Below are 72089 nucleotides of genomic sequence, written 5' to 3' on the forward strand. Positions count from 1 at the left end.
GGTAGTAGCTCTGTTGCTCGAAAATCAATTTTATGAATGCTGTTTTTCTCACATTTTTGATAGACTTCAGCCCCCAAAAATGTAGTTTGTTAGTTGGGGATGAGTCAATATTTATTGGTGTAGGGTGGGAGCAGCGGTGGGGAGGGGCAGTGGAGCTGTTTAGCCAGGTCCCACTGCATTCTGGGGTAAAGTAAATTGATCACAAAATTCTATCAAATTAAATGTGACCATTTAAGGTTCGATCAATAGACAGACATCCAATGCAATGCTAGAGAAAGGCATTGATTCGCAGTTGCAGGCACATGGTGGTGACTGTCTTAGCCAACGTTGAGGTTGGGGAGAACATTTTGGTAATGCAGGCAGATGATGGCTGTTTGGAGAAAAAGAAGGAGAGAGTGGAAGTGGGAGAGCTAAAGGAAACAAAAGATCAACAGGCGGAGGAGAAAGTAGTAGTGGAGTAAGAGACTGATGCCTATGCAGCTGTGTTTGTTATTCCAGAAGGTAAAGGCAGGCAAGCGCATCCATTTGTAAGTTCGGGCAATATAAGGGACCTCCCAAAAATGTGCTTGGATGGCACTTGAGCTTGCTGGAAGAAAGGACTGTGAGTGGGCCTTTTAGAAACTGTGATATGACACCTATGCAACACACCAGTGAAAAATGAAAAACCAAGCAAGGGTTCCTATTTGGGAACAAGAGAACTGCACATGCACATGGAATGGACATATGGCCATGCAAGTCCTAATGCCCCATGCCGTGATTCAGTAACCTTCATTCCACATCATTTTCCACTGTTGGGGATGTTAAGGAGAGAGTTACATCTGAGAAGAACACACCTACCTGTCACTAGTCTTGGATATGCCTGCTTACATATCCAACGTTCACTCAGTCCTCTCAGCCTGCCCAAGCACCTTTGACTGCTCTGCACATTGTAGCAGTATCACCATCACCAACAGGACCATGTTACCACACCAGCACCCCGTCGAACACCATGGATTGTTGATTGTGGTATCCCGGTGGATATGGCACTATTTGGGCAGGCATAGTGAAACTGAATGATGATCAGCTGAGGAGTGTGGGGGCAGGCAACTCCACTGCAGAGAAGATACAATGGAGGAGCACACGCTGTGGAAGCATCCTATCCTCTTGTATGTGAATGAAAGGGCATTAGTCAAGTTGGCAGGCTTGGGTGTTACTATCAGTCGGTATGTGGCTCAGTGGACCAATACATCCACTACAGGCGCCTGTGTTTGTCCTCATGGTCACAGGTTCAAATCTGGACAGGTCCACTCAGCCCTTCATCCTTCTGAGGTCGATACAATGGGTACCATTAACTTGGTAACAATACACATCTGTTATTGGTGAACGTGCGATTTACAAATACACCTGTTATGTTATGTTATGTTACTGTCCTCTGGGCAGAGAGGATAGCACCCAAATATTGTGGGTTTACCTCAGCAGTTTGCAAGATGGTCAGAATGATTTCTTGAAGCTATATAATTGCACCATTGCATAAAGAGTTGAAAACTGGTTGCAAAAGTTCAAGGAAGGTTATTTGAGGTAATACAGTCCTGAATGAAATTAGGGTTCCAGATGCTGGCCCACATCATTCTAATCTGTAAACGTAAATTGCTGTGAACCTGCCATAATATTCCAAGGTGGAAGAAAAACATTACTCATGCTCCCACAGCTCTTACATTGCATATTTGCATGTTCATTACAGCATTATTCAATCTTATGTCACGGACATGATAGGTTATTTATAATGCACTTAATACCCAGAGGTTTTAAGCGCGGACCCGGGTATCAAATCTGTGTTGCTCCATGTCGTCTTGCTTCCAAGGCGAGCGCGTTGCTCCTGAGCTATCCTCCCAAGACGAGGAAGGAAGGAAGATCAATATATATGTGCCTGTTGGAGACATATGCAAAATGCTTCAAACCACCACGGAATGCAATGCCAATATTCCATAAGCTAAGTAATGATAAAGCCAAAAAACACATTTTTGAAGAGGAGTTCAGGTGATGTTACTCAACAGTCAGTTAGTCGGGTATGGGACTCTGCCTCAACCTCATAGTTAGTTCTTCACATGTTCTATCGTGTTGTTCTTGAAGGTGTGGGGTCTAGGCTGTGATGTCGAAAGCAACCGTTTAGATGTTCACATGTTGGAAAAGCAGAAGATAGAAGATCATTATTTTTAGAGAAGCTGACAGTGCACCCCAGCAAATCTTTTCATTTATTCTTGTGCTCCCGTGGCTGTCCTTGACTAGAGTATTGCAAAATGCTTATTTAGGCAATTGCCATGTCACACGGAGAACTCAGAAACATTATAGATGGACTACTCTTACGCCTGGTGAAAGGCAGCTCTCTGTCAATTTCTGTGATTTTAAAATCGCAGGAGCAGGAGTCAAGAACAGAATAGAGGAAGACAAAAGCTATCTGCATCCATCACTAATCACTCACCCGCGTGGCAGTCATTTAATGGTGTTAGGTCACAACAACATCACACATTTCTGGGTTGGCAGCATGGACTGGTGGGGTGCCATTGTGACTGGCTACTTGTAAGAAGGCTAAAGTAGAGGTCTTCTGGGTTTATACCAGTCCTGTTCAGGGTGTCACAACGCATGGCACAGCGAAGATCTAGAACACGATTCTGTTTGAGACTTCCCCAACACACAGTTTTGAGTGAAGGTGGTGTGATGCTACTATACCTGCCCTTTAGTATGAACACATTCACACTTTGGACATTCCTGCAGGGGTAAGAAGATAAATACGCCATATTTTATACATATATCCAATGAAAATCAGCTGCTATATGGCCAAAGGTTTGATTTTCCTCTGGGCCAAGTCATGCGTCATACCCTTGCAAGGTTTGGAAATCGAGTACACAGGTGCACTGAAACTGGATTCCCAGTAATATCAGTGCTAAACATTAGCATATGTTTTAAAATGTATTATTATTATTATTACTATTTTTATTATTATTACTCTCTTCTGGACATGAAGGCGCTGGTGGTGGAGTTGGTACTTTGGCAGCCACATACTGACTTGTTGCATCTTCAGATTTGACAGGCTGTTTTGTTAAGAGCCTATACCAAGTAAAGGAAAGCTTTGATCTTCTTTCCTCTCGTTGTAATTGGGGCACTAGCCTCCTTCTTCCTCATCTTCACTGATTTTCAAAATCCTGTTTATTCACAACTTCACAAGCAAAACAATGTGGTTTCATGATTAAAAGAGGCTGCGTTCAGTTATAGACAATGAGTATAATCTCTTGTGGTCAACCACGAATTATGAGACATGGGGCCTCATTACGACCTCGGCAGTAGCCATGCTGCTATTGGCGGCATGGCTGCCGCCGAAATCGCGTCCGGGTCCACAGAATGAGGAATTACCGGGTCATTCCGAGTTCGGAAGGCCAGGTAATTCCTCCCTCCAGGGACCCGGACCCGGTCCTTCCCCATTCCCATTTCAGCCCCTATAGGGCTGAATGGCGATGAGAGAGGGAGCAAACAACGGGCCATTACGAGTTGGCCCGTTGTTTTCTCCCTCTTCCCTTCGCGGGACCCGGTAAGCACACCTGGTTTGACCAGGCGTTGCTTCCTGGGTCCCATGAGGGGACCTCATAATGAGGCAGTACGGGGTAAACGGCACCGGCACCTTTTACGGTGCCGTCAACCCTGTACCGCCAGGGTCGTAATGAGGCCCATGTTCTCTGAAATGGCACTTGGTCTGGCCACTGTACGATGATGAAACCACGTAAAGACACTGAATATGATCCCCACCTGACTACCCAAAACTGGAAGGCTTGTTTCTCTTTAACTAGCATCTGCCTACCACGTATTAAAAGACGTGTTCTCTGCAGCTAGTATTTGGTCTCCTCGCATACATCTTTTCATAATGTTCTCACTGTCACTCAACTACATCCAAGTGTAGACTAAAGACATATGGTGACCCAGGCTACCAGCGACTTGTATTCAGATGCTCCGGGTTGTGCTCTGGATTGCGTAGAAATAGCCTTACTAAGGATTAGTTGAAGGTAGTGTGTTATTCTTTTTCTATATGTGACCCTTCTGCATGTACTGCAACTTAGTTGCAAATACTCGCTTCTGCTGGCAAAGTAATGCATATATTTGAATATGTTCAGCATTGACAGAAGAGCAGTGTTTGCCTACTGTGTGTATAAAGTGTGTGCCGTAACAGTTCTGTGTTAACTAGCTTAGGGCCTAATTCACTGAAGCGTTTTATAAAAATTCAGTGAATTAGACCTTAATGGTTATTTATTTGCATTCTTAAAGGGCTCCTACAGCCCGCTTGCATCGAGGCGCTGTTACAGGAATTGTGTGCACAAAAAGCTTTTCAAATCTGACATCATGTGTTGTGTAAGACATCATCTGTTTCCTGTCCCCCTCCAGTTTCATATAATGAGCAATAGTTTATTTATTTATTTATTTTTGGTGTAATTGTTCTTTTTTGTCTTCATAGCGCTTAAATACCCAGAGGTTTCTAAGTGCAGATCCGGTGATCGAACCTGTGTTCTTTCATGTCATCTTGTTTTCAAGGGAACATGTTGCAGCTGAGCTATCCACCTGGGACAGCTGGTTGTTATCACTTGTAATGATGTACAAATAATTGCATTCAATTCGACCTGGGGTTGCTAGGCTCAGCACCACTGTTCCTGTGGTTAAATAAATAGAGGTCTGAAACAATTTGTATCTATGTATGGATCGCTGCAAAAAAAAAAAAAATGTCCGTGGTCCAATGACCCTTAGAAGCTCGCAATGCAAGTCCCAGAGACTCACCCAGAGTACTGCATGCTCAGCATATGGGTCAACGTGTTTATACATTCACTAGAACATATCATTATGTCATGCATATAGGTAGAAGGCTGAATGGTATACAAACATTCACAATAATGATGATTCAACTTTTCTGAACAAATAAACATAAAACGCAAGGAGAACAGATGTATGAAGCTGATGCATTTCATCAGGGATGAATCTACATGCCAAAGTAGGAAAACCAGAAGAAAGCACAACAACATTAAAAAAATGTTGATGTGTGGTTTAACCCACAGCTGTCACACTTCAAAAACAAATCATGACAGGGTCATAAAAGACCGTGTCTTAATTTTCGCCTCCCCCTGCGCCTCTTTCAATAGGCATGGCGAAGTGTGGCTAATTTCAGGGCATTTGAAAGCACATCCTGTTTTTTTGAATTTGGGATTCACTTTTAAATGCCCTGAAATGTCCCCTTATTTGCCCAAGAGCAGAAAGGGGTGAAAAGGGCATCTGAAGGAGTAGATTTAAGAAGCAACGATTCAGATTCAGATGCACTTCCTGAATTTATTTTTGGTGCAAATGAGGAGATGTGCTAGCTCTAGCGCATCTCCTCACTTGCACAAAAAGCTTTTCAAATCTGACATCATGTGTTGTGTAAGACATTGGGCCTCATTACACGGTAAGAGGTAACCATGCCGCTGCTAGCGGCATGGCTATTCCGTTACCGCATACCGGGTCCGGGTAGGCGGTATGGGGACTTACCGGGTCATTCCGACCCTGGAGGACCCGGTAAGTCCCCATTCCAAATACCATTCCCCATTCCCATTTGAGCCCCCATAGGGCTCAATGGGAATTGGGAAGGAGCTAATAACGGTACCGCAAAATGCGGTACTGTTATTAGCTCTGAAGTCCCTCAGCGGGTCCCGTCCTTAACGCCTGGTCAGACCAGGCATTATTGACGGGACCTGCTGAGGGACCTCGTAGTAGGGCGCTAAGGAATTACTGGCACCGTTGACCTTACCGGTGCCGGTAATCCCTTAGCGCCTACCGTGTAATGAGGCCCTATGTCTGTTTCCTGTCCCCCTCCAGTTTCATATAATGAGCAATGGTTCTATCGGTCATTGTCCAGGGTAAAACCAGAGCATTTTGCAGGTGATTCTTTTTTGGTGAATTTGATCATCTATATCATAACAGTTCTCTTCCCTTTCTTTTCCAGCATGTTCTTTAGTGGCTTAAAATATGCATCATGCTGCTAACCCTTCCACTTTGTCTAGTAAAGAAAACGAAAATAAAACTACATATTTTTCCTTAAAGTTTCTTTCATGTTTAGTAAAATGTTTTTAAGATGCTGCATCTGGGGAAAAGAAAAAAAAACACTTGCCACTTATTTGGAAATGGAAACATTCAAACAACAACTATGTTCAGACACACTTATTTGTCATGGATGTTAAGTCACATGTTCTAAAACAAACTTCATTATTCATGCAACAGTGATGGGGCAGGTTCAGGATAAAACTGAATAGGTAGAGCTTGCACAGTCCAAATTTGTGATCAACCTTGAATCTTGTAGGGAGAAGTAGAGACAGTAGGAGGTCGATAGGGCAATTCAGGCAGTGGTAGAACATTGTAATTTGCTTCTTTTGAGCGACAAGTAGAACGTTAAAAAAGCATTTGGTTGCATTTCAGGTAGAACATTGATGTCAGAGCAGCCATCCTTTTGAGATTAGTAGATGAGAGAATCCCATTGGCCACAAACATACTTGTGACATTTACTGACAGTGAGGAGAAAAACACACACTCGTTTGGAGGCAGGCAGGAGATTACATGCGTGGCGGCTTTTTAGTGACTCCTTTTTGCGAGAAGCCAAAATGTTAGATACAAAGAGATAATCGTTTTTGGAACACAGCAGATCCTCCTATTCAACACTTGTAGGTAAGTGTGTCAGCTATGTGTGTTGGACAGGGAAAATGTTAGTTGGAAAGAAAACATTCTGTGGCAATAAGCCACGAGACAGCGGGCCAACACTACCCCAGCTAATGCCCCCGGGCTGTAGTTACAGCATAGTGAGGGCCTTAACGAAGCCCTGAGGGCATTACCGTGTGCGGTATTGGGCTGCCGTCGAGAGGCGTATAGCCATTAGTACCCTGGCCCGTTAGACCAGGGTACTAATAGCATTTATTCTGTTCCGAAACACTGCCGCGTTTCGCAACAGAAAAAAAAAACAAACAAAAAAAAAGTCAAATAAAATGGCCGCCAGGAAAGGGAAAACATAGTCTGTTCTTTCCATGGTGGCCATCTGGAGCGGACGTGCTGGCTAACAGAAGTGTTCCCAGCGCATTCGCTCCCGGGAAAAGAAGAAAAAAGAAGGTAAGTAGGGTTGGGAGGGTGTAGAGGGGATAGTTTGGAGGGGTGTGGAGGGAAAAAAGAAAAAACCTACCTGAGTCCCCGGCGGGGGACGAAGGCAGTCTCAAGCCTTTCGGAAGGCTCGGAGCAGGGACTGCCACATTTTGGGCCTCTTCATTGGCAATGGGGCTGCCACTACCCGCCACCAGGAACAAACGCAGGCACATAGGTGCGTCCATGGGATTACACCGTGGTATGGCTCGAAATCAAGCCAATCACGTTACTTGTATCCCATGGACACACCCACAGCGGGAACTAATTTGGAATATATAAAGCAAAATACTAGTTTCATAGACAAGTTACTAGAATTGGTTGAACTCAAGAGAGTAGCAGTATTGGTTAAGGGGATGGGATAATATTCATAGGCATAACTGAATGGCACATCATTCAGTTAGACCAAATAGTAGTTGTGAAAAGAAAATAATTGTTAGGAATGACAAGACTGAATTTGGGGCTTAAACGTAGCATGCCAATATGTGTTTAGGAGAAAACCACATAGATGTGAAGGGACTTTCTTGGAATTGCTTGGTGATAGGAGATTACATTAAGAGGTTGTAATTGAAGGTGGCAACATTTTCTGGCAGAATAGAAAACGTACAAGCTGCACAATCAAACTATTGTTTGTGGGCAGGATTGTATATTCAGTGGTTGTAAGTGATTGTTTCAACTTTTTGTGACAGACATGGGCAAATATTAGCTATCAAGACACATTTTAGAACTGCTTTTTGGCAGGTGACTATGTTCTGTGTCTGTAACTGATCACGTATATGATGGACGAGAACGAGGTATCCAGTCATATTAGAGAATACAATTACAGAGAATGCTATAACAGAGACAAAAATAATAAGAAATACATAGATATGGGGTTGGGGTGAGGGGGTAAAAAATGTGGGAATGAGGTTGGGGTTGGTTTAAACACATAGAGAAACAGGGGTTTTGGGAGGACCCTCCTAAAAACATGTTCACGTTTAAAAAACATTCTCTGTTATGTTTTCTCTGTAATCACAAAGCCCCCAAAACACACGCTATTTTGGAAGAAGAATGTTACAATGGTTTCATGGCAGGAGCCTGTATTCAGTGGTTTGAAACAGAGTATACAGTGCACATGCCATCTAACTGTGGCTACTGAGAAGTGACACATGTGACTACCAATCTGCCCAGGGTACATACGCAGGCAGGTGGTATAGAGAGGTATGCAATAGAAGGCATTTTACTTCAATCAAATACGTTGACGTGTGCCTCAGCGATGTCATAAATGTGCGTGGTAAAGTAAAGGCAACTATTTTGCATTCAGTAGTAACACCTTCCCCCACACATAACTCTGGTCTAAAAGAAAAAAGTAGAACCTGGCCAAGTATTGCAGACTGAGTGAAAGTTGCAAATTGTGTCTACAGATGAAGAGCAATAAGAAACAGCTAACATTGCAAAGGAGTAGATTATGAGACAACCCTGCCCACATCCATCAAGGACAGGAGGAGTTTTCACAGCCATGCTAGTGTAATAGAAGATGTCTTTCCCTAAAAAGAAAATTGAAAGCCTGGAATTTGTTTCACACAGGAACAACAACAGCATGTCATCTGTACTCTCTGCTAGAAAACTGTGTGCCATTGAAATGATGGGACCCATTTGGGCACAACATCCTTGTGGTTCTACATGATGCAATACCATGGACTCAGGACTGAGGTGCATCCTGAATACCTGCACTGCAGGCCTTTCCTAACCAGCCAATCACCATGCCATCACAGATTGTACTGCCACCACAGAAACATAGCTTCAGTGCCTGAGCCGTAGTGACTGACTGCTTCTGCCCATAATAAAATGTGATTCCATTAGTGCTTGTGCTATTACTGTTCTGATCTTGAGTCCTTCCCCTGCAATATTATAATCACATATTACATTAATGCACAGAGAGCCAACTCCCAATCGGGCAGAAAGTACTATTGACAATCCATTGACATTTCCCTGTTCGATAAGAGACACAAACATGATATGATATGGCATTTATAACGTGCCAGCACACAAGTGCTGGGAAAAGTGAAGGAGAGAAGTGGCAAGGGGGAGGGAAATACAGTTAACTCACAAGTGCATGAAGCGGGTGGCTCATAAGTGCAGAGAGAAGGGACTGTACTGTTGCAGATACAGACCCTTAAGTGCTGGGGAGACCTGAGGCAGTGCAATGGCAACTGGACATGCAGGAGCCTGGGTCCGAGTTAAGAGCGTGACCAGGTGACCAATTCACAGAGCAGTCAGGTGCATCGGCAGGAGAGAGGGAGAGAGAAAGCAAAAGCAAAAAGGAAGGTCTTGAGTTGCTTCCACAACATGAGATGGTTCTCCTCAAGTTTGAGAGAGGCAGGGAGGCTGTTCCAGAGGGAGGCCCCAGCCGAGGAGATAGATCTGCCCCAACTCTCTGCTTGTTGGAGGTACAGCGGTCCCAGGCCCCAGAAAGCCTTGTGGGCAATGCAGAGGGTCTTACAGTTGCAGCCACAGGGATCCAGTGAAGATATTTCAGAGCTGGAGAGGTATGATCCCTGGGCTTGAGGCCAAGGACAAGTCCTGCTGTCCTGTTCTGTTCTGGATAAGTTATAAAGGTCAAAGAGTAGAGGCATGAAGATTTAGAAAGAGGCTGTTGTAATGGTCCAGCCTAGTGAGGACCAGGGTTCTGAAGACCGTGAGCTTTTGAGGAAAAATTAGAAAAGGAAGTATGCCTCTGAGAAGGTGCAGCTGATAGTTTGACTTCTTAGAGATGTCAGAGATGTAGGGAGAGAAGGCAAGGATGGAGTTGAATATAACACCAAGGTTCTTAACCTCACAGGAAGGTGGGTGGCCAGAGCAAGAGGAAAACAGGGAATTGGTGTCCCAATGAGGAGGATTTCAGTTTTACTGGAATTAAGACAGACATCATTGGTGGCACACCATTCCTGAAATGCAGCTAGACAGTCTGCTATGACAGAAGAGGCAGAGGTGGCTGAGGGGAGCCTGAAAGAGAACTGAGTGTAATCCGCAAAACAGTGACGATTGGAGCAGAAAGTAGCAATGCGGTGGGCAAGAGGTGACAGGTAGTGGTTGAAGAGCCAAGGAGAGAGGTTAAACCCATGGGAAACACCACAAGTAGAGTGAGTGATAGAATAGAGGAAAGACCTCACTTGGACCTCAGAGGGTCGGTCAGTGAGAAAGGAGATCTATCTGGCCAGTGCCTGATCTGTAATACCAAGGTTGTCACACAGACGATTGAGCAGGATGGCATGGCTGACCATGTCAAAAGCAGAGGATTGATCAAGGAGAATGTGGACAGAAGGGAGATTAGAGTCAAGATTGGAGAGCAAGTCTTCACTGGCGTTCAGGAGAGAAGAATTTGTGCTTCTGGCAACTCTGAAGCCAGACGGGTGGTCATGGAGGGAACCAACAGATTCAGTATGTAGATTAAGCTGGGAGATGGCCAGCTTTTCCAAGAGTTTACTCAGTAAAGTAGTGATGGAGATCAGATGATAGTTAGCCAGAGAGGAAAGATCAGCTGGGGGCTTCTTTAGAAGGGGGTACACAAGAGAGTGCTTAAGGGAGAGGGGAGGTTGAAGTGGCAAAGGAGTTATTGCAGAAATCGGCCAAGGCTGGAGCAAGGGTGTCGATGTAGTCCTTGATTGTTCTGGATGAGCAGGAAAGCACCTGCTTTAATGTGACTTTCATAGAACAGACTTGTCTAGAAACATTGCCAGGGTTGAACAGCCGAGAGGAGGAGAAAGAAGGAGGAGAGACAGCCTAAGACAGGACAGGAGTGGTAAAGGAGGAGGTAAATGAGGTTAAGGCCATTGCATGGTTTCTGCATGGGAAAAGAGTGCTGCTAATCAGTGTGTCCTCCCTGCTGGATGAAAAGGATTACCATCACAATTGTTTGGGCTCTCTTTGTCAAACAAGTGATGCAAACTGAGAATTGTGTGTGTTCTCCTGCTACATTGCAGTCAGGATAAGGCCAGTTTGTATGTCTGCTGAAATTCACTTAGCAGCCTAAATTCACCTACCTCGAAAGCACACATGATTTCTTTTTGGTTTAGCATCTGACAAGTTCCTTTACTCAGCATGAGCCAATCGTATATGCTCATGCAAGTATTACTAATTTGATTTCCTACTGAGTTTCAATGTAAGTAATTTCCTCCCATACAAATTACTGTTCTTCTCCACAAACTGCTTTCTGCTACACTCTGAAATTAAAAATATCTATTATTCAATGAAAAAACGTTGTTAAGGGGACGTTATGGTTAAGTTGCACTAATAAAAACCTTTGAAATTCACTGAAAAAAAATTGTTAAAGGGATGTTATGGTGAAGTTGGACTAATAAGAACCTATGAAATTCTAAGAAAAACATTGTTAAAGGGATGTTATGGTTTCAACTAAAACCGAAAAACCTCAGAAATTTGCCAGTTATGGTAAGCTAAACAACCATAACTCGCGCCACCACTGTGCACTGCTAAGACTAACACCAAGGACATCAAAGATGACATCACAAATGCAAAAATATTTATATCGAGATCTATCATCAGTTTGCCAAATTAAGTGTAGATTCGTCAAATGGCACCTCATTTATAAGCCATTACATCATTTTGGGACCCCCTTCTGATTTTGCCCCCTCATGACAGAATCCAACCAAACTTTGTAAACTCATTCAGAATCAGGTGAGAAATATACATGCAGTATTTCATGCAGTTCTATTAAGTGGCGCCAAAGTTATAAGCCATTCAAGAACTGCATTTCACCAACCCTTTAATGCTGAGGTGTCTGCAAACTTTTCAGGACTGTCCGCAGACTTTCGCGGCAAAGATAATTTGATAAGTTTTACAAGTGCAATGTTGTGTTTTTTAATATGTTTTTACCGTGATGTTCGCGGACACCGGCAGATGTCCGTGAATCCAAGATAGCGGGTGTTTTAAAAAATCGATGCACTTGATGCTCTTCATCATCCAATCAGCGAACACGTCGCATGTCTGCGGACATGACACAAGCCGATTAACCAATCGGTGTCCTGTTCGCCGAGCGAGAGGGAAGTGTGTCCGCGGAGCAGACATAGATATCACACATTTTTTTAGACCTACTTTTTAGTCATTTAAAAACAAAAACTACTGGATGGATTTTCACCAAATTTACAAAAGCACGCTTATGGAACCAAGCCGCTGCTCCTGCTGCAAATTTGGGGAAAATCTGTCCAGCCAGTTGGGCTGTACGCATGAGCAAAGTTTTTTCCCCATTCAGGCTAAGGGAAAAAAATACATTTTGGGACCCCACCCATAACTTTGCCCCCCCTGGACCAAACCTCACCAAACTTTGCAGATTGGTGAGGATTCATTCAGGGGGAGCAAAGTTATAAGCCACACAAAAAAGGGCTCTTCCTATGAGATGAGCAACTTAACCATAACTACATGGCCGCTACCACAGACCATGTAGTACTGTTCCTTATGATATGATATGATATGATATGGCATTTTTAACGCGCCTATACACAAGTGTTTCAAGGTGTGACGAGGCGGGGGGGAACAAAGGGAGACAGACAACGATCCTACTAGGCCAGGTGTCATTCAGATCGCGCAAGTGCAAGGGTAGAGGGGAGGGGAAAAGTGCAAAGGGGAGGTGGAAAGGCGAGAGTGCAGTACAGGGTTAAGAGCATACAGGAAAAATAACACGGGCCAGCTAGTGGCAAGTGTGAGATAAGTGCAGAAAAGTGCTGGGAAGGGGGGCTGTAGGGATACAGACACAGTCCCGCGGTGCGAGATAAGTGCAGAAAAGTGCTGGGAAGAGGGGCTGTAGGGATACAGACACAGTTCCGCGGGGCAGGGGGTTGCCAGGGAGGCAGTGCAGGGGAGAGTGGCTGGGCCAAGGACCGAGAGCGGTGAGTGGCCCAGTTGCAGATTTAGTGCAGTTTCAGTAAGTTTAGCAGGGGAGAGGGTGAGAGAAGGCAGAGGCAAAGAGGAATGTTTTGAGGTGCTTCCAGAACCAGAGATGGTTCTCCTTGAGTTTCAGGGAGGCAGGAAGGCTATTCCAGAGGGAGGCCCCTGCAGCGTAGAGAGATCTGCCCCCAACTCGTTGTTTGGAGAAGCGGCTGACCCTGAGGGAGTTGGAGGCAGATGAGCGAAGAGCTCGAGAAGGAAGATATTTAGGAAGAGAGAGTTGAAGGTATTTTGGCCCAAGGCCCCAGAAGGCCTTGTGGACAATGCAGAGGGTTTTGAACTTGATCCTCGAAGTCACTGGGAGCTAGTGTAGTGATTTCAGTCCTGGAGAGATACGGTCGCTGGGCTTGACGCCAAGGACAAGTCTCGCAGTCCTGTTCTGGATGAGTTGCAAAGGGCAGAGAGTAGAGGCGGGCAGATTTAGACAGAGGCTGTTACAGTAGTCCAGCTTAGAGAGAACCAGGGCTCTAGAGACAGTGAGCTTCTGGGGGAAGGAGAGGAAAGGAAGGATACCTCGGAGGAGGTGGAGCTGGTAGCGTGACTTCTTAGAGATGTCGGATATGTGAGGAGAGAAGGAGAGTGTGGAGTCGAAGATGACCCCAAGGTTTTTTGCCTTGCAGGTAGGAGCAGGAAGAGGGCCAAGAGAGTCCGGCCAGAGAGCTGCAGGGAAGGAGGGAGTGGGTGTGCCGATGAGTAGAATCTCAGTCTTACTGGCATTAAGGCAGAGGTCGTTGGCTGCACACCATTCCTGGATAGCAGAAAGACAGTCAGAGATGAGGGAAGGAGAAGAGGAGGCCTAGGGTAGCCTGAAAATGAGCTGGCTATCATCCGCATAGCACTGAAAGTAGGTGCAGAGAGCGGCGATGTGGTGGGCCAGGAGTGCCAGATACTGGTTAAACAGCCAAGGAGAGAAGTTAGATCTCTGGGGACACCATAGGTAGAGAAAAAGATGTCGGAGAGGAAAGACCCCAGTTGGACCTGGGAGGGTCGATTGGAGAGGAAAGAGGACAGCCACGCCAGAGCCTGACCAGTGATACCAAGGTTATCACAGAGACGGTTGAGCAGGATGGTATGGTTGACGGTGTCAAAGGCAGAAGAGAGATCAAGCAAAATGAGAACACATGGAGTGTTAGAGTCAAGATTCGAGAGCAGGTCCTCACAGATGTTCAGGAGAGCAGTTTCTGTGCACACTGATGGTCATGAAGACTACCAACAGATTCAGCGTGGAGATTAAGCTGGGATATGACCAGTTTCTCCAGGAGCTTGCCCAGGAAGGGAGTGATAGAGATTGGGCGATAGTTAGCAGGGCAAGAGGGTTCAGAGGAGGGTTTCTTAAGAAGGGGTTGCACAAGGGAGTGCTTGAGAGGGGATGGGAAGACTCCAGAGGCGAAGGAGTGATTGCAGAAGTTAGCAAGGGCAGGAGCCAAGGAGTCGATGTGGTCCTTGATAGTTTTGGAGGAACAGGGGTGGACCTGTTTTGATGAGACTTTCATAGATCGGACTTGTCTCGAAACCTCGTCAGCAGAAAACAGGGGAAAGGCAGAGAAGGAGAGAGGAGGGGTGGCTCCAGAGGGCCCAGTGGTAGAGCAGGGAATAGAGGGGGGGGAGGTGAGAGGAGGAGAGTGAGGGCAGGATGTCCTGAGGTTTAGAGATGAAGTGAGTGGCCAGTGCCGTGCAGAGGGCCTGGGAGGGGACAGGAGAGGTAGAGACTGCAGCAGGGTTTGCCAGGTCCTTGCAGATTTTAAAGAGTTCAGCTGAATTATTAGATGCCGCAGAGATGCGGGATTGGATAAGGGCTCTCTTCTTGGTGAGAACGGAGAGCCGGTATTGCCTTTGGAGCAGGCGACAGGCCAGTTTGTCAGAGGATGAACATGATGCACGCCATTTCCTCTCTGCCACCCTGTACTTGTGTTTAAGGGTGACGAGATCCGAGTCATACCAGGAGTTACATTTGGCTTTGGGCTTCAGGTGGATTCTCATGACAGGGGCAAGGATGTCAAGAGTATCAGATATAGCAGAGTGGAGAGTGGAGAGGGCTGTGTCAGGGTGGGAGTCAGCCATCAGCCTTCAGAAAAAAAAAAACATAATCTCCCACATCGTAAACGAATGGCGCATTTGTAGCACTAGCAAAGTATGATTGTCAACCAATCTTAACAGACTATCCTGTGTTGTAACTACAACCTCACATCTGCTTTGTAAATGTGCATGTTGGCTTCTTAATTCAGGACAGTTAATACAACTATTGGATTCTGTAGCTTGATGCACTTTCCATGGGTCTCAACCATCTCAAAGGCTCACTGTGTCTTCTTCTGTCTTATGCAAAGAGCTGATTCCTATCCGGTAGAATTATCTATGCTGCAGATTAAAACTTCAAATACTCATGCACAGGTGAAATGTAAGTCACTGCCTGTCTGCCTTACAAGTATAAAACATGTTTCTACAAGCACATCCCTTTTAGAAAATATGTTTCTTGAGATTACATTTTAGTACAAGATCTGGAAATATATTATGGATTTAGAGTCAAAGAGATTTTTTGGGAAAAATAATCTGAGCAAAAGGAACACTATTCGATCTTCCTTTTCAATAATGATATGACATAGCTACTTAAACCTGTGGGTAAAGTTAGAGAATTGTAATCATGGAGACAACTAAGTGTGAGATGGAAGGTGTTTGGCAGCTGAGCAATAAGGATATTTATCATTTACTTATAAATGATACAACAGAGGAACTGATAGATATGATAGCTTATTTTGCTAAGGCAGGCTTAGTAATAGAGGCAATCCAAAAAAAGTTTCTTTAAAATCTGCAACGAGCTGGCCAATCCTGCTGAAGTCTTCACCTCTCCTGCTCCATCTCAGGCCCTCTGTATCGCTCTGGCTTCTCACTTCACCACTAAAACTCAGAACACCCTGTCCTTGCGCTCCTCTTCCTCTCCTTCTACCTCTCTTAGACCCCTTCTGGCCGCCACTCCTTCTCCTCCTCCATTCTCCTCTTTTTCCCTGACAACACTTGACGATATTTCTGGAAAAGTCTAATCTATGAAAGTGTCCTCCAAACAGGTGCTCCCTGGCTCCTCTAGAACCATAAAGGACCACATTGACACCCTGGCTCCAGCCTTAGCCGATTCCTGCCATCACTCTTTTGCCGATGGATCTTTACCCTCTCTCCTCAAGCACTCCTTTGTGAACCCCCTCCTAAAAAAGCCTTCTGCCAATTCAACCTATCTGGCAAACTATCGCCCAATCTCTATCAGTCCTTTCCTTGGCAAACTCCTGGAAAAGCTGTCCATCTCCCAGATTACTCTACACACAGAATCTGCTGGTTGTCTTCATGGCCATCAGTCTGGCCTCAGAGCAGCCAGAGGCATGGAAACTACTCTCTTAAACACACAAGAAGATCTGCAGCCTTCCTTCTGTCATCATCCTCCTTGACCTTTCCTCTGCCTTTGACATGGTCAATCATTCCATCCTGATCAATCGACTCTTTGAGAAACTGGGCATCACAGATCAGGCCTTGGAGTGGTTCTCCCAGGTCCACCTTTGGTCCTTTCACTCCACCACCTCCCTCTCCACATGTAGCGTTCCCCAAGGGCTCTAACCTCTCACCCCAGCTCTTTAATGTCTACTTGGCCCCTTTGGCCCATCTGATCTCTGCTTTCTCCGCTAATGTTCAGTTTTATGCAGATGACACGCAGCCCTCTCTCAGGCTCAACTCAGCCTCCACTTCTCTCTCCCTCATTCCTGACTGTCTATCTGTGAATCAGGATTGGTGCACCTCCAACAATCTCTGCCTTAATGCCAGTAAGATTGAGATCCTATTCATTGGGACCCCTTCTCCCAGTTTCCCTCTCACACTCTGGCCACCATCCTTGGGCCCTCTTGCTTTGCCTTCCTGTGAGGCAAAAATCCTTTGTGTCATCTTCGACTCCACTCTCTACGTCTCTCCTCCCATCACATACCTTGCCAAGAAGGCCCACTACCAGCTGCATTTCCTCAGAGGTATTCTTCCTTTTCTCACTTTCCCCAGAAGCTCACATTCTCCAGAGCCCTGGTTCTCTCTGGGCTGGACTACTGCAACAGCTTCTGTTTCAATCTGCCTTCCTTTACTGTCCGCCCTCTGCAACTAATCCAGAACAGGATTGCAAGATTTATCCTGCGCCTTAAGCCCAGGGACTGTATCTCTCCAGCTCTGAAATCTCTCCACTGGCTCCCGGTGGCTGCAAGGATCAACTTCAAGACCATCTGCATCGTCCACATGTTTTTTTGGGGCTGTGGTCCGCACTACATCCAACTCTCACTTCCAAAATACCTTCCTTCTCAAGCCCTTTGCTCAACTACCTCCAACTCTCTGAGGGTCATATGCTTCTCTAGGCAGAGAGTGTGGTGTAGATCTCTCTCTTCTGCAGATGCCTACCTCTTGAACAGCCTCCTTGTCCCTCTCAAACCTGAACGGGACCATCTGAAGTTCCTGAAACAGATCAAGAGCTTTTCTTCTCTGCTTTCTTTCTCTAACTCCCCTTCTGACCTACCTGTCTGCTGCACCAACTGTGCTACCCTCAGAGCCCTATGGGTACCAGGCTCCTCCATGATCAGTCTCCCCTGCACTGTCTTCGGGCCACTGTGCACTTAAGGTCTGTAACAGTAACCTCTGCAGTCCCTTGCCTTCGTGCACTTACCCAGAGCCGTGCTGCCCTGGATGCACTTACTCAGAGCATTGCTGCCCTGATTGCATCTCCCCTCCGTCTCCCTGGCACCACGCCCTCTCCCTTCCCCCTTCATATGGCACTGTCGCATTTGCATGATCTGAATGTCACCAGGCCTAGTAAGATTGTTTGTATTGTCTTTCCTCTGCCTACCCTCCGCCATCTCGTCGCTCCTAGAAACACTTGGACACAGACGCGTTATAAATGACTTATCATATCAGATCAGATCATACAAAAAAGGTAGCAGGTGCCCCTCTCTAGAATGAACATGGCATGATAACCTGTTCTGTGTTTTTTCCCACTTTGAGAGTCCACAGCCATTGCTTTTTGCTCACTGTACTTTTCACAAAGGAGGAATATCCATTTGCATATCAGTCTTTATACCGCCCACAAGGGGAGTCCTGCACTGAAATGCCAGTCAAACCACCTCTGAATAAGAGTACCAGCAACAACCCCAGAAACTTGTTTCAGCCTTGTTGGGCCTCATCTGTGAGATGGAGATGTGCCTCTTTGAGCACAGTGAGCAAGGGTCCACACCTGGGATCCCCAGGTAACTTAGGGTGATCAACCCCAAGTTCCTTGCAAAAATACAAAAAATGTAGCAGGCGCCCCTCTCTAGAATAAACATGGCATGACAACTTGTTCTGTGTTTTTTCCCACTTTGGGAGTCCGCAGACATCGCTTTTTGCTCAGTGTATTTTTCACAAAGGAGTAATATCTATTTGCATATCAGTTTTTGTCCTGCTCACAAGGGCAGTCCAGCACCGAAATGCTGGGCAAACCTCCTTTGAACTAGACTACCAACAGCAAACCCAGACACATGTTTCAGCCTTGTTGGGCCTCATCACTGAGGTGGAGCTGTGCCTCTCTGAGCACAGTGAGCAAGGAGTCCATGTCTGGGTTCCCCCAGGTAACCTAGGGTGACCAACCCCAAGTTCCTTGCGAAAATACAAATAAGGGGTACAAGGGGCCCTTCTCTAGATATCATATCATATCAACAGAACCTGGAACCCAGGATTCCTCTGTTTTATGTTCTTCGCAAGGCACATTAAAACATACACAGAAACTCAGTGTCAGGTTAGAATCCGGGCTTAATTTGCAGGGGTGTGCCAGGGCTCAGCCCCAACACTTATATTTTAGCCCTGGCACTTATTGTCTCAGACTCAGTTCAATTTTGATACAGTGTTTGGGCCACTTTATTGTTTCAACTGTCAATCATCATAGTCAAACAACAATCAAGTACAGTGTGCAATTGCTAGGGTCTCTGCATGCAGCATCAGCTCATTTTTATTCATGAACCCGATGATTCAGAGGGGCAGGGCAATGCTAGTTATCCATTTTCAGGGAGGAAAATTAGTTGGAAGGTGGCAGTCAATCCTCTGTGTTTGTGGACAGGATAGTGGTTGATCAGGCCAGGAGCACCAACACAAGGAAAAACACAGGGAAACAGTCATGGCCTAAGAGCAGCTCCTGTCATGAGTGCCAACCTTTGCAGAATAATCTAGCTGCAGGGAAGTTAATTAGTTCAATTAGGATGTTTACTGAATTTGCTTATCTATTTTCTATGGGAGGAAAGCAAATGTTCTCTTTTTCTGTAGATAGATGGTCATCATGTTACACGTGCCCCTATAGAATCAGAGCCAGATGTTAGAAATGACGTGTTTTAAAAAGCATTTACATATTTCCGTTACTTTAAGACACAACTAACATGTTGAGTTATATGTTTTAGGATGATTGATGTACAACTCACATATGTGTTGGGTAGTGGATCCATACCCCGTTGAGCCGGTGAGAGTTACTGCTTTAACTCCAGATATCCTAACATTGTGCGGAGCAGCCGATGGGCTGTGGCAACAGCGGACGTGGAGCTGCCCACCCCTATGTATAACAGGCATGCTCGTAAATATGTTGGCAATGGCATTTATCTTTGTGTGAAAAATGTAAGCACTGGTTACAATCATTACTCAAACCATTCATCACTTTTGTGGATTTTTTTATTAAGACTTAGATGTCATCATGTATCCCTTATTTAGCAGATGTGATAGCTAAATAGAGTGGTTAACATTTGAGAAGCCCTCTGAGACATGTGTACCTCTCAATGTGGTGAGTCTATGTACGAGTATTCCTCAACAAGAGGGACATGAGGAGATATGTGAGACTTTGGAATTGTGCCCTGCCCCACAGACTTGCACTAGTAATTGTTTACTGCATTTTCTGAACTTGTGATGATGCACAATTATTACAGACTTGTTAAATCCAATTGCGGTCCTCTGTTTGTCTTTAAGAAGACCATGATCCTATAACAAATGCATATATAGCCTGAACCAGAAGCAATTTCCGTTACCTAAGAGTGGGCTCTCCCATCAGTGCATGGCCATTATAAATGTGCTTCCAATAAGACCTCTATTTATTCTATAATTCTAAAACTATAGTAACATTATTTCTGTATTGCACTGCCCATGTAGGGCTAATTCATGTGGGAGGGTCGTTGTGTCGGGTGGCCAACAAAATGAGTACACAGCAAAATAGGATTAGAACATGGTCACAGCGGAAACCCATAATTGGTAATTTTTGTTCCATTCTGAAATTAATTTAACATGGGCAATTTTTGATAGGGTCATGGATTCACACAGTAGGGAAATCTGTACATATCTAACCAAAAAATGAGTAGCATTGGATTATCACATTATGGGCGATCAACAAAGAGGTATAATAAGAGGTATAATCATTTCTGGATCTAAAGGTGTTTTAGTACCCCACTAAAGTTTGGCTTATGAATTTGATCTTTATTTAATTAGCAGCAATGATGGTAAGGGTACATTTCTGACACCAGGTGTTATGAACCAGTGGTTGTTCCTCCAGGGCCTCTACTACATAAGGGTGCCTCGTACGGTCTTGATCACCCAGAAGGTAACCATAATATAACACACAAAGATCAAGACCCACAAGTGGTAGATCGAATATATCAGATTGACTTCTAATCCCACAACTTCATTTTGGATGAATACTTAGTTTTATTACCAAAATATAAATTACCATCATCAAAATAAATGTATATATCACTGTGACTTTTGTTGAACTTTGCGCGAGTACATGCACACAACAGTAGTCATGCATCAACGTATTCACTCAATCTCACCACAACATCAGTTGTAAACATTATGCATACATATGCCCTTTTTGTTTAACAGGGCTTTACACTAGCAATGTGTTTCCAACGTGTGTGTATAATGTTTACAACTGATGTTGTTGTGAGATTGAGTGAATAAGATGATGCATGACGAGTGTGGTGTGAATGTACTTGTGATAAAGTCACGCTGATATACAAATGTATTTTGAAGATGGTATTTTATATTTTGACAAAGAAAACGATATATTCATTGAACATGAAGTTGTGGAATTAGAAGTCAATCTGATCTGTTCGGTCTACCACTTGTGGGTCTTGTTCCTCCAGGGCTACATTTCCCATCAAGCCTCCAATGTGATTTTCTTGATGACATAGAGCTCACGATCACATGTGTCTTTGCGAGAGTCATTGGGTGTGGATTTTAAATGTGGAAGTTTGCTATACATACACCTCTCAGCTACTTCTCGAAATGTTTTGGACATATTTTGCTGACTATCACCAGTCAAGTGTGCAATATGGAGACCATGGAGTAATGTAGCTATCAGGGTGGGATTGTCAGACCAGTGGAATGCCACAGCCTACCATTATAATTCAATGGAATTCATTTTCCACAAGTCTTTCAACATTTCTGATTGACCCATTGAAATTGCACACATGCTTAGGACAACTTTGAGCTGCCTGTGAATCGGCCAATATCACCAGAGCCTATCGTACTCCAGCGACAGGATCCAGATTGATTTATGAGATTGACCAGAGAGACATTTTGGCCAGGCTACTAACAACATACAGCATGGTGGCAACAATTGCTGGTAATTAATCACGAAAGAAATGATAGGAGATTATGGGCCTCATTACGACTCAGGCGGTAAGGGGTTTACGGCGGCGTAAACAGCGCCGACCCTTACCGCCTGATTCCGAGGTCCCTTAGCGCCATGGAGGTTTTAACACCTGCTTCTAGCAGGTGTTAAAATCCATGGCGCTAAGGGACCTTGATGTTAATTACGCCACCGTAATTTACGGTGGCGTAATTAACGCCTTGCCCACTCCCATTATGCCCTATGGGGCAAAAATGGGAATGGGGAAGGGTAAATGGGGATTGGGGACTTACCACCCCGCCAACCTCGGAATGGGGCGGTAAGTCCGCCAACCACCATGGCGTAAACGTAGTTTACGCCATGGTGGTAAAGGTACGACCCAGGCGGTAACTTACCGCCTGGGTCGTAATGAGGCCCTATGTTCCACAAACTCAAATTTGTAGGGACTTGAATAATGCACCCTGAAGTAATGTGCTGTATGTGATAAGGCCCACCCCTCCAGGCATAACTATTACTCAGTGTGGTTTAGGAGATTATCCTTACTGTTAACACCCCAGCATTGTGAGCTTTGTCATTTTTGGAAAATAACTAGGCCATTTCTACAGTGCAGTTCATTAAGTCAAAATGTGACCTTGTGGGCAACATTGCCAATAACACGAATATCAGAAAATTAAATGGATTGTTAGAATGCTTGTCATCTGTAGTGGTCATTTTTGATTAACTGCTACATTGTTCAGGAAGCTCACACAGCGCTCATTATGAAAGAAATCCCTGCCACCCATGCCATTGCACTGGGCCACACCATTAATATATTGAGTGTTTATTTGGCCCCAGTGTGACATTCACCACCAATTCTGTGCATGTGTATTACTGAGATACTGGATTCAGTGTATCTACCATTTCATGACCACCTCCCCACAGGTTAGTGATGGCACTTCCCGCCATCACTAACCAGGGCCAAAATGTTAAAAGGTTAGTCTGAAAATAGGAGACTGAAATGTCCCTGCCACTTGGGGAAACAAGTCCCTTACATTAAGACCGGCCATTCTGATTGATCTGGTCACACTCTCATACAACCTTTGAGACTTGCCCTTCTCACTTCCCCAAGGCAAATGTAAACATTGAATATTAATTGGTGCTTTCAGATATATCTTGCTGGGACCATATAAAAAACGGCACCTAGAGCCAACCTACATTTTGGAACATATTGATCTCAAACGGATGGTCACTGTTGCACAAGCATTTACCCTCCCATATGTTTCATTCTGCACTTGTCATGCATGGCCCACACATCCATTAGCTGCACTCCTCCTCTCTGCCTTTTTAAAAATTGGTATTTCACAAACTTACCTTTGACAACTGTCATCCTTCAAATTTATATTTGATTTATTTTCAATTTCTATATTATTCTCTTTTTCATTTGGCCCATAGATCATGGTGGACTCATTTCTTAATGAGTCATCCAGGATGAATGTGCTTCTCACTCTAATGGTATGCTGCACTATGAAACTACTCCCTTAGTTTTCGTTAGTTAAAACCACTAATTTCTGCTATATTTGCCTTTGCTACTGCTTCTTTTCTCCTCTCCATGATACTGATGAATGAGTAAGTATGAACTTGTATAGCTCACTCGGTGCTCAAGATAAGATTTGGAAGTGGGAGTATTTTACTCCCTATTTCTTAAAGTTGGGAGGAAAATGATTTTTTAGGGAATACAAATGTATATTCAATTTCCAATGAGAGTATTTTATGAACGAGTAAACATGTTTTAATTGAAAAATGGAAATGTTTTCGTACTATTTATTTCTTTGCACCTAGTTATTCATGCACATTAAAACATACATGTTTACTTTTTCCACTCAGGTAATTAAATTAGTAGTTTCTTCCTGTGCTACTACATGCACTACTGGTCCAAACATATCCATGGAGCTGTGACGGGGGAAAGCAGGGCCACAAGAATCTTCATGTCTTGCCTTTTTCCTCTTTTTCATTGGGAGTATTTTAACTCCCTTTGTTGTTTTTTGTGAGCATTTGCCAATTTTTAGGGACTAAAAGTGGTCGAAACACCCCTTATCTGTAGGGCTGAGCACATTTAATCTTCTAAAAGTGTCTAAATGTTGTTCATCTGAAGTTGCAGATCCCTGAGCAGGCTACAATAACAGTAGAAGAGGTTCATAGGTATCCAGCAGGGGATGAGGATGACATTTTACTGCCTCTGGAAAGAAGATGAGCACCTCCAGACTAAATAGACTTTAAGTGTCTATTTCCTAGACTCTATTCTGTAAGAACCAATGACAGCCAATGACAAGGTCTCAACATACTGATCGCACACCTCTTTGTCATAATACTAAATGAAGTTCCCCTGCATATCAGAGGGACTAGGCAGATGAAATGCTATTTTGTAGGCACATGTGCTTTTAAACAGAATACCCGCTAATCAGATGCTGTAGGTCAACGTATCCTGCATCCCCAGGAATGACTTACAAGCTTTATGGACAAAGATGCACAGAAGATTACCCTATGGAGTTCTGTCCTGCAGCCCCCTCACTTGGAATCTGAAACTTTAAAGTACCAATACAGTAAGGAATTAAAAAAGGCATGACCTCCATCCTGCGTAGACTAGTCATTCTCTAACTGTTGAAACGCCATATGAAACACCTTCTGATGCTCTCCCTAACTTTATTGAAAAGGCTTCTTTAATCACCTCTGCCAGGCTCATACTGCCCATATGTGTGTTGGACCATGGTCCAAAAGAGATGGCAACAGTGTGGATGATTTTGGAGCCAGAGCATGGGTTGGTTTTGATTTACAATTGTGCCCGCTGTACAGTGAACTAAAATCTATTTACTGCAACGTGCCAAGCTTGTAATTAGTAGCTTTTCTGTCAGAGAGAGCATTTTACAAGATGACTTACATACAGCTCATTGATATGCATTGTTGACATCATGAGAAGGCAAAGTACATGACTATTGGATGTTCGCTGTCTGCATGCTCTGCCCCAATGCAATGAACGAGAAGATAGGGGACACTCACAACTGGAGAGGAGGGTGACAGCATGAGTGCTGGTGCATGTGTGCCCTGGGAATGGGTGTGTAGATTTAAATTAGCTACCCAGTGTACCATGGCAGAACTGCACGTGTATTTTAGGATTGGATTGTGAGAGCAAGGTGACTTCCCTGGACATCTTTTTTTGCATGGGAGACAAAGCTCTAGATCCCCTATGCCCACATTTTCCTTAGCAATTTAGTGTACTCCTTTCACCCGCCAGAAAGAGGAAACTGGTATTTAATGCAGACTTCGGAATGGATTCAACACATAACAACATACATAAACAAGGAGCTGGCAGTGCCCACTAGTAACCCAATAACAAGCAAGTAAGTAATTGTTCCAAAGTGGCACACATAAGTCCCACATTATAAATGAGATATTAAATGGGTCCTCATCCGAACTAGGGTCAAGTCCTGCAAAGCTGATGGTACATTCACTAGCTGCCTTTCTGTCCTAGCTTGTGTTCCATGCCCAGAAGTGATATGGAACACCACAGGACATCTACAGGCGTATTAATGGTCAAGTGTTTACAAAGGCCATTTTAAAGGCATAGCTAAAACACAAAATAGGGGTGGGGTGCAGGGCAGACAATTGTGTTCTTTTCAAGAGGAGATACTGAAGTTTGCTCTGTTACTGAAAATTAACCATGCATTTACTATGCCACATATTGCATTCATAACAAACCTCAAGAGTCTGTGCTAAGCAGAATGTGCTCAGGTGCACTATGATGTGCAGGGCAATGTCTCCCACTCGCAGTGATGACTGCATTCCCATTATTTTTAGGTCAAAGACCATAAAAGTAATGTCACAGGCAATTCATAATCACAGACAATACATTTCATAACATATTTTCAAAGTAGATGTAAACATGAGTGCAGTTCATAATGTTGCACTCCGAAATCCACACAGTAGAGAGGTCACAGTACACACACGTATCACACATCAGACACATTCATACAAATTCATATAGAACTGCACAGACTTAAAAAGTGCATGATGCAACGGATAACAGTGTGCCCAGATGAAATACAATTCTAGTGAAATGACAGACTCATGTGTGCAAAAAGCAACTTAAAGAAATATAGCCCAGTTTCTCCCCCATTTATATGAGCGCTACATTGTTAAGCAAAACAATGTAATCTTCCCCTCCATGCACTAGCCAAATAATGTACAACTGATTGTGCAGCCAGGTCAACATCTGAGCGTGTGCATTATGCCAGCACTTGCTTTGTAGTTCTGACAGCTCTGCATCTAAATAACAGCTTGAGATACATGTTTCTAGTGACCTGATGAAGAGGGCAGAATAGCAGGAAATGTGTTACATTCTGGATTTCGTTCTCACATGAAGGGCATTTAGAAACTTCACAATGTCACTTATGCAGCAATTCAGCGAGTGGTAGCGAGCCCAAGCAAAGCTTGAGATGCAACATGCTGGAACATTTGGAAGATACATCCCGTTAGTTTTTGTAGCCAAAACACTGCTTCAGTGCCAAGTAGCTCTTTCCACTCCCGCTGCTTAAAGTATCAGCAAGAATTCTACATGCTTCATCATGCAATGGTGCTTTTTTAATCAGTGTTTTGAAGCTCCTGTTAATAAACTGGGGTTGTAACCAGCACTCACAATGTCCTAACGAGATGAATGCTTCCTTTAAATATTTCATCCAAGGTAAGGATCGACCACCCTCCTGAGTAAGAATACATTCCAAAGCGAATCTATACTCAGTCCAGGAGTGGACGAAACCCTAACCCGATATAGTAGAAGTTTGGACTTGCATATAGGCCGGATCCTCTGGGCATGAAGCTCTAGAAATACAGGAGTAGTGGGAGTGCTTCTGCGGAGACCCAATGGATTTGTCACAAATCACTAATGTGATTGTCACTAATAATTAGTTGGTTCCTCCGCAAAGCTATGCCCCAAAGAGTGTTGCTTGTCTGGCCTGGTCAGAATATGTCTCCTGGGATACTTTCAAAGTCCTGTTTCCATAATTGTGTGCATAATTAGGAATGGCTCAGCTGAAGCGGTTAAGTAAGTGTAATATCAGCCTTGGAAACTTGGGAGGACCATTTACAATATTCAATAAATCGGACAAACAAATAATCATACTCATTGACTTGCTCGACACACTCCCCATTGCGTGTCGGTCTTAGTTTGTTGATCCCTTTGGTTCCACTTTTCCTAAATCCACAGGTTTGTTCTCCTTTTTTTTTGTTGGTTTTTACACATTTGTAGAGAGCCCATTTGTATCACAGGACGTTTCAAATGCCAGCAATTGCTTTTTGGAACCAGATGGAGCCAATTATAAAAGTGCAGCACTGTCTGCAAACATTACATTTGGGCAATTTTCCCCAGCTAAAACAGACAAGACAAATTAATTAAGTTGGGAATTATACCATTAACAAAAAGTAAAACATGTATAGGGGCTAAAATACACTCCTGGCTTACTCCCATTTGAATGGATATTCTCTTAGTCACCCTGGCATCAGCGCTACATCTTACTACGGCCTCGTTGCCTATATCTAAGGTTTGGATTTCCCTGAGAAGAGCTGGGGGGATACTCATATCTGTTAAAGTTTTCCATAACCTCGACCTCAGCCCCTTATCAAAGCCCATTTTTAAATCAACAAATGTGATATATAATCTAATTTTTCTCAGAATAGCATATTTGTCACACAGTAGACCGAATGTCAGGCATTGATCGATAGTACTAATGTTGGCCCGTTAGCCGGCCTGCAAATTGTGTATATATTTTTGTTTTCAATCCAGGCTTCGATGTGTGCCAAAAGTGCCCCAGCAAAGACCTCCCCCCACATCAGGCAGGGGTATTGGGTGGTAGTTCCCAAGATCCTCTCTACTGCTCTTTTTATACAACAGGATGATTTTGGCCTGTCTCCAGGTCTGAGGAAAAAGAGGTGTATCAGAGCAGTATTAAAAAGCTGAGTAAGGTAGGGGACCCAAATCATAGTTCTGATTTATACAAGTATGTTGGTACTTTATCTGGGCCAGGTGCTTTTTCAACGTTTTGACTATTAAGAGCAAAGATAACTTCATTTAATGTTAAACTAAGTGGTAAAAAATGTTATTCACTGAGGACTGTAGTAGGAGGGCTTGTATCTATAAAGACTCTAGAATCTGAATACAGAGATAAACAATGCAAATGCCAGACTGATTCTGGTATTTTGCACTGGATTTGTTTTTGGGCCTCAGTACTTCCCGTCCCTACGAGACTCCAACTTCTCATTGAGTCTTCCTCTAAAATGGCTTTGAGGAGGGCATCCTGTGTGTCTCTGTTGTTCTCCTCCTTTGATTCTTTTAACAGACTCTTATAAAAGGAAACGGATGTTCGTACTGCCCTCGTAACCCCTTCAGAGACACCTTTCACACTTTTAATAAAGTTATCTTTTGCCCTCCACCAGTCTTGATCAAACCAGGGGTTCATTCTTATCAAATTCCTGTGATTCAGTCGAGCATTAGCCGTAAACAATGGTCTAATTTCGTCAATAAGCATAGAATGTAGTGACAATATGTGGAGAGGAGACCCACCACCACCTGGCAGAACCTTTTCTAACACTGGGAGAATAGATTTATAGATAACAGGCATTGTTTCCATTCTATCCATTTTAGCCCACTTTGCAGCTTTTCTTACAATTCTGGATAACCTTAATGCTACTTTGTCTAATGGTTTGCTAACTCCCACACTGGTCGCTTTCCACCCTTTCAAGTGCTGCAAGCTCTATCTCGACTCACATTTCACATTTCCAAATTTACCAGGATGTAATCTACAAGGGTGACCCAGGGGACATTCACGTATGGTTCCCCTTTCTATCCTTAACTGCTGGGATCTCAAAAGCGGTATAACCCTGAAGGTGGACACTGAATGGCCAAGGATTACTGTAGACAGATGATTTTAAACCCTTCTTCAAAATCTAGCCACTTGTTGTCCCCCATATTGCTAGCCTGCATTCCTCCAATGGTCTCTGTGTAAGACAGGCTCATAGGCATTTTGCATTGAGTTCCCTGTAGCAAATACAGAAGGGGATCACAGTAAATGCTGCTTAAATGTTTATCATCACTGGCAGTACACTACTCAGCTCCTGGTAATTCTATTTTATGCACCCCCACCTTGAAAATATAAGTGGGACTCAACACCAATAGAGACTTATATCTGAGCCTCCGCAGCACTGTGACTCGTAAATGGAACATACGGTATGGGTACAGGACCATGGAGCATAGTAGAACACAATCTTGACTATTCCTGATCTGTTTATAGGGCCTGAACCCACCATTTTGTGGTGGATTTGACACTATGATGCACATGGAAGCAATGTCTACTCCATGCCCACATTCCAACACTGGTTCCTGAACCACATTTGAACAATGGCTTGCAAATCCTATATAACGTTTCTGGCACTTGGATCAAGTGCAATACCGGCTCTCAGTCCTCACCAAGAAGAGAGCTCATATGCAGGCCCGCGTCTCTGCGTCATCTAACAACTCGGCTGAACTCTTTAAAATCTTCAAGGAACTACCAATCCTGCCACAGTCTCTACCTCTCATGTCCCTTCCCAGGCCCTCTGCATGGCATTGGCTTCGCACTTCATTTCAAAATCTCGGGACATCCTGTACTCACTCTCCTCCTCTCATCCCGCTCCCGCTATTCCCTGCTCTTCCTCTGGCCCTTCTGCAGCCACCCCTCCTCCCTCCTCCTCTGCCTTTCCCCTTTTCTCTCCAGATGAGGTTTCTAGACAAGTCCGATCTATGAAAGTCTCGTCGAAACAGGTTCACCCCTGTTCCTCAAAAACTATCAAGGATCACATCGACTCCCTGGCGCCTGCCCTGGCGGATTTCTGCAATCACTCCTTTGCCAATGGAGTCTTCCCTTCCCCCCTGAAGCACTCCCTTGTGCACCCTCTTCTTATGAAACCCTCTGCTGATCCCTCCTGCCCGGCTAACTATTGCCCAATCTCCATCACTCCCTTCCTTGGCAAGCTCCTGGAGAAACTGGCCATCTCCCAGCTCAATCTCCAAACTGAATCTGTTGGTTGTCTTCATGACCATCAGTCTGGCTTCAGAGCTGCCAGAAGCACGGAAACTGCTCTCCTGAACATCTGCGAAGACCTGCTCACCAACCTCGACTCTACCACCCCTTGCGTTCTTATCTTGCTTGATCTCTCTTCTGCCTTTGACACTGTCAACCATGCCATCCTGCTCAACTGTCTCCGTGATAACCTCCTGGGTAACACTGGTCAGGCTCTGGCGCTGCTGACTTCTTTCCTCTCCGACTGACCCTCCAAGGTCCAACTTGGCTTGGGTCCTTCCTCTCAGACATGTTTTTCTCTACCTGTGGTGTCCCCCAGAGATCTAACCTCTCTCCCTGGGTGTTCAACCAATACATGGCACTCCTTGCCCACCGCATCACTGCTCTCTGTCCCAAATTTCAGTGCTATGCGGATGATACCCAGCTCATTTTCAGGCTACCCTCGGCCTCCTTCTCCTCTCCTTCCCTCATCCCTGACTGCCTGTCTGCCATCCAGGAATGGTGTGCCGTCAACAACCTCTGCCTTAATGCCAGTAAGACTGAGATTCCACTCATCGGCACACCCACATCCTCCTTCCCTGAAGCTCTCTGGCCGGCCTCTTTTGGCCCTACTCCCACTCCCACCTGCAAGGCACAAAACCTCAGGGTCATCTTCGATTCTGCACTCTCCTTCTCCCCTTACATCTCTGACTTCGCTAAGAAGTCACACTACCAGCTGCACCTCCTTAGAGGTATTCTTCCTTTCCTCTCCCTCCCCCAGAAGCTGACTGTCTCCAGAGCCCTGGTCTTCTCTAAACTGGACTACTGTAACAGCCTCTATCTAAACCTTCCTGCCTCCACTCTCTGCCCTCTGCAACTTATCCAGAACAGGACTGCGAGACTTGTCCTTGGCCGTATCTCTCCAGGACTAAAATATCTGCACTGGCTCCCAGTGGCTGTGAGGATTAAGTTCAAAACCCTCTGCATTGTACATAAGGCCTTCTGGAGTCTGAGTCTGGGGCTGCAATACCTTCAACTCTCTCTTCCTAAATATCTTCCTTCACGAGCTCTTCGCTCATCTGCCTCCAACTCCCTCAGGGTCAGTCGCTTCTCCAAGCAACGAGTTGGTGGCAGATCACTCTCTTCAGCAGGGGCCTCTCTCTGGAACAGCTTTCCTGCCTCCTTGAAACTCGCGGAGAACTATCTCTGGTTCCAGAAACACCTCAAAACCTTCCTCTTTGCTTCTGCTTTCTCTCCTCCTCTCCCTTGCTGAACTCCTGACTGAAATTGCATTGGTTACCTGGCCACCCTTTTTTCTGATCTCTGGCCCAGGCCCCGTCAATTGCCCACCTGCACTGCCTCCCTGGCAACCCCTGCACTTGGCGACCGTTTTTCTGTATCCCTTCAGTCCCCCTACCAGCACTTATGTGTGCACTTTCTTGCACTTGCCACAATCTGGCTGTTTTATTTGTCTTATTTTATCTTATTTATTACTCTTTCCCATGTATTGCACTTTCCCCCTCTCCCTTCCCCCATGAACTTTTCCTCCCCCCCCCTCCACATGCACTTGCGCGATCTGAATGACACTTGGCCTAGTAGGATCCTTGTCTGTCCTCCCTTGCCCCCCCCCTTGCCTCATCGCACCTTGAAAGACTTGTGTATAGGCGCGTTATAAATGCCATATCATATCATATCAAGTTCACTTTAAAATGACTGAGCATACATTTGAGGCACTTCGTAGCATTGTCTCATTAGGACACATATTCTCCTCATGGGCTTTAACCTAGCCCATTTGGTACTGTGGCTACTGAATCCATCTTCTCCTTTCTGTGATATCAATCCATGTTCAGGCTTGTAGGACGGTAGCCTGTGAATGCCCTAACATTTTTTGTAAGTCTTGACCCCAGGGTCAACCTAGTGAATTCTCATCACTTTCAATGTATTTGGGCCTGGGTGGTCTGACTGGTTGCTATGACTTGTAAACTCCCCATCTAATTCCAGAATCCTATGCCACAACGGAACCCCTGGCGGTATGTGGCACTTGAACCCTGGCCATGTCAGAAAAGGCAATTGATTAAGGGTCACTGGTCATTCATCTTGCCATCTATTATACTTTCTTCTAACACCTGTAGCAAAGCATGGACAAAATTGCAGCCCACTGGGACTTGTCAAGCGGAAAGGGAGGCAGATGCTGTCAAGTAGTTTCCAGATGATTCAAGGAGGTGTGGTTGCACGGGGGAGTGAACAGTATGGATGGCTGGAGGGGGAAGGGAAGAGCGTCATCAATGCCTATGAGTGAAGAGAAGGAAATAGGGTCACATAGTCAGCCACGGACTGAACGTTTAAGGTAATCTTGCATGATATATGTCACGGGACTAGATGCACATGGATACATCCCAAAATGCACAGACAATATGAATATTGTTCTTGTGTGCATTTATCTGTCTTGCTGTACCTATATATGACATATAATTTCACTTGTACAGCCATGACCATTCCTCTAATGGTTTTGCTCTGCAGTCTGGGACTTGCAATCTTGCATGTGCGATGGAAAAAGCAAAACTACAATTACCAATATGAGTTGACAAAAAAGGGACAGGCTACAAACACAGGACTGGGAGCGTTTCACTTACCTGACATACAGACGTGTGTGCGTGTTTGTATTTGTGCGCGTGCACGTATGTGTGTTTGTGTCTAATCACATATGCAGATAGTGAGATTGTAAATTTAAATTGCAAGTTGTGGGATTTGCTTACATTCTTAATAGAAGGTTTGTTGGAATAAAGTTTATGAAGCATGTTAGAATAATATGCAGTATTTAGGGAATCAAGGAAGCTAGGCAGGTGGGAAGCGGGACACAGCAGGTGAATAAAGATATACGTTTTTTTTAATTTTTTACAAGTGCAGTTGAGTTAAGGAATAAGCTGTGCAGAACCCAACCCCAGATTCATGTATCCATCATGTATGACCAAAGACATAGAACCCACACCAGCATTTACTTCATATTCCATTCAGAACACTCTGCAGAAACTCTAACACTCAGCAGCAGCACACCGAAAAACCTGTATGTAGCTGCCATCGATTTATAGCCAGCCTTTGGCACAGTAGATCTGTTGTGTCTCTGTTGTGGAAGAAGCTGGCAAGCTGGAATATAGACCTGGGACTCCTGGCAATGATCAGGATGTTATACACTGATAACTCTACCAAGTTCAGGCTAAACATCAAAGGGGATAATTCCAGGGACATTTCAGTGACAAGGGGTGTCTGCCAAGGGTGTGCAGTTGCTCGCCCTATCTTTAACCTTTATCTTTCAGACTTGTGGGAGGAATCTTAGAAGTATGAAGGGTTTGCCCCCTCTGGTTGGAGTTGGAAGTGGGATGTATCGCCTATGCAGACAATTTGGTCAGATTGGACTATACTCCGGCATGGTTGCAGCACTGCCTGACAGGGATAATTAAGTATCTGACACAATCATCTAACTATCAACTCTGCCAAATCCTACGTCATGACCTGCACCAAGAGGAAAAAACAGATTAGTTACTCATGGAAGATGAATGATTTACCCGTTGAGAAGGTGGACTGCATACCACATCTGGGATTCTTTGTCTGTGACAAAATGGAGGGAAGGATCTTGACGCAAGATATGGGTCTTCCTCCATCAGTCCCGGTCAGCGTGATTAGATTAGAACTACGCCTGATCTCGTGGTGGGCACAGCGCATGAAGCAAAATCTCTCCCTGCTCTTTAAAATGTCTAGAGCGGAGAAACAACACATTTTGGGCCTCATTACAACCCAGGCGGTAATCTGCCGACATTACCGCCATGGCGTAATCAGCGTTTACGCCGTGGGCCGATGGCGTAAAGAGCGCCACATTACGACCCATCGCGCACAAGCATTACACCATGGCGGTAATGTAAATAATGCCATGGCGGAAAGGGCCCCTACCGGCATCGTAGGGCGAGCAAGGTGCACTTCCGCCACCGTAAGTAGCGGCCACCGTAATTAGCGGTGGCCGCAATTAGCAGTCACCGTAAAAAGCAGAACCGGAAATAGCGTCATCGCGGCGGAACGGGAAACAGCACGTCGGCCATCTTTGAAAACACAATCCATTGCTATCTTTCCGAACAACACCAGATCCAACCCTGACACCTGTCCCAACCCATCACCCACCCATTCAACCACCCAAAAATCCCTAAAGTTGTTAAGAAGGCATGTGACCGCCAGCGCCAGGAAAGATTTACCCGGGAGGAACTCTGCATGCTTGCGGAGACCCTGCAAGACAATGCAGCTGTCGTTTTCTCGCCGGAAATGACCAGGCCGGCGATAGCAAAAAAGAAGGCCATATGGGCCCTGGTGGCCGAGCGCATCAGCGCGGTGGGGACCGTACCCCGCACCCCACAGCAGTGCAGGAAGCGTTGGGATGACCTTCGCATATGGGTCAGAGCCGTCATCTCTGCGAACCGCAACCTTGCCCTGGGTACCGGTGGAGGTTCGGAATCCCCACTGAAACTCCAACCGTGGGAGGAAATATGTGCAACCACGATTGGCATGGAAGGCATTGAAGGCGTCGGAGGGATGGAAAGGGGAGTTCTGACATCAGGCGATGAAGGTAGGTGCCTCAAACAAGACATGCCATAGTCACTGCAGTCCATTCATGTGTAGCACAATGTTGCCCTAGAGTGTAAATGCAACACATTAGCTGGACACTGCCCACAGCCACATGCAAGCTCCATCCTGTATACACTGCTGGCACCCACATACTTCCATCCACATTCCACACAAAAAGGAGACAACCTGCATGGCCCTGCTTGAAATCTGCCTCATCTACTGACCAGAATCATGTCAATCATTGTCATTCCAAAGTCCGCAGACCCATCAATAACGCCCTCCCTCCTTTGCTCCACCACAGGCACAGAATCACACCCCGAGGACCAGGACACCCCTGCGACGAAAAGAGCCAAGAAGGCCAAGAATACCATCCCCGCACCCTCAACCTCAGCTGCAGTGAGGCAGACCCCACAACTAGCAGAATCCACTGCAAGCAAACCGGACGGCCCACCGGCAAGCACCCCAGTAGGCAGCAGGCCAGCAGCAGCAGCACCACCTGTACCAACATTGCCTGCCACAGAAGGCACCGGGTCTGCGGCCAGCAGCAACCTGGGTGAAAAAGCTGCAATTACTGCATGTTCAGACTCTGACATTGAGGAGCACGACGTCAGAAGCCACACTGACCTTCTACATTCCCCCTGTTTGTCAAATGCAAGCCCCATGAGGATCACATCACACACAGGGGCACACAGAGGAAGAGGAGTGGCCTTCTACCCCATGCCCAGTTCTCAGTCCACAGGAGGGGAGCAGCCCCTCCATCACACCACCAGCACTGGGCATGGCCCAGCAGGGGCAGCAGTCCCTCGAGGACATCATACAATGGCAGCAACATCTGTCCAGGATGCTGACTGAGCATGCTGCGGAATGTGTGGGGGCTAGGGCAACCATTGAACAGGCCACGGAGACCCTAAGGGCCGAAATTGCGCAGAGCACTGCCACCCTGAGGGATGCTATGCAGGCCATGTCAAGGACATTTGTGGCGAACTTGCCGGGTTGCGTTGTGTGCTCACTGAGCTCTCCCACACCCTACAGGACATGCATGCACGGGAGCAGGCAGGGACATCCTCCACTGCCAGTTCTGCACAGAGCAGCCCCGTCCGACGTTCCGGACGGAACCTGCGCTCCACAGCCAGGGGTGCCCCGGGGGCCGGGAGAGGGGGCTCGTAACAGCCTGTGGCCACTGTCACAGGCATCTGTAGACACTTACATGGGGAGTGTTGGGGTGTGCAGGGGGGAGGGGGGAGGTGGGAGGGGGTGTGTTGGGTTGTGCAGGGGTGAGGGGGGAGGTGGGAGGGGGTGTGTTGGGGTGTGCAGGGGGGAGGGGGGAGGTGGAAGAGGGTGTGTTGGGGTGTGCAGGGGGGAGGGGGGAGGTGGGAGGGGGTGTGTTGGGGTGTGCAGGGGGGAGGGGGGAGGTGGGAGGGGGTGTGTCACGACAATTTATGATTGAAATACACTTTTTCCTTTTCCGAAATGAAATGTGTGGACATTTTCATTACATATGTGTGCTTTATTGGTGTACAGTCCACAGTGTGCATGTCCCAGAGACACACAGTGCCCCAAGTGCAGTCTCCATGTGATACACACCAGCCGTGTGTGCTAGAAGCAGTGGTTGATGATATTTTGACGCATTTCACGCCCCTCCTGTGCATCGCCTCCTCCATGAGGTGCCGCCCCATCTGCACCCTCCTCATCCTCATCGTTAGGTGGTTGCAGTTCTGCGTCAGGGGGCAGGGGCACATTCCGTCTGACGCACATATTGTGTAGCATGACACATGCCATGACGATCTTTGCCACCTTCTCATGGCGGTACAGGAGTGCCCCACCAGACATGCTGAGGCCTTCAATAGGCCGAATGTCTGCTCTATGACCACACGGGTACGTGTATGTGCACGGTTGAAGTCCTCCTCGTGCTGGTTCTGCGGGTTCCGGCATGGTGTAAGGAGCCACCTCTTCAGGGGATAGCCTGCATCACCTGTATGTAGGCGAGAATGTATGTGTCAGTCATGACGTCTGATCAAGAACATGATGTGCCACCATGGCTTGCATCCAACTGTTACTTTGGCTCACTTCTACATGCACTAATTGATTCACACAATGCAACCAGTATATGCTCATGGCTCTCATGGCCTGTTTTGCATGCCATCACCCAATGTATGCAGAGGGGTGGAGTGCATTGTGAGTGCCTATCCACTGTGTCCGTTCATGCCGTTTGGTTAGTTGGCCTGGCACATGTCCTGTGATGGCAATGCGCACATCATTGCAACATTGCTGTGGGCCTCATCATGACCCCAGTGAGCAATGCTGATGTAGACAGGGACATTTTGGGGGCCCTGCTGTCTGTGTAATGGTGTGTTGATGTTTCTGTCCGTCATGTGCCTCCTTCGTGGGCAGTTATGGGGGACAGGCCTATCGGTTGATGGTGTTTGGTGACGTGCATGTAGGTGCATTTCATTGTTGACAATGTGGTCTGAATTGGTAGAATGCACTTGCAGATGGTTGTGACATGGTTGGGACACAACCTCATTTACATGGTAGGGCTGCATACATTGGGTATTGGCTTTACTGGTGTTGGGTGGAGTTTGGGTTGCTTTAGGGTATCATCTGTCTCTGTTTTCTCTGCTACTCACAGCCAATTGGAGTATGCATCATCCCCCCCCCTTTCAGCCAGGTGGAGTATGCATCATTCCCCCCCCTTTCAGCCAGGTGGAGTATGCATCATCCCCCCCCTTTCAGCCAGGTGGAGTATGCATCATCCCCCCCCTTTCAGCCAGGTGGAGTATGCATCATTCCCCCCCTTTCTGCCAGGTGGAGTATGCATCATCCCCCCCTTTCAGCCAGGTGGAGTATGCACCCCCCCCCCCTTTCAGCCAGGTGGAGTATGCATCATCCCCCCCCCTTTCAGCCAGGTGGAGTATGCATCATTCCCCCCCTTTCAGCCATGTGGAGTATGCATCATCCCCCCCCCTTTCAGCCAGGTGGAGTATGCATCATTCCCCCCCCTTTCAGCCAGGTAGAGTATGCATCATTCCCCCCCTTTCAGCCAGGTGGAGTATGCATCATCCCCCCCCTTTCAGCCAGGTGGAGTATGCATCATTCCCCCCCCTTTCAGCCAGGTGGAGTATGCATCATTCCCCCCCCCTTTCAGCCAGGTGGAGTATGCATCATCCCCCCCCCCCTTTCAGCCAGGTGGAGTATGCATCATCCCCCCCCCTTTCAGCCAGGTGGAGTATGCATCATCCCCCCCCCTTTCAGCCAGGTGGAGTATGCATTGGTACTTCATTCACATACCCACTTCACATTTCCATGGTCATGACATTGGACTCACCTAGTAGCCAGGATCTTGGGCCTGCATGTCGCTCCATGTAGCGTGGTATTGTGGAGTTCCTCAGGACCATAGAATCATGGGTTGATCCGGGGAATCGGGCACAACAATGTGTGATGATCTTGTTGGAGTCACAGACCATTTGCATGTTGATTGAGTGGAACTGTTTCCGGTTGCGGTACGGTACCTCCATGGCACGTGGAACCACCAATTCCACATGGGTGCAGTCGATGGCACCAATGCAACCAGGTATGCCGACTAGTGCATGGAAACCCACTTTGGTGTTTGCAATCTCCTGGGCAGTCCGTGGTAATGAGATGTGGTCGTCTGTGTGCTTGAGGAGGGCATCGAGCACTTGGATGAGTGTTCGTGAGAATAATGGTTGTGAAATGCCATGCAAGTGCCCCACTGTGTGCTGGTAGGTGCCTGTGGCCAGGAAGTGGAGTACAGACACTACCTTCAGTCGGGGTGGGATGGCGGTTGGAGTTTCTATCATGCTGACGATGTCGTTGTGTGTCATGTCTACGATGGCGGTGATGGTGTCCCGGTCCAAACGGTACAGGGTGTGGATCTGCTCAGCAGTGAGGTTGAATGGATTGGCTCTGATGCGTGGGATTGGGGGCTGCCTGCGTGGTGGCACTGGCTGTGCTGGTGGGGCTTGCTGGGCCTGCCTTGCCCTCCTTCTCCTCCTGCATCTCCTCTGTGCTGCCTGTTGTTGTTGTTGCTGTTGTAGCACTTGCATTGCTATCAGGTCCTCCAGCCCAAACATTGCTAGTCGTATTGGTATCATTGTGGAGTGTGACTGGGTGTTGAAAGGGGTGGGGTGTGCTCTTTTTGTACTTCCTGAGTCTGTATTGCCTTCACCTGTGCTGTTTCTGTGCACCTGTGGCAGCTGCATTCACTTTACATGGCCATTTACGGTTGGTTCGCGATGGCGTAATTAGCACCATGGCGGTAAGGTACTTAACGGGCTGGGTGATGGCGTTAGATGCATGTCCGCTTGGGTCGGCATTCGCATACCTTTCCGCCATGGCGCTAAGTACGTGTGGGCGGTCGCGTGCGCACGCCCTTGGCGCAGTTAGCGGCAGCGTTAACTACGATGCCGCTAATGGCATCGTAGTTAACGGTCACGGGTCATGATCGGACCTAACGAAAAACGATGGCGGTAACCATTTACCGCCATCGTTTTTCACTTAGCGCCAGGGTCGTAATGAGGCCTTTTGACTTTTATCTGCATAGTATGATGATCAAGGGACAAAATTGCTTCCTGTTAAAATTTAAGAAAGAAATGGGAGCAATTCTTGGAGCAGTTTGGATTATCGGGCCGTGTAACTGGCGACATTCTAAAAATGAAGATAAAGAGATGGGACAACATAGTTGATATGCAGGATGTGGGACGTCTAAAACTCTATAGTGGGCAAGATGTATTGTATCTACCTCTAGAGGATTTTAGACTGATTTAAAAAAAAAATAATCCTTCAGCAAAACTAAGACACTAGTACTTCAGAATTAGAATTGTCTTCCGACTTTAGGAGTAATAGGGCCTAAATTGTGTATTCCTTCTGAACTACATTCTTGTAGATTATGTGGCAAAGAGATTGAGTCACCAAAGCAACTGGTCCTGTGCTGCCCTACGTTGTTAGATGGAAGGATTGCAACTTTCAGTCCCTTTTTTCAATTTGCTGGCCGTGTTCGTATTCCCAGACCTATTGCATAGGCTTATGACAACCTCACATCTGTCCCACATTCTAGCCTTGATGACATTCTTTCTATTCATTTGTGACAGAATAGAGGAGGTGAGGTCTGGAGCACAAGTTGACCTAGATAAGATCATTGCAGACTAGGTCGAGTGAGACAGAGCTCAATTCCCCCCTCTGCACGGCACATGCTAGTCAGCTATGAGGCAGCAGCCTATACACTGCATTTTGTTGCGTTAATGAATTTTAGTTTGTGCTCACAAGTCATGCAAGCTAGAGGGGCAGGGAAATTGGATTGCATTATGCAGGATTGGTATATTACATTAATTTCGTTTGCATTGTTTAATTGTTGCATTGGTTTTTGATTGTAAGTTTATTGCTACATATTTTTTTCTGCAAAAGTACTAAACACATTTTAATAAAAAAATTAATAGCCTGCTTCTTTTTTTAGCCAACATCAATGGAGTCTCAATTTCATCGGATAACACATCTTTTATGACACATTCTTTGTAACCTTGGCTTTTCCCAATACTAACTACTGCAGGCACAAATGTGCACAGTGCTTACCTTCCACTATCTTCACAAATGATTTAGTGGTAACTGGTTGACAGATGTTGGAATTCGTGGATTTTTGCCACTTTTCTTTTTGTAGGTCGTTTTATTTTTACCAGCACTGATCTCTACAAACCAATAAATATAGTATGACCAAGACTTTGGAACCTCCTCCCATTCGGGATCAGACTCTCCCCACTCTCCTACAATTAAGAAAATAACTCTAGACCCTCCTCTTCAAGTGGTTTCCCCTCCTCAGCACTTAGCCATCACGTCGGCCCTCCACCTGATTCACTATATGCTGCCTTCCCCTCTCCCCCCAACCCCTGGTACAGCTGTGCCCCTCTTTATCCTACCCCCCACTGTATATCTGTTCTGTTGTTACCATTGAAAAATGTTCTGTCATGCATATGTAATGTTGTACAGCTCTGTAAAGCGCTTTGTTATTTATCTGTATTGGCGTCTGTAAAATGCTCTGTTACTTCTGAAAGCTAAGTCCGTGCTCATTATCCAATAATAATAATAATAATAATAATAATAATAATAATAATAATAACAACAATAATAGTACTAATAATAATAATAGCAATACTACTAATTAACCCCCTTTTTCCCACAACATTTTCCCTTTTTACCTTGCCACTTTGGAAGCAACATTTCTGTACTAAATTTTGAAACAACATGATGTCCCATCGTGTGCATGTTCCTGATGTGCTTGACGGCCTCAGGTCATGGAAGGTGCATAAAGGGTCCTTTAGCCAGGTACTTTGGTTGTGATGTTCTGATTAGTAATGCAATAATGTAGACATACACACAAAAATGCATTGGGCAACTCTCTAGTCAATACAGGGCATTTGTGGAAGAAAACAATGATCTACTTCAGGACACAGAGACCAGAGGCTTCAGCTCTTGCGGTCAGGCAGGTGGTTCATCCCCTCAATCGCTCAGGTTTGTTTTTTCCGCAAAATGGAAATATGTAATCCTGGCATATTATAAGTTAGACATGTTCTTCCTTCTGCCTTCAGAAGTGAAAGAATACTTGCATCGAAGCCCTGGTCTCTCGAGGTCTCATTTAGCTCCGTAAAGAGGAAGAAAAAAATAGTTATGTAAACGGTGCCTTTGAACTAAGGAGAAAAGGCGACAGAAGTTTTAATGACTCCTGAGATTTAGTTAAGATTAAAAACTCTCTTGTTTCTAAACTCGTTTCTTTAAAAAAATAAAATAGTCTAAATTATAAATGAACCCCTGATAGAAATCCATTCCAGCCGAAGTATGTCATTTCAGGGTAGCGTCTATGGCCGTAATCCTTGCGCACAATGGGCCTGCAGAGAAATTAAGTTTTTCACCTATCAAAAATAAAGACAATCTGGCAAATGTAATCATCTTTGTTCTAAGAATCGACATAAAATACTAAAATATATATATATTACACGGCCACGGTAGTGGCCATGTAGTTATGGTTAAGTTGCTGTTTCCATAGGAAGAGCACTTTTTGGGCGGCTTATAACTTTGCTCTCCCTGGAGGGATCCTAACCAAACCTTGCAAAAAAAGTATATGGGTCACTCTGAACTGTTTTCCAAAGTTTGGTGAGGATTCGTCCAGGGGGGGCAAAGTTATAGGGGGGGTCCCAAAACTTTTTTTTTCCCATAGACTGAATGGGAAAAAACTTTGCGCACGGCCACTGGCCAAACCGCTGGACGGATTTACACCAAATTTGCGGCAGGAGCGGGGGCGTGGTCCCGAAAGCGTGCTTTTGCAAATTTGGTGTAAATCCATCCAGTAGTTTTATATAAAATGACCAAAACGTAAGGCAAAAAAATTAGTGAGATGGACTTCCCTGTTCGCTCCGTGGACAGCACCCCGATTGGCCCATGGCCTTGCGTCATGTCCGCGGACATGCAACGTGTTCGCTGATTGGACGGCGAGGGGCGTGGAGCGCGTCAGATTTTCTGTGACGCCCGCTGTTGCGAAGTGACTTCCAGACTTTCTTGTGTTACTTCTTAGGTTTATTACAGGAACTTAAGGACACAGTTACAGGAAGGATAAATACATGAGAGTATGGACTATTATCAGCACTGGCCCCATCACCCAGGCAGGGGAGCTCTAACTCCCTGCCTCAGTACGGAACCCTCAGATCAGCATTCCATCATTCACCCAACAACATTCCATATGACACCACACACTCACATATGGCAGATCAACACAGACAGTCACTATATAACACATCTCCCTCCTTTTCCAAAGCCACACACACACAGGAAGTCACAACGTAACACATCTCCTTCCTTTACCAGACCACACATGTACAAATCAGACACAACAAGATATTTCTCTAAACCCGTCTCAAACACGCATCTAATACCAAACCGAAACAGACACATTCACAGCGACACAACACCACTTACCCATTCAAACATCAAATATACTCAGCCTGTTGGGTGTGACCTACTTAGCCAATACATTCAAATACTGCAGAAGAAGCTGAGACACTGGCCAGGCATCCCAAACCCATCTGCGTACCCGGTGAATGACCACAGTCAACCCAATGCAGAATTGATAGAAACTGACATGCCACACCCCACTAATTTGGATGAAACACAGGCTTTGACACAACTACACATAAGAAAATATCACTACAGAGGGGCTACCTCCTTTAAACAATTGCGGGAACAATATGACATGGTACTCATCCACTGAGGTACCTGTCCTACTCTACACTAGCTGAGGCGCTACCTCACGCACATCACTATGTTCCACAAACCTGAGGCACTATCTCCCTCATATACACTTGTCCCATTCACATCAGAGGCGCTTTTCTTGCTAACACTAATAGAGACACCTACCGGAGGCGCTACCTCCCTTATATGCACTTACGTCCATGCACATCAGAGGCGCTACCTCTCTCTAATACTATACTTCGCATAAACCTGGAGGCGCTACCTCCCTAACATACCCTAGTGACACTCACCTCAGAGGCGCTACCTCTCAAAGAAAACCTATTGTCACTCTAACTGGAGGCGCTACCTCCCTAGAATACCCATTGAGCCACACTCATCAGAGACGCTACCCCCATCAAATGTGACCCACATATCAGAGGCGCTACCTCTAAATACTACCACAGTGTCATTCATCTCAGAGGCGCTACCCCTTACTAAAACTGATGGAGACACATACACATCAGAGTCGCTACCTCTCATTCCTTACAAAAATGCCATTCACATCAGAAGTGCTACTTCATCAGTTACTGCCTGATCCATACCATCTACATGCCCATTATTTTGCATCTATTTTACTTCCAACTTTAACTGAATCAGGCTAAAACATTTTACAATTCACCATGTTATAACTGCGGTGTTATTAAGTTAACCAACATTTTTGTCCTAGAAGTCCATGGTCATCTCTTGACCTTAAGCTAAATATTCTGCTCCTAAAAGTCCATGTTGCTTGTTAGCAACCTACACCTGAAAATCCTCAACAGGTTATGTTAGCTCAATCTTCCACACTTAATAAAAAGGATACATATCATGCAGCTTCGTGATGTCCTGCACACTATTTCCATTCACCACCTCTGATTCTGCACCTTCCCAGCCGGGCAGAGACATACTCTCCACTCACTCATCACAACATACTGAAATATCATTTCTCACCACCGTAAAACATCAACATATTTGAACCAGAGTAATATTATAGCCACAGTAAACCCTAGCACAATACATCTTATTTTTTTTTTAACAAATACCGTATGACATTTTTTGCCATTGAACATGTTAAACAAAGTCATCGCCAAAGTCCATAAATTACACGTAGCTTTCTGTTTTACTTTTACCATAGTCATAAAAATACATCACTGAGATCACCCATTCCTTGTTGAAGCTTTAATGGCAAACATTCTGTGTAGATGCTTTAATGGCATTCCCTTTAAAAACGTTGCAGCTACTCCTACTGCTGCCATACCGGAATAAAAAAACAGTACCTGTTTACTGAAAACATCCCTTTTTTTTTTTCATTGCCGCCCACAATCCACACATCAGCATATGATGCTTTCTCTTTCATTACCGCCGTGTAAGCGATAACACTTCCATTCCATTGTTGCACGCAATGAACTCCTCATTGCAACCGCAGACCATTGCAATCACTGCATCCAATATGTGAGGATAAACTCTTCCGGGAATGTCATCACGTTGGGGCACGCCGACAGAGCCACTCCTCTAATGTATTCGCTTGTAACACGGCAAGGGAGAAGAAAAAAACGTTGCTCTGCGTTCCAATGCAGGTAAGAACATTCTGCATTTAACATTCGTATCTTCATCAAACCCGTACAGAATTCCATTACGTCATCATTAGCTTCTCCGCTCCTGATCCACACAGAACTCCTCAAAGGGGCATTTTCCCAACGGTCACACGAAGCTCCAGTGAACTGCACTTCAGACCCTCAGCAGTTCAACACTCGCAAAACGAGCGCGCACATTTCCAAAACACCATAACTAGGCAAAGATCATTAGGCTAAACAGCACAAGGCGATTTCACCATTTAAAAGTCTCATTAATGCAGAATAATTTCATTTCTTTTTTAAAGTACCCATTTTACAGTGCTCTGCCGTACTTCATTTCACTGTAAGCTGGTAGCAGGAAAAAAACTTGCTGCATTTTCTTGGCTGCCATTCATCATAGCAGTAATGCACACCATATTTTACAGTACTTTAAACAGCTTCTTCCTGTACTGCACTGCACTTGCTGCCCCCTTAATTCTGCTTATGACTTTCCTCTACTCTTCACATTTGCTCTTTTCAGTCATTCTTTCACAACACTTACAGTACCTTATATTCCTTGTGAAAGGAAGGGGGAAGGCAGGCATTTTCAGCTCACCACTTCTTTGGCTGCCTGCAAGGGCGAATGTGTCTTCCCATCCCCAACAGGACTCATGCCACGTCGAGTTCAGGGCATCATTTCCACAGCTGCCCTAACCAGCTTCATATCTGTGGGCACTTTTCATAATTTCTGCTTCACCACAGGGCGCCATCACATCACTGGACTGCCAACTGCCATCACTGGTCCTCTTCTAAAAGTATCACCTCATTTTTGTTGATGCCTGAAGAAGTGGGGCTTCCTTGCTCTTCCCCCGCCTGAACCCTGGGTGATGGGTCTCTTACTTGTAATGTGGGGGGGCAGTGCTGAAATCTGCTGTGTCCTCCTGTCTACTGCACCCCCCGCAGCAGGCTCCTTCAACTTCAGCTCCTTCTTTTCGTGCACAGGTTCTTCTATGTAGACCAACTCGTCGCCAATGTTGCGAAGTGACTTCCAGACTTTCTTGTGTTACTTCTTAGATTTATTACAGGAACTTAAGGACACAGTTACAGGAAGGATAAATACATGAGAGTATGGACTATTATCAGCACTGGCCCCATCACCCAGGCAGGGGAGCTCTAACTCCCTGCCTCAGTACGGAACCCTCAGATCAGCATTCCATCATTCACCCAACAACATTCCATATGACACCACACACTCACATATGGCAGATCAACACATACAGTCACTATATAACACCCGCCATCTTGTATTTGCCGTCGACCGCGTACAGCGCGGTGAAACGTGGATAAAAAATTTTATTTAGTGCCGTGTGTTGGTGTGTAAGAGTGTTTGGGGAGGGTGGGGGAGTATGAGATAGGTTCAATGTTTTGTTTTTTTATGTGCTAGATGTTTTTGTTGCGTTCGATTTGTCCGCGGAGAACACGGCTGTTCTGACATTTTGTAAATAAACTAAATGGTGGGGTGTTTAGAGGACGGAGTATGTGTCATTTTTGTTCGCAAGGAAGGTAAAAATGAGCTATGAACACTCGCGGTGTACTTAATTGTTCGTAAATACACAAACTGGGGGTGTCCTCAGGACGCTGTCTGTATTGTAATCTGTCTAGTTGAATGCGTTCTAAGTACACTCGCGGTGTCCCGAAATGGTTGCAATCACACAAAATGGGGGTGTTCTGAGAACGTTGTTTGTATTGTTCGTTGTCAGGGTGAAAGTGTTTTAAGACCGCTCCTTTTGTCCGCTAATAGTACAATTTCCTATGGGCGTCAACCGACTTTTTGTCCATTAAAGAAACGGTAAATCCGGCTGGTGTGCGCCAACATTATGTGATAATCCTATGACTGGCGCTTTTGACCTGGCTGACTTGCTTTTGCGACACTAAATCATATCTCCCGCCCCTAAGCCTGATATTATCAAAGCATTCATATTCCCCGCCTCTCTCCGTGACGTTACAGGGTGTGTCATCAAACGCGCCCAGTCCTCTGCAGTCCTAAGTGACTTTACACAGAACCCGGAAGACAACACATATTATGTCACAACACAGCGCGCCACAATTCGTAATATGAAACAGTGATTTAAAAGCAAACAGCAAGATTGTAAATTTTGTAAAGTACATTTATTTGACATCAAATGTTTAGAGAATATTCAGCAATTTGCATTTGTCTTTGTTGTTGATCCGCAAAAGTTCATGTTGAGGCACGCGATGTTCCTTTGCGGTACAGAGGGTGTTAGATCAGCTTACAACTCAGTGCGCCACAATTTGGAATATGAAACTGTGGTTTAAAAGTAAACAGCAGGATTGTACATTTGGTAAAGTACATTTATTTCACATGAAATGTTTAGTGAATATTCAGCGATTTGCTATTGTCTCTGCTGTCGATCAGCAAAAGTTTATTTTGAGCCACGCGTTGTTCCTTTGCGGTAGATAGGCTGTTGGTTTATGATAAACGCAGTAAATGGTCGCTCTGATAATCGGAAGGTTGCTCCAACAACGTGCCATTAGACCACCCTATTGGTTAGTATGTTGTTTGTAGCCGCTAATACTGCGTAAGGGCATATTGGTCCTTGGCGATTGTCCCATAAAATGGTGAGGGTCATGAAGTTGCATATTTGGACCTGCACCTGGCAGTTGAAGACCCCATCCGCTGGAGTCTGTAAATAGTGACATAGGCAAAATGGAGCCACATACCTGTTTTAAAAAACATAAATTAGTCTCACCAGCCGTTCTTCATTAAAAATCATCATTTTATTTATTAGGGCGTGAAACTATTTGCTATCGAAGATAGTGCAACGGAGTATGTTAATAATAAAATAATAATATTTTCCCATCCATATAGCGCTAAGAACCGTGAGGTATCTAAGCGGTGCTTATTATCAACCACGGTGTGTGGTGCTCATTTATCGACCACGGAAGGATGAAAGGCTGAGTTTGGCCTTGCCGGGATTCAAACTTGCGTTAGCAAGGTGTGCACGGATGTCAAAGCAAGCGTTGTACTCGCTGTGCCACTTGACAGGCTACATTGAAGTGGCACAGCGAGTAGAGAGCTTGACCGCCTATAGACCGGTTAAATTATTTCTATTAGCCCACCCTGTGTCGTCTGCCTTTTTCAGAGCCCTCTAAACGACAGGGGATCAATTCGGCGGTGATAGTTCGCGGTAGAAAACATTATGCCACTTTCAACGAACAAGTTCAACTTGAGCGGTCTTTAATGCTACGCTATTGTAATTATATTTGGTATAAAATAATCTAAAGGGTTACTTACAGTACAATTGCAATTTCCATTGTCTACGAGTAGTGCAGTCCCAAAATACGACTCCGCGTGTGCGAACGATCTTTTGCATAGTGATATAATATATAAAAGTGGTTTCGTTTCAGAAATTTCATCCTTATCTTCTCTTACGTTTTAGCAACACTCCTTCAAGAGAAGTCTTTCATCACAATCTCTGTCTGTCAAGGTCAAAACAGAATACAACCTTATAGTCCGCTTCGTGAGCCTCTCCGGGGCCTGAGAAAAAAATTGAAGCAGCTGACCTTCACTGTGAACGAGCATAAATTCTTACTTTGCAACATTCTGTGTAAAGCCATCTGTGAGAAGTTGGTTTTTGCACGCCATGTTTGTATATTGTTTGCGTGATATTAAAAAAAGTTTGTTTAAGGGACGTTATGGTTCTAAGTACAGCCGAAAGACCCCTGAAAATCGCAAGTAATGGTAAGCTATGAAAAATAACTCGTGCCACCACCGTGCACTGCTAAGACTAACACCCAGGACATCAAAGATGACATCGCAAATGTCATTGATGAAATCACTGATGACATCACATGTGTATGCACTTTTCATGGAATTTGTGTACTAGGGATTTTCATTATAATGTTGCGAAAAAAGTGTTAAGGATATTGCAATAAATATCATACCGTTATTAGTGCTTTGAACGATGCATTGATATAAATAGCATTGTATTATGGGATTCTATCTAGTATACTGAGCTACTAATGGAGAAACATAGCATTGTGTGCAGAGTACAAGATGAAAGTATAATATTGTAATGTTAATATGTTGAATAATGAAATGATAATTGTCCTGAAATGTTCGAAAATTCACAAAATGGGGGTGTTCTGAGGACATTATTCGTATTGTGTGATTGCTCAGCTGTATGCAATGAGGGAATGGCACAGAGAGTAAAGTGGACGCCGTCTGCGGACACTGCGGCTGTTCGTGGACAGGGCGTGCTACATCCGGGTTTTTCCAGGAAATCCAACATGGAAAGAAGACTGTACGGATCAGCCAATCAGATGTCGAGGTTGTGGATTTGTGTTGAAAGAGACTGTGTGTAGTGAAGATGGCAGAAGTGGAGAAAGTCAGGGTGTTGGTGCTCGGAGATAATTTTGTGCATGGTTTACAACAGTACGCTGAATGCAGGCATGTTGCAAAGAACTTTGATGTGAAAGGAGTGGAGGTGGTGTGGAGCACTGTGCCTGATTGCAATGTACAGGGAATTGTACACGTTTGTGAGGATATGGCCACGATGAACAGTCCGCATGTGGTAGTTTTGCACTATGGTGTTTTCCATTTGGGCAACGTCAGTGCCCCTACTTTGTTGGCTGATTTGGAACGCTTGGTTCAAGCCGTAATGAAGATTCTTCCAAATGCGAAAGTAATTTTTTCTGGATTACTACCTAGGGCAATATGGGACAATAGTTCAGTTTTTTGTCCTCAGCAAAACATTGCTAGGTGTGTCATCAACCGAGGCATGTGTGCCTTCATGCTTAGAGCTGGTATGTTCTTCTGTAATAATGAGAATATTGATGCCAGTAATGCTGTTAATTTGAAAGAAGATGGCATTTCTTTATCTTTTACGGGAAATGCCTTTCTATTTTGGAATGTAAGGGTTGCTTTGGAGAAGGTTATGTGAAGATTTTAGGAGTAAAGTAAGAAAAAAAAACAAGAAAAAAAATACAAAATAACAGGTGTCTGTCAAGCATCTGTAAAAAAAAAAAAAAAACGTCTCTTTTCAGAGCCAACTTCAAAGGGGAAATGGGGCACACTATTTAAATTTACATTCACCACGCTCAGATTTTCGATATGTCCGCGGACATGGCGGTGGTCCGCGGACATGAAAATCACTATGAGGGGGTTAATATGTTCTATGTTACATGTATATGAAGTCAGGGATATTATGGTTAAGTTGTGCTACTAAAAACCTATGAAATTCAGTGAAAAAACTTTGTTAAAGGGACGTTATGGTTAAGTTGCGCTACTAAAAACCTATGAAATTCAGTAAAAAAGCTTTGTTAAAGGGACGTTATGGTTAAGTTGCGCTACTAAAAACCTATGAAATTCAGTGAAAAAACTTTGTTAAAGGGACATTATGGTTCAAAGTAAAACCGAAAAACCCCTGAAATTCTGCAGTTATAGTAACATAAGCAACCATAACTCTCCGCCACCGTGCACTGCTAACACTAACACCCAGGACATCAAAGATGACATCACAAATGTCATTGATGACATCACTGATGACATCACATGGCTGGCTCTCCCTTTTTATCCTTTACTGACATATCGAAGCCACATAGTTTTCTTCAGTAACAGTCAGGAAGTAAAAATTGAAAAGGTACTATATTTGTAGACTTAGGGTCAAGTCACATCATATGAAACATATACATAGCGGAAGACACAGGCTTGAAAGAGAGCAATCCTTTCTGTGCATGAAGATAATCATTATGGTTATCAGCACTTTCTCATAGTTTTATTTTTATTACTCTACCTTCCATGTATATGCTCATATTTGTATACATTATACTCACTCTCCTTTCCTTTGGGTGCAGTCACATCATGTGATACACATACATATGGTAAGTAGCAGCTTTGAAACAGAGCAATAGTTTCTCTGCATAAAGACAATCAGTTAGGTTATGAACTCTTTCTGCTACTATTTCTGCTTTTTTGTTTACTTCACTGTCCCTGTATATACTCATATTTGTATGCATTGTTGTCTCTTTGTGTTTTGTCTGTAATAATTATGTATTTAGTGGGTTTTATTATCTACTTATTACATGTTTCACAGTACGCAAAACTCTAATAAGAAAGCAGTTATCATTTCAGTATTCAACATGGCAAGATTATGAATATGGCACCTTCATCATGTATGCTGCACACACTGCCTATGTTTCTGCATGAGTAGCTTAGTATACTGGATAGAACTTCATAATAGAATGCTATTTATATCAATGCATTGCTTAATGCACTAATTAGCTCATGATATTTATCCCAATGATCCTTGACAGTTTTTGGTCAACATTATAAGAATCACTCCTACAGAGTTTTCATGAAAAGTAAATGCACATGTGATGTCATCAGTGATGTCATCAATGACATTTGTGATGTCATCTTTGATGTCCTGGGTGTTAGTGTTAGCAGTGCACGGTGGCGCGAGTTATGGTTGCTTATGTTACCATAACTGCCGAATTTCAGGGGTTTTCCGGTTTTACTTTGAACCATAACGTCCCTTTAACAAAGTTTTTTCACTGAATTTCAATAGGTTTTTAGTAGCGCAACTTAACCATAATGTCCCTTTAACAAAGTTTTTTTTACTGATATATATATATATATATATTCAATGAAAAAACTTTGTTAAATGGACGATATGGTTAAGTTGCACTAATAAAAACCTATGAAATTAAGTAAAAAAACGTTGTTAAAGGGACGTTATGGTTCCAAGTAAAACCGAAAAACCCCTGAAATTCGCCAGTTATGGTAAGCTAAGCAACCATAACTCGCGCCTTGCATTGCTAAGACTAACACCCAGGACATCAAAGATGACATCACAAATGTCATTGATAACATCACTAATGACATCACATGTCTGGCTCCCCCTTTTTTCCTTTATTGCGATATCTTGGCCACATGGTTTCCTTCAGTAACAGTCAGGAATCAAAAATTGAAAAGGAAATAGCCATGCTGGACCTACAGAATCAGATGCTGAGCTTTCTTGACAAAAATAAGTTAGGAATGCTGATGCTTCTCGATTTAACGCCGCTTTCGATCTGGTAGATCATCAACTCCTCATCAAGGCACTCCGAGAGAACGTGGGCTGCTCCGAAGGAGCCATTGACTGGTTATTGTCATTTCTATCAAACCGCCAAGCCAGAGTTCATTGGGGCAGCAACTTTTTGGATCCCTGCGATATCCTCTTCGGAGTGCCCCAAGGGGCCAGTTTGTCACCAATGCTGTTCAACATATACATGCGAACTTTGTGCAGCATTCTGGTGAAAGCAGGCGTGTCGTTTACGAATTACGCAGACGACACGCAACTTATTTTGGAACTGGGGGGAAGCCAGCACGCCATTGACAGCAAAGTGATTGCAAGGGTTTATAAGATAATAGACGATTGCATGCAGGCTAACTGGATGTGCCTGAATGATTCAAAAAACAAATTGATGTTGTTTGGTTCCAGTCGTCAGCTAGCTAATCTAGGGGCAGAGTATAAATCCTTCCAAATTAAGAAAGCCATCATTTCGGTGGCCCCCAAAGTGAAAACCTTGGGCATGATGGTTAACTCTGCGGTTGATTCTCATGCCCAGACCAGCTATCTCCAAATAAACACGGCTTATTATCTCAGGCTAATGAGATATATCAAGCCTTTCCTTAATGAATGTAACCTGGCCACCATTGCCAGAGATATTATTCTATCACGGCACGACTATGGCAACGCTCTGTTGTTAGGGGCCACGTCCAAGGACTTAGCTAGATGTCAGGTGATCCAGAACAGTGCGGTTAGGCTAGTAAAAAATCTGAAGAAGAAATATCATGTCACCCATGACAGGATCTCCCTTCATTGGCTAAGAGTAGGGGAAAGTTTAAAGTTCAAGGCTCTATCCTTGGTCCACAAGTGCCTATTTGGCAAAGCACCAGAGTATTTGAAAAACAGCCTAGTCCTCTACACACCTAGGAGAAGACTAAGATCGGAAGGAAAGTGCCTACTGGTCGTACCCAATTTCAAGTTGAAATCGGGGTTGGGTAGAACTTTTTTGGTACTGGCACCGAAATTGTGGAACAGCTTTCCCGATTCACTGAGGTCAGAAGCAAACCACCTTGTATTTAGGAAACGGATGAAGACATTCCTCTTCAGATAAGTTTTCTAGCGCTAATGGCTGTCAGGTCTTCCAAGCCAACTGTGTCGCGTATCTTTACGCCTGTTCTCTTCTCTTCTATGTTGTAATGTTCAAGCGCCCTGATGCCTGCGGGCTACCGGCACTATATAAAAATATATACATACATACATACATACATACATACATACATACATACATACATATGTACTCTATTTGTAGACTTATCCTGCAAGTACGTTCTTACAGTAATTCCCTTAGGGTCCAGTCAAATCATGTGATACATATGCATAGGGTAAGTGGCACCTTTCAAATAGAGCAATCATTTCTCTGCATAAACGTAATCAGTTAGAATATGAACACTTTCTACTACTACTGCTGTTTTTTTTCCTTACTTCAAAGTCCTTGTATATACTCAAATTTGTATGTGTTGATGTCTCTTTGTGTTTTGTCTATAATAATGCAATTATGTAGTAAGTGGGTTTTATTACCTACTCATCACCTGTTTCACAGTACGCAAAACTCTAATAAGAAAACAGTTATCATTTCACTATTCAACATGGCAAGCTTATGAATATTGCACCTCCATCATATATGCTGCACACAATGCCTATATTTCTACATGAGTAGCTTAATATACTGGATAGAACTTCATAATAGAATGCTATTTATAACAACGCATTCCTTAATGTATGTACTAATTAGCACTTGATATTTATTCCAATATTTCTTGCCACTTTTTGGTCAAAATTATAATGAGAATTCCTTCTACAGAGTTTTCATGAAAAGTAAATGTACAGGTGATGTCATCAGTGATGTCATCAATGACATTTGTGATGTCATCTTTGATGTCCTGGGTGTTAGTCTTAGCAATGCACGGTGGTGGCACGAGTTATGGTTGCTTAGCTTACCATAACTGGCGAATTTCAGGGGTTTTTCAGTTTTACTTGGAACCATAACGTCCCTTTAACAACATTTTTTTACTTAATTTCATAGGTTTTTATTAGTGCAACTTTACCATAACATCCCTTTAACAAAGTTTTTTCATTGATTTTCATAGGTTTTTATTAGTGCAACTTAACCATAAAGTCCCTTTAACAAAGTTTTTTCATTGAATTTCATAGGTTTTTATTAGTGCAACTTATCCATAAAATCCCTTTAACACATTTTTTTTTTATTGAATTTCATAGGTTTTTATTAGTGCAACATAACCATAACGTCCTTTTCAATAGATGAAGACCACTAGCATCCTAGGTCCTCAAAGTGGGAACCCCGGGTGGTATAAAAACGATTTTTCTTCCTAAACAGGTACGCCTGCGGCATCCCGGTGTAGGAAGGAAAATCTTTTACAAGATGGCCACCATGGAAAGGGAAGGCGGGGTGTTTAAAGAGAACACAACAGGGCATCAGAGGGGGGTTGGAGGAACAAGAGGTCAACAAGGGGCATCATAGGAGGGGGACAAAAGGAAGACACAGGGCTTGAGCGGGGGGAACAGTAGAAAGAACGGGGCATGAGCGGAGGGTGGGGGGAACAGGAGGAAGACACAGGGCATGAGCAGGGGGTTGGGAGGAACAGGATAGAGATACCGGGCATGACCGGAGTTGGGGAGAACAGGAGGGAGACACGGGGCATGAGCAAGGTTGCGGGGGTACAGCGGAGACACAGGGCATGAGCAAGGGGGTGGAGAGGAACAGGGGAGACACGGGGCATGAGCGGGGGGTGGGGGGAACGGGAGGTAGACACGGGGCGTGAGCGGGGGGTGGGGGGAATGGAAGGGAGACACGGGCATGAGCGGAGGGTGGGGAGGAAAGTGAGGTAGACACGGGGCATGAGCGGAGGGTGAGGGGGAACGGGAGTTAGACACGGGGAAGGAAGAAAAGGAGCATGAGCAGGGGTTGGGGGAAAAAGAGGGAGACATGGGGCATGAGCAGGGGGTAAGGGGAACAGGGGAGATACGGGGCATGAGCGGGAGGTGGGGGGAAAGGAGGGAGACACGGGGCATGAGCAGGGGGTGGGGGGGAACAGGGGAGACGCAGGGCATGAGCGCGGGGGTGGGGGGAACAGGGGAGACACGGGGCATGAGCAGGGGGTGGGGGAATGGGAGGTAGACACGGGACACAGGGCATGAGCGGGAGGTGGGGGAACGGGAGGGAGACATGGGCCATTAGCAGGGGGTGGGGGGATTGTCAGGAAGACACGGGGCATGAGCGGAGGGTGGGTTTGAATGGGAGGTAGACACGGGGCATGCGTGGGGGGTGGGGGAACAACGGAGACACAGGGCATGAGTGGGAGTTGGGGGGAACAGGGGAGACAGGGGGCATGAGCGGAGGGTGGGGGGGAACAGGGGAGACACGGGGCATGATTAGGGGGTGGGGGAACATGGGAGACAAGGGGCATGAGCGGGGGTGGGGGGAAACGGGAGACACAGAGCATGAGCAGGGGGTGGGGGGAACAGGGGAGACATGGGCCATGAGCGGGGCGTGGGGGAACGGGAGGGAGACACGGGGCATGAACGGTGGCTGGGGGGAACAGGAGGGAGACATGGGGCATGAACGGGGGTGGGGGAACAGGGGAGACACGGGGCATGAGTGGGGAGTGGGTCAGTACAGAAGGGAGACACGGGGCATGAGCAGGGGATGGGGGGAAAAGGAGGGAGACACGGGCATGAGCGTGGGGTGGGGGGAACAGGGGAGACCCGGGGCATGAGCAGGGTGTGGGGGGGAAAGGAGGGAGACACGGGGCATGAGTGGGGGGTGGGGGGAAAAGGAGAGAGACGTGGGGGTGTGGGGGAAAAGGAGGGAGACACAGGGTATGAGCAGGGGGTGGGGGGAACAGGGCATCAGGGCATGAGCAGGGGGTGGGGGTAAAGGAGGGAGACACGGGGCATGAGCGGGGGTGGGGGAAAAAGGAGGGAGACACGGGGCATGAGCTGGGTGTGGGGGGAACGTCAGGTAGACATGGGGCATGAGCAGGGTGTGGGGGGAACAGGGGAGACACAGGGCATGAGCGGGGGATGGGGAGGAAAAGGAGAGAGACACGGGGCATGAGCCTTGGGTGGGGGGGAACAGGGGAGACAAGGGGCATGAGCGGGGGGTTGGGGGGAAAAGGAAGAAGACACGGGGCATGAGCAGGGGGTGGGGGAGAACAGGGGAGACATGGGGCATGAGCGGGAGGTGGGGGTAAAAGGAGGGAGACACGGGGCATGAGTGGCGGGGTGGGGGGAAAAGGAGGGAGACACGGGGCATGAGTGGGGGTGGGGGGAACAGGGGAGACACAGGGCATGAGCGGGGGTTGGGGGAACAGGGGAGACATGGGGCATGAGCGGGGGGTGGGGGTAACGGGAGGGAGACACGGGGCATGAACAGGGGGTGGGGGGAACAGGGGAGACATGGGGCATGAGCGGGAGTGGGGGGAAAAGGAGGGAGACACGGGGCATGCGCAGGGGGTGGGGGGAATGTCAGGTAGACACAGGGCATGAGCGGGGAGTGAGGGGAACAGGGGAGACACGGGGAATGAGCGGGGGGCAACAGGGGAGACACGGGCCATTAGCTGGGGCTGGGGGGAATGGGAGGGAGACACTGGGAATGAGCGGGGGTGGGGGGTAACAGGGGAGACACAGGGCATGAGCAGGCGGTGGGGGAAAAGGAGGGAGACACGGGGCATGAGCAGGGGGTGGGGAGAACAGGGGAGATACGGGCATGAGCGGGGGGGTAGGGGTTAACGGGAGGGAGACACTGGGCATGAGCAGGGGGTGGGGGGTAACATGGGAGACAGGGGGCATGAGTGGGGGAGTGGGGGGAACAGGGGAGACACGGGGCATGAGCGGGGGTTGGGGGGAATGGGAGGGAGACACGGGGCATGAGCAGGGGATGGGGGAACAGGGGAGACACGGGGTATGAGCGGGGGGTGGGGGGTACAGGAGGGAGACACGGGGCATGAGCGTGGGCTGGGGGGAACATGGGACATGAGCGGGGGTGCGGGTGAACGGGAGGGACACACGGGGCATGAGCGAGGTGGGGAACAGGGGAGACACAGGGCATGAGCGGGGGTGGGGGAACGGGAGGGAGACACGGGGCATGATCAGGGGGTGGGGGGAATAGTGGAGACACGGGGCATGAGCGGGGGGTGGGGGGAACAGGGGAGACACGGGGCATGAGCGGGGGATGGGGGGAACAGGGGAGACACGGGGCATGAGCAAGGGGTGGGGGATCAGGGGAGACACGGGCCATGAGCGGGGGGTGGGGGGAACAGGAGAGAGACACGGGGCATGAACGGGGGGTGGGGGGAACAGGAGGGAGACATGGGGCATGAACGGGGGGTGGGGGGATACAGGAGGGAGACACGGGGCAAGGACGGGGTTGGAGGGAACAGGATGTAGACATGGGGCATGAGCGGGGGGTGGGGGAGAAAAGGAGGAAGACACGGGGCTTGAGCAGGGGGTGGGGGAGAACAGGGGAGACACGGGGCATGAGCGGGGGGTGGGGGTAAAAGGAGGGAGACAAGGGGCATGAGCGGGGGGTGGGGGGAAAAGGAGGGAGACACGGGGCATGAGCAGGGGTGGGGGGAACAGGGGAGACATGGGGCATGAGCGGGGGTGGGGGGGAAAAGGAGGGAGACACGGGGCATGCGCAGGGGGTGGGGGGAATGTCTGGTAGACAGAGGGCATGAGCGGGGGTGGGGGGAACAGGGGAGACAAGGGGAATGAGCAGGGGGCAACAGGGGAGACACGGGCCATTAGCGGGGGCTGGGGGGAACAGGAGGGAGACACTGAGAATGAGCGGGGTGGGGGGTAACAGGGGAGACACAGGGCATGAGCAGGCGGTGGGGGAAAAGGAGGGAGACACGGGGCATGAGCAGGGGGTGGGGGGAACAGGGGAGACACAGACATGAGCGGGGGTTAACGGGAGGGAGACACTGGGCATGAGCGGGGGGGTGGGGGGTAACATGGGAGACACGGGGCATGAGCAGGGGGGTGGGGGGAACAGGGGAGACACAGGGCATGAGCAGGGGGTGGGGGGAATGGGAGGGAAACATGGGGCATGAGCAGGGGGTGGGGGAACAGGGGAGACACGGGGTATGAGCGGGGGGTGGGGGGTACAGGAGGGAGACACGGGGCATGAGTGAGGTGGGGAACAGGGGAGACACAGGGCATGAGCAGGGGGTGGGGGGAACAGGGGAGACAGGGGGCATGAGTGGGGGGTGGGGGGGAACAGGGGAGACACGGGGCATGAGCAGGGGGTGGGGGGAACAGGGGAGACACGGGCCATGAGCGGGGCATGGGGGGACGGGAGGGAGACACGGGCATGAACGGGGGTGGGGGGAACAGGAGGTAGACATGGGGCATGAGCGGGGGGTGGGGGAGAACAGAAGGGAGACACTGGGCATGAGCGGGGGGTGGGGGGTGCATGAGGGAGACACAGGGCATGAGCGGGGGTGAGGGGGTTACAACAGGGAGACACGGGGCAAGGACGGGGATAGAGGGAACAGGAGGTAGACATGGGGCATGAGCGGGGGATGGGGGAGAACAGAAGGGAGACACTGGGCATGAGCGGGGGGTGGGGGGTGCATGAGGGAGACACAGGGCATGAGCGGGGGTGGGGGGTACTGGAGGGAGACACGGGGCATGAGCGGGGGGTGGGGGGGAATGGGAGGGAGACAAGGCGCATGAGCGGGGGGTGGGGGGGAACAGGGGAGACACGGGGCATGAGCGGGGAGTGGGTGAGTACAGAAGGGAGACACGGGGCATGAGCGGGGGGTGGGGGGAATGGGAGGGAGACACAGGGCATGAGCAGGGGGTGGGGGGCAACGGGAGCTAAACATGGGGCATGAGCGGGGGATGGGGGAACAGGGGAGACACGGGGCATGAGCAGGGGGTGGGGGGAACAGGGGAGACATGGGGCATGAGCGGGGGTGGGGGGAACGGGACGGAGACACGGGGCATGAGCAGGGATGTGGGGGGCAACGGGAGCTAGACATGGGGCATGAGCGGGGGATGGGGGGAACAGGGGAGACACGGGGCATAAGCGGGGGTGGGGGGAAAAGGAGGGAGACACGGGGCATGAGCAGGGGGTGGGGGGAAAGGAGGGAGACATGGGGCATGAGCGGGGGGTGGGGGGAAAAGGAGGGAGACATGGGGCATGAGCGGGGGGTAGGGGGAACAGGGGAGACACGGGGCATGAGCAGGAGGTGGGGGGAGACACGGGGCATGAGCGGGGGGTGGGGGGAAGAGGGGAGACACGGGGCATGAGCACCGGGGTGGGGGGAACAGGGGAGACACGGGGCATGAGCGGGGGGTGGGGGGAACGGGAGGTAGACACGGGACACAGGGCATGAGCGGGAGTTGGGGGGAACGGGAGGGAGACAAGGCCAATAGCAGGGAGTGAGGGGAGCGTCAGGTAGACACGGGGCATGAGCGGAAGGTGCGGTGGAATGGGAGGTAGACACGGGGCATGCGAGGGGGGTGGTGGGAACAGGGGAGACACGGGGCATGAGCAGGGGGTGAGGGGAACAGGGGAGACATGGGGCATGAGCGGGGGGGTGGGGGGGAGCACGGGAGACAGGGGGGCATGATCAGGGGGTGGGGGGAACAGGGGAGACACGGGGCATGAGCAGGGGGTGGGGGGAACAGGGGAGACACGGGCCAAGAGCGGGGGTGGGGGGAACGGGAGGGAGACACAGGGCATGAACGGGGGTGGGGGGTACAGGAGGGAGACACGGGGCATGAGCAGGGGTGGGTGGAACAGGGGAGACACAGGGCATGAGAGCGGGGGCTGGGGGGAACAGGGGAGACATGGGGCATGAGCAGGGGTTGGGGGGGAACAGGGGAGACACGGGGCATGAGCGGGGGTGGGGGGAACGGGACAGAGACACGAGGCATGAGCAGGGGGTGGGGGGAAAAGAGGGAGACACGGGGCATGAGCGGGGGGTGGGGGGAACGGGACAGAGACATGGGGCATGACCAGGGGGTGGGGGGAAAAGGAGGGAGACATGGGGCATGAGCAGAGGGTGGGGGGAACAGGGGAGAGACACGGGGCATGAGCGGGGGGAGAAGGAAGAAAAGGAGCATGAGCAGGGGTTGGGGGAAAAGGAGGGAGACATGGGGCATGAGCGGGGGGGAAGGGGGAACAGGGGAGATACGGGGCATGAGCGGGAGGTGGGGGGGAAAGGAGGGAGACACGGGGCATGAGCAGGGGGTGGGGGGAACAGGGGAGACACAGGGCATGAGCGCGGGGGTGGGGGGGAACAGGGGAGACACAGGGCATGAGCAGGGGGTGGGGGGAATGGGAGGTAGACACAGGACACAGGGCATGAGCGGGAGGTGGAGGGAACGGGAGGGAGATACGGGCCATTAGCAGGGTGTGGGGGGAACGTCAGGTAGACATGGGGCATGAGCAGAGGGTGGGGTGGAATGGGAGGTAGACACGGGGCATGCGCAGGGCGTGGGGGGAACAGGGGAGAACAGGGGAGACACTGGGCATGAGCGGGGGGTGGGGAGAACAGGGGAGACAGGGGGCATGATCAGGGGGTGGTGGGAACAGGGGAGACACGGGGCATGAGCAGGGGGGGAACAGGGGAGACACAGGCCAAGAGAGGGGGTGGGGGAACGGGAGGGAGACACTGGGCATGAACGGGGGATGGGGCAAACAGGAGGGAGACATGGGGCATGAACGGGGGGTGGGGGGTACAGGAGGGAGACACGGGGCAAGGATGGGGGTGGAGGGAACAGGAGGTAGACATGGGGCATGAGCGGGGGGTGGGGAGAATGGGAGGGAGACACTGGGCATGGGCAGGGGTGGGGGGTGCAGGAGGGAGACACAGGGCATGAGCGGGGGGTGGGGGTGTACTGGAGGGAGACACGGGGCATGAGCGGGGGTTGGGGGGGAACCGGAGGGAGACATGGCGCATGAGCGTGGGGCAGGGGGGTACGGGGGAACAGGGGAGACACGGGGCATGAGCGGGGGGTGGGCAGTAAAGGAGCGAGACACGAGGCATGAGCGGGGGGTGGGGGAACAGGGGAGATCCAGGGCATGAGCGGGGGGTGGGGGGGAAAGGAGGGAGACACGGGGCATGAGTGGGGAGTGGGGGAAAAGGAGAGAGACGCGGGGGGTGGGGGAAAAGGAGGGAGACACAGGGCATGAGCGGGGGGTGGGGGTAACAGGGGAGACACAGGGCATCAGGGCATGAGCAGGGGGTGGGGGAAAGGAGGGAGACACAGGGCATGAGCGGGGGGTTTGGGGGGAAAGGAGGGAGACACGGGGCATAAGCGGTGGGTGGGGGGAAAGGGAGGGAGACACAGGGCATGAGCAGGGGTGGGTGGAACAGCGGAGACACAGGGCATGAGCGGGGGGTGGGGGGAACAGGGGAGACATGGGGCATGAGCGGGGGGTGGGGGGGAACAGGGGTGACACGGGGCATGAGCGGGTTGGGGGGGAGCAGGACAGAGACATGGGGCATGAGCAGAGGGTGGGTGGAAAAGGAGGGAGACACGGGGCATGAGCAGGGGGTGGGGGGAACGGGACGGAGACAAAGGGCATGAGCAGGGGGTGGGGGGGAAAAGGAGGGAGACACGGGGCATGATCAGGGGGTGGGGGGAATAAGGGAGACACGGGACATGAGCGGGGGGTGGGGGGGAACAGGGGAGACAAGGGGCATGACCAATGGGTGGGGGGGAACAGGGGAGACAAGGGGCATGTGCAAGGGGTGGGGGAAACAGGGGAGATACAGTGAATGAGCGGGGGGTGGGGGGAACAGGGGAGACACGGGGCATGAGCAGGGGGTGGGGGGAATGGGAGGGAGACATGGGCATGAACAGGGGGTGGGGGGTACAGGAGGGAGACACGGGCATGAGCGGGGGCTGGGGGGGAACAGGGGAGACTCAGGACATTAGCAGGGATGGGGGGAACATCAGGAAGACACGGGGCATGAGCGGGGGGTGGGGGGAATGGGAGGGAGACACGGGGCATGAGCGGAGGGTGTGGGGAACAGGGGAGAAATGGGGCATGAGCGGGGGGTGGGGGGGAACAGGGGTGACACGGGGCATGAGCGGGGGTGGGGGGGAACAGGACAGAGACACGGGGCATGAGCAGAGGGTGGGTGGAAAAGGAGGGAGACACGGGGCATGAGCAGGGGGTGGGGGAAACGGGACGGAGACACAGGGCATGAGCAGGGGGTGGGGGGGAAAAGGAGGGAGACACGGGGCATGATCAGGGGGTGGGGGGAATAAGGGAGACACGGGACATGAGCGGGGGGTGGGGGGGAACAGGGGAGACAAGGGGCATGGCCAATGGGTGGGGGGAACAGGGGAGACAAGGGGCATGTGCAAGGGGTGGGGGAAACAGGGGAGATACAGTGAATGAGCGGGGGGTGGGGGAGACACGGGGCATGAGCAGGGGGTGGGGGGAATGGGAGGGAGACATGGGCATGAACAGGGGGTGGGGGGTACAGGAGGGAGACACGGGGCATGAGCGGGGGCTGGGGGGGAACAGTGGAGACTCAGGACATTAGCAGGGATGGGGGGAACATCAGGAAGACACGGGGCATGAGCGGGGGGTGGGGGGAATGGGAGGGAGACACGGGGCATGAGCGGAGGGTGTGGGGAACAGGGGAGAAATGGGGCATGAGCGGGGGGTGGGGGGGAACGGGACGGAGACACGGGGCATGAGCAGGGGATGGGGGGCAACGGGAGGTAGACATGGGGCATGAACGGGGGATGGGGGAACAGGGGAGACACGGGGCATAAACAGGGGGTGGGGGAAAAGGAGGGAGACACAGGGCATGAGCAGGGATTGGGGGGAAAGGAGGGAGACATGGGGCATGAGCGGGGGGTGGGGGAAAAGGAGGGAGACATGGGGCATGAGCGGGGGTAGGGGGAACAGGGGAGACACGGGGCATGAGCGGGAGGTAGGGGAAGACACGGGGCATGAGCAGGGGGTGGGGGGGAACAGGGGAGACACGGGGCATGAGCACGGAGGTGGGGGGAACAGGGGAGACACGGGGCAAGAGCGGGGGTGGGGGGAACGGGAGGTAGACACGGGACACAGGGCATGAGCGGGTGGTGGGAGGAACGGGAGGGAGACACGGGCCATTAGCAGGGGGTGGGGGGAACTTCAGGTAGACACGGGGCATGAGCAGAGGGTGGGGTGGAATGGGAGGTAGACACGAAGCATGCGAGGGGGATTGGGGGAACAGGGGAGACACGGGGCATGACCGGGGGGTGGGGGGAACAGAGGAGACTTGGGGCATGAGCGGCGGTGCGGGGGAAAAAGGGAGACAGGGGGCATGATCAGGGGGTGGGGGAACAGGGGAGACACGGGGCATGAGCAGGGGGTGGGGGGGAACAGGGGAGACACAGGCCAAGAGCGGGGGTGGGGGGAACGTCAGGTAGACATGGGGCATGAGGGGGGTGAGGGGAAATGGAGGGAGACACGTGGCATGAGCGGGGGGATTGGGGGAAAGGAGGGAGACACGGGGCATGAGGGGGGTGGGGAGAAAAGGAGGGAGACACGGGGCATGAGCGGGGGTGTAGGGAACAGGGGAGACACTGGGCATGAGCGGGGGGTGAGGGGAAATGGAGGGAGAAACGGGCCATGAGCGGGGGATTGAGGGGGAAGGAGGGATACACGGGGCATGAGGGGGGTGGGGGGTAAAAGGGGAGACAGGGGGCATGATCAGGGGGTGGGGGAACAGGGGAGACACGGGGCATGAGCAGGGGGTGGGGGGGAACAGGGGAGACACGGGCCAAGAGCGGGGGTGGGGGGAACGTCAGGTAGACATGGGGCATGAGGGGGGTGAGGGGAAATGGAGGGAGACACGGGGCATGAGTGGGGGGATTGGGGGAATGGAGGGAGACACGGGGCATAAGGGGGGTGGGGAGAAAAGGAGAAAAAGGAGGGAGACACGGGGCATGAGCGGGGGTGTAGGGAACAGGGGAGACACTGGGCATGAGCGGGGGGGTGGGGTTAACAGGTGAGACATGGGGCATGAGCGGGGGTTGAGGGGAAATGGAGGGAGAAACGGGCCATGAGCGGGAGATTGAGGGGGAAGGAGGGAGATACGGGGCATGAGGGGGGTGGGGAGAAAAGGAGGGAGACACAGGGCATGAGCGGGGGTGTGGGGAACAGGGGAGACACAGGGCATGAGCGGGGGGTGGGGGGAACAGGGGAGACATGGGGCATGTGCGGGGGGTGGGGGGAATGGGAGGGAGACACAGGGCATGAGCGGGGGTTGGGGGGGGAACAGGGGAGACATGGGGCATTAGCGGGGGTGGAGGGAAAAGGAGAGAGACACGGGGCATGCGCAGGGGTTGGGGGGAATGTCAGGTAGACACGGGGCATGAGCAGGGGGTGGGGGGAACAGGGTAGTCACAGGGCATGAGCGGGGGGGCAACAGGGTTGACACGGGCCATTAGCGGGGGGTGGGGGGAATGGGAGGGAGACACTGTGCATGAGCGGGGGGGTGGGGAGAAAAGGAGGGAGACAAGGGGCATGAGCAGGGGTGGGGGAACAGGGGAGACACAGGGCATGAGCGGGGGGTGGGGGAACAGGGAGACATGGTGCATGAGCAGTGGGTGGGGGGAACGGGAGGGAGACACAGAGCATGAGCAGTGGGGGGTGGGGGGAACAGGGGAGACATGGGGCATGAGCAGGGGTGGGGGGAAAAGGAGGGAGACACGGGGCATGCGCAGGGGGTGGGGGTAATGTCAGGTAGACACGGGGCATGAGCGGGGGGTGGGGGGAACAGGGGAGACACAGGGCATGAGTGGGCGGTGGGGGGAATGGGATTGAGACACTGCGCATGAGCGGGGGGGTGGGGAGACACGGGGCATGAGCTGGGGTGGGGGGAACATGGGTGAGATGGGGCATGAGCGGGGGGTGGGGGGAACGGGAGGGAGACACAGGGCATGAGCGGGGGATGGGGGGAACAGGGGAGACATGGGGCATGAGCGGGGGTGGGGGGAAAAGGAGGGAGACACGGGGCATGCACAGGGGGTGGGGGGAATGTCAGGTAGACACAGGGCATGAGCGGGTTGGGGGGAACAGGGGAGACACGGGCCATGAGCGGGGGGCGACACGGACCATTAGCGGGGGGTGGGGGGAATGGGAGGGAGACACTGGGAATGAGCAGGGGGTGGGGGTTAACAGGGGAAACAAAGGGCATGAGCAGGCGGTGGGGGGGGAATGGGAGGGAGACACTGGGCATGAGCGGGGGGTGGGGAGTAACAGGGGAGACACGGGACATGAGCGGGGGTGGGGGGAACAGGGGAGACACGGGGCATGAGCAGGGGGTGGGGGGAATGGAAGGGAGACATGGGGCATGAACAGGGGGTGGGGGATATTGGAGGGAGACACGGGGCATGAGCGGGGGCTGGGGAGAACAGGGGAGACACGGGACATTAGCAGGGGTGGGGGGAACATCAGGTAGATACGGGGCATGAGCAGGGGTTGGGGGGAATGGGAGGGAGACACGGGGCATGAGCAGAGGGGGTGGGGAACAGGGGAGACATGGGGCATGAGGTGGGGGGGAACGGGACAGAGACACGGGGCATGAGCAGGGGGTGGGGGGCAACGGGAGCTAGACATGGGGCATGAGTGGGGATGGGGGAACAGGGGAGACACGGGCATAAGCGGGGGGTGGGGGGAAAAGGAGGGAGACACGGGTCATGAGCAGGGGGTGGGGGGAAAGGAGGGAGACATGGGGCATGAGCGGGGGGTGGGGGGAAAAGGAGGGAGACATGGGGCATGAGCAGGGGTAGGGGGAACAGGGGAGACACGGGGCATGAGCGGGAGGTGGGGGAGACACGGGGCATGAGCGGGGGGTGGGGGGAAGAGGGGAGACACGGGCATGAGCACCGGGTGGGGGGAACAGGGGAGACACGGGGCATGAGCGGGGGTTGGGGGGAACGGGAGGTAGACACGAGACACAGGGCATGAGCGGGAGGTGGGGGGAACGGGAGGGAGACACAGGCCATTAGCAGGGAGTGGGGGGTTGTCGGGTAGACACGGGGCATGCGAGGGGGAGTGGGGGGAACAGGGGAGACACGGGGCATGAGCAGGGGGTGGGGGGAACAGGGGAGACATGGGGCATGAGCGGGGGGTGGGGGGAACAGGGGAGACAGGGGGCATGATCAGGGGGTGGGGGGAACAGGGGAGACACGGGGCATGAGCAGGGGGTGAGGGGGAACAGGGGAGACACGGGCCAAGAGCGGGGGTGGGGGCAACGGGAGGGAGACATGGGGCATGAACGGGGGGTGGGGGGAACAGGAGGGAGACATGGGCCATGAGTGGGGGGTGGGGGGTACAGGAGGGAGACACGGGGCAAGGATGGGGATGGAGGGAACAGGAGGTAGACATGGGGCATGAGCGGGGGGTGGGGAGAATGGGAGAGAGACACTGGGCATGGGCGGGGGTAGGGGTGCAGGAGGGAGACACAGGGCATGAGCGGGGGGTGGGGGTGTACTGGAGGGAGACACGGGGCATGAGCGGGGGTTTTGGGGAACGGGAGGGAGACACGACGCATGAGCGGGGGGCAGGGGAGTATGGGGGAACAGGGGAGACACGGGGCATGAGCGGGGGGTGGGGGGGAAAGGAGGGAGACACAGGACATGAGCAGGGGGGGAACAGGGGAGATCCAGGGCATGAGCGGGGGGTGGGGGGAAAGGAGGGAGACACGGGGCATGAGCGGGGGGTGGGGGGAACAGGGGAGATCCAGGGCATGAGCGGGGGGGTGGGGGAAAAGGAGGGAGACACAGGGCATGAGCGGGGGGTGGGGGGAACAGGGGAGACACAGGGCATCAGGGCATGAGCAGGGGGTGGGGGAAAGGAGGGAGACACAGGGCATGAGCGGGGGGCTTGGGGGGAAAGGAGGGAGACACGGGGCATGAGCGGGGGGTGGGGGGAATGTCAGGTAGACACGGGGCATGAGCGGGGGGTGGGGGGAACAGGGTAGTCACAGGGCATGAGCGGGGGGATTGGGGGAAAGGAGGGAGACACGGGCATGAGGGGGGTGGGGAGAAACGGGGCATGAGCAGGGGTGTAGGGAACAGGGGAGACACTGGGCATGAGCGGGGGGGTGGGGTTAACAGGTGAGACATGGGGCCTGAGCGGGGGGTGAGGGGAAATGGAGGGAGAAACGGGCCATGAGCGGGGGATTGAGGGGGAAGGACAGAGACACGGGGCATGAGCGGGGGGTGGGGGGAACAGGGTAGTCACAGGGCATGCGCGGAGGGCAACAGGGGAGACACGGGCCAATAGCGGGGGGTGGGGGGAATGGGAGGGAGACACTGGGAATGAGCAGGGGGTGGGGTGTAACGGGGAAACACAGGGCATGAGCAGGCGGTGGGGGGAATGGGAGGGAGACACTGCGCATGAGCGGGGGGCTGGGGAGTAACAGGGGAGACATGGGGCATGAGCGGGGGTGGGGGGAACAGGGGAGACACGGGGCATGAGCAGGGGGTGGGGGGAATGGAAGGGAGACATAGGGCATGAACAGGGGGTGGGGGGTACAGGAAGGAGACACGGGGGCATGAGCGGGGGCTGGGGGGGAACAGGGGAGACACGGGACATTAGCAGGGGTGAGGGGGAACATCAGGTAGACATGGGGCATGAGCGGGGGTTGGGGGGAATGGGAGGGAGACATGGGGCATGAGCGGAGGGTGTGGGGAACAGGGGAGACATGGGGCATGAGCGGGGGTGGGAGGGAACGGGACAGAGACATGGGGCATGAGCAGGGGTTGGGGGGCAACGGGAGCTAGATATAGGGCATGAGCGGGGGATGGGGGGAACAGGGGAGCCACGGGACATAAGCGGGGGGTGGGGGGAAAAGGAGGGAGACACGGGGCATGAGCAGGGGGTGGGGGGAAAGGAGGGAGACAAGGGGCATGATCGGGGGGTGGGGGGAAAAGGAGGGAGACATGGGGCATGAGCGGGGGTAGGGGAAACAGAGGAGACACGGGGCATGAGCGGGAGGTGGGGGGAGACACCGGGCATGAGCGGGGGTTGGGGGGAAGAGGGGAGACACGGGGCATGAGCACCGGGGTGGGGGGAACAGGGGAGACACGGGGTATGAGCGGGGGTGGTGGGAATGGGAGGTAGACACGAGACACAGGGCAGGAGCGGGAGGTGGGGGGAACAGGAGGGAGACACGGGCCATTAGCAGGGAGTGGGGGGAGCGTCAGGTAGACACGCGGCATGAGCGGAGGGTGGGGTGGAATGGGAGGTAGACACGGGGCATGCAAGGGGGGGTGGGGGAACAGGGGAGACACGGGGCATGAGCAGGGGGTGGGGGGAACAGGGGATACATGGGGCATGAGAGGGGGCTGGGTGGGAATCAGGAGAGACAGGGGGCATGATCAGGGGGTGGGGGGAAGAGGGGAGACACGGGGCATGAGCAGGGGGTGGGGGGAACAGGGGAGACACGGGCCAAGAGCGGGGGTGGGGGGAACGGGAGGGAGACACGGGGCATGAACGGGGGTGGGAGGAACAGGAGGGAGACATGGGGCATGAGCACCGGGGTGGGGGGAACAGGGGAGACACGGGGCATGAGCGGAGGGTGGGGGGAACGGGAGGTAGACACGGGACACAGGGCATGAGCGGGAGGTGGGGGAACGGGAGGGAGATACGGGCCATTAGCAGGGAGTGGGGGGAGCATCAGGTAGACACGGGGCATGAGAGGAGGGTGGGGTGGAATGGGAGGTAGACAAGGGGCATGCGAGGGGGGGTGGGGGGAACAGGGGAGACACGGGGCATGAGCAGGGGGTGGGGGGAACAGGGGAGACATGGGGCATGAGCGGGGGGTGGGGGGAACAGGAGAGACAGGGGGCATGATCAGGGGGTGGGGGAACAGGGTTGACACGGGGCATGAGCAGGGGGTGGGGGGAACAGGGGAGACACGGGCCAAGAGTGGGGGTGGGTGGAATGGGAGGGAGACACGGGGCATGAACGGGGGGTGGGGGGAACAGGAGGGAGACATGGGGCATGAACGGGGGGGTACAGGAGGGAGACACAGGGCATGAGCAGGGGTGGGTGGAACAGGGGAGACACAGGGCATGAGCGGGTGGTGGGGGGAACAGGGGAGACATGGGGCATGAGCGGGGGGTGGGGGGAACAGGGGAAACACGGGGCATGAGCGGAGGTGGGGGGGAACGGGACGGAGACACGGGGCATGAGCAGGGGGTGGGGGGAAAAGGAGGGAGACACGGGGCATGAGCGGGGGGTGAGGGGAACGGGACGGAGACACAGGGCATGAGCAGGGGGTGGGGGGGAAAAGGAGGGAGACATGGGGCATGAGCAGAGGGTGGGGGGAACAGGGGAGAGACACGGGGCATGAGCGGGGGGGAGAAGGAAGAAAAGGAGCATGAGCAGGGGTTGGGGGAAAAGGAGGGAGACATGGGGCATGAGTGGGGGGTAGGGGGAACAGGGGAGATACGGGGCGGGAGGTGGGGGGGAAAGGAGGGAGACACAGGGCATGAGCAGGGCGTGGGGGGGAACAGGGGAGATGCAGGGCATGAGCGCGGGGGTGGGGGGGAACAGGGGAGACACGGGGCATGAGCAGGGGGTGGGGGGAATGGGAGGTAGATACGGGACACAGGGGATGATAGGGAGGTGGGGGGAACGGGAGGGGGACATGGGTCATTAGCAGGGGGTGGGGGGAACATCAGGTAGACATGGGGAATGAGCAGAGGGTGGGGTGGAATGGGAGGTAGACACGGGGCATGCGCGGGGGGTGGGGGGAACAGGGGAAACACTGGGCATGAGCGGAGGGTGGGGAGAACAGGGGAGACAGGGGGTATGAGCAGGGGTTGGGGGGCAACAGGGGAGACACGGGGCATGATCAGGGGGTGGGGTGAATAGGGGAGACACGGGGCATGAGCGGGGGGTGGGGGGGAACAGGGGAGACAGGGGGCATGATAAGGGGGTGGGGGGAACAGGGGAGACACGGGGCATGAGCAGGGGGTGGGGGGGAACAGGGGAGACACTGGCCAAGAGCGGGGGCGGGGGGAACGGGAGGGAGACACGGGGCATGAACGGGGGGTGGGGGGAACAGGAGGGAGACATGGGGCATGAACGGGGTGGGGGGTACAGGAGGGAGACACGGGGCAAGGATGGGGGTGGAGGGAACAGGAGGTAGACATGGGGCATGAGCGGGGGGTGGGGAGAATGGGAGGGAGACACTGGGCATGGTCGGGGGTGGGGGGTGCAGGAGGGAGACACAGGGCATGAGCGGGGGGTGGGGGTGTACTGGAGGGAGACACGGGGCATGAGCGGGGGTTGGGGGGGAACGGGAGGGAGACACGGCGCATGAGCGGGGGGTAGGGGGGGTACGGGGAACAGGGGAGACACGGGGCATGAGCGGGGGGTGGGGGGGAAAGGAGGGAGACATGGGGCATGAGCAGGGGGTGGGGGAACAGGGAGATCCAGGGCATGAGCGGGGGCCGTGGGGGAAAGGAGGGAGACACGGGGCATGAGTGTGGAGTGGGGGAAAACAAGAGAGACGCGGGAGGTGGGGGAAAAGGAGGGAGACACAGCGCATGAGCGGGGTTTTGGGGGGAAAGGAGGGAGACACGGGGCATGAGCGGGGGTGGGGGAAAAGGAGGGAGAAACGGGGCATGAGCAGGGGTGGGTGGAACAGGGGAGACACAGGGCATGAGCGGGGATGGGGGAACAGGGGAGACACAGGGCATGAGCGGGGGTGGGGGGAACGGGACAGAGACACGGGGCATGAGCAGGGGGTGGGGGGAAAAGGAGGGAGACACGGGGCATGAGAAGGGGGTGGGGGGAAAAAGAGGGAGACATGGGGCATGAGCAGAGGGTGGGGGGAACAGGGGAGAGACACGGGGCATGAGCGGGGGGGAGAAGGAAGAAAAGGAGCATGAGCAGGGGTTGGGGGAAAAGGAGGGAGACATGGGCCATGAGAGGGGGGTAGGGGGAACAGGGGAGATACGGGGCATGAGCGGGAGTTGGGGGGGAATGGAGGGAGACACGGGGCATGAGCAGGGTTGGGGGGAACAGGGGAGACGCAGGGCATGAGCGCGGGGGTGGGGGGGAACAGGGGAGACAGGGGGCATGAGCAGGGGGTGGGGGGAATGGGAGGTAGACACGGGACACAGGGCATGAGAGGGAGGTGGGGGGAACGGGAGGGAGACACGGGCCATTAGCAGGGGGTGGGGGGAACGTCAGGTAGACATGGGGCATGAGCAGAGGGTGGGGTGGAATGGGAGGTAGACACGGGGCATGCGCGGGGCGTGGGGGGAACAGGGGAGACACGGGGCATGAGCGGGGGGTGGGGAGAACAGGGGAGACAGGGGGCATGAGCGGGGGTTGGGGGGAACAGGGGAGACACGGGGCATGATCAGGGGGTGGGGGGAATAAGGGAGACACGGGGCATGAGCGGGGGGTGGGGGGACAGGGGAGACAAGGGGCTTGAGCAAGGGGTGGGGGGAACAGGGGAGACAAGGGGCATGTGCAAGGGGTGGGGGAAACAGGGGAGACACGGTGCATGAGTGGGGGGTGGGGGGAATGGGAGGGAGACATGGGGCATGAACAGGGGGTGGGGGTACAGGAGGGAGACACGGGGCATGAGCGGGGGCTGGGGGGAACAGTGGAGACACAGGACATTAGCAGGGGTGGGGGGAACATCAGGTAGACACGGGGCATGAGCGGAGGGTGGGGGGAATGGGAGGGAGACACGGGGCATGAGCGGAGGGTGTGGGGAACAGGGGAGAAATGGGGCATGAGCGGGGGGTGAGGGGGAACGGGACGGAGATCCGGGGCATGAGCAGGGGGTGGGGGCAACGGGAGGTAGACATGGGGCATGAACGGGGGATGGGGGAACAGGGGAGACACGGGGCATAAGCAGGGGGTGGGGGAAAAGGAGGGAGACACGGGGCATGAGCAGGGGGTGGGGGGAAAGGAGGGACACATGGGGCATGAGCGGGGGGTGGGGGGAAAAGGAGGGAGACATGGGGCATGAGCGGGGGGTAGGGGGAACAGGGGAGACACGGGGCATGAGCGGGAGGTGGGGGAAGACACCGGGCATGAGCGGGGGGTGGGGGAACAGGAGGTAGACACGGGACACAGGGCATGGGCGGGAGGTGGGGGGAACGGGAGGGAGACACGGGCCATTAGCAGGGGGTGGGGGGGAACGTCTGGTAGACACGGGGCATGAGCAGAGGGTGGGGTGGAATGGGAGGTAGACACGGGGCATGCGAGGGGGTGGGGGGAACAGGGGAGACACGGGGCATGACCGGGGGCGGGGGGAACAGGGGATACTTGGGGCATGAGCGGGGGGTGGTGGGGAAAAGGGGAGACAGGGGGCATGATCAGGGGGTGGGGGGAACAGGGGAGACACGGGGCATGAGCAGGGGGTGGGGGAACAGGGGAGACACGGGCCAAGAGCGGGGGGTGGGGGAACGTCAAGTAGACATGGGGCATGAGGGGGGTGAGGGGAAATGGAGGGAGACACGGGGCATGAGCGGGGGGATTGGGGGAAAGGAGGGAGACACGGGGCATGAGGGGGGTGGGGAGAAAAGGAGGGAGACACGGGGCATGAGCGGGGGTGTAGGGAACAGGGGAGACACTGGGCATGAGCGGGGGGTGGGGTTAACAGGTGAGACATGGGGCATGAGAGGAGGGTGAGGGGAAATGGATGGAGAAACGGGCCATGAGCGGGGGATTGAGGGGGAAGGAGGG

The sequence above is a fragment of the Ambystoma mexicanum genome, chromosome 3p (genome assembly GCF_040938575.1).
Source record: "Ambystoma mexicanum isolate Mex_15411 chromosome 3p, UKY_AmexF1_1, whole genome shotgun sequence".
Taxonomy (NCBI): Eukaryota; Metazoa; Chordata; class Amphibia; order Caudata; family Ambystomatidae; genus Ambystoma; species Ambystoma mexicanum.